The sequence below is a fragment of the Sceloporus occidentalis genome, unplaced genomic scaffold, assembly GCF_023333645.1.
Source record: "Sceloporus occidentalis isolate IW3139 unplaced genomic scaffold, rSceOcc1.0.p SCAF_11, whole genome shotgun sequence".
Lineage (NCBI taxonomy): Eukaryota > Metazoa > Chordata > Lepidosauria > Squamata > Phrynosomatidae > Sceloporus > Sceloporus occidentalis.
Genome location: NW_028316991.1, coordinates 6,147,604 through 6,219,692, shown reverse-complemented (window position 1 = coordinate 6,219,692; position 72,089 = coordinate 6,147,604). Strand labels below are relative to the sequence as shown.

Below are 72,089 nucleotides of genomic sequence, written 5' to 3'. Positions count from 1 at the left end.
TAAAAGGGCAGTACAACTAGCATATTTTTCAGACCTGTTCATCCTATGCCCATGCCTAATTTAGGACATCTTTGAAGCTGGCCAATTGAACTTACCTTATCAAACCATATATTTTTGAAAACTAGACACCCCAGGGTATTTCAGATGTTGGTACTTTAAACATTTTTTGTGGGGGTTTTTTCACAAACATATGGTATGAATTTACAGTTCCTGGCATATGTCACTGCCAGACAATGCTCCAATATATGATCAGCAGCATCTCCTGAGTACAGTGATGCCACCAATGCATAGGTGTGTCGGGTTGTTTGAGGGCTAAAAGGCCACATTTGGGAGGTGCACATTTTTCAATTTTGTCATCTTGCACCCATGTCCTGTTTGGGACTTTGAAGCCGGCCAATTCAGTTTACCCCCATCAAACCATATATTTTTGAAAACTAAGCACCCCAGGGTATTTTAAATGGTACTATTTAACACTTTCCATGCACTAATTCCACCACTAGCCTATGTCAAAGGTTGTAGTTGTATTTTTGTGTGTTTTAACTTCAGGTATGAACTTACAGTTCGCATTTACCCCAATCAAACCATATATTTTTGAAAGCTAGAGGCCCCTTTGGGTATTTCGAATGGTTGCATTTTTCCTATGCGGTTCTGATGTATAGTACCACATGTTGCTAGATCAAAGCAACAGTAGCCTGAAAAAAGGGACACATGTGTAGTTACCTCGCTCTTGCAGAGCTTATAACCATTCGCTCCATACCTGGAGCACTTGGAATATACCCTGTAGGTGCCAGGAGTGTGGACAGTAAAAATCCCTGTGAAAAAAGTAATTTTATCTTACCTTTAATGCCAGTCATTTAACAGGCCCAAGTTCCCATCTTCAGATTTAAAAAAGCAAAATATGAAATATTCAGGGTAATCTGAGTGCTGAAATCTCAGTTATTATATGTTCATCACGGTTCTGGAAGAATACTGGTATTCTCCATATGAGTCATATGTTGTTGACCTTAGGTCCTTACAGCTACCACCGGTTACAAATGGTTAAAAATAATGTATAGACTGTCTATGTGCGAGTTTCCATATAGCAAAACAGGAACCTATGATGTAAGACAGAACTCATGATTTAACCTGTATATGTGCTTGTACGCAATAAAATCAGAGATCTTATTATACATACACTCCTGTCTGTGTGTCTGATTTCTCTCGAGCTGCTCGAGAAAGGTATCTATAAGATTTGGAACCCCAAGGTATAGAAGTACTCGGAAATTGTCCGACATGGTGCAAAACTTTTAGAGTTACCAGATTAGGTAACTCTTCAATGAGAGAACTCATTTAGTTGATAAAATAACACATTTGCAGTAATGGAATCAATCTGTTTTTCATATATTTACTTTACTTCTTCTCCTCGTCAACAACATCAAGCCGCGACAAAACAATATGGGAGGAGGAAGGAGATACTAGACAAGACAGCAGTCCAGGAGTGCACTTGTGTGAGTCTAAAAACAAGCAAAGTGCCAGGGCTGAGTCATCACCCCAAGTCTGGGCCTGCAAGAGAGTCATGTATAAAATTTGAAGTGTTTAGAAAACTTGTGCATTCAGATTTGTACAAATTTAAACGAAATTTGCCAATTTCTTCAGACGAATCACTGAAAAAGAGGAAGGACCCCCAACAAAACAAATGAAAATGAAGCAAAGAGCTATCAATTTTAATTTGAATTTTGTTGTCTTTTTCCACTCTCACTTACGCTCTCTCACATTCTCACTCACTCGTTCTCACACTCAAAAAAAATGTTGGTTTTGACTATATGAGAAAATAATTTTAGAAAGTCCTGTTAACTGTATAGATGAAAAACAAATTTCTAAGGTTATTCTAAGGTTATTTGGAGTTACATGATTAAACACAGAGATTTATGAGAAACTGATGTTTATTCTTGCAATAATTTTTATAACGGTAAAAACTCCAAAGCATAGTGTCCTTATGTTCTGAACATTGGTCTTTAAATGTTGAAGTTAAAGATGAAACAAGAACAAGGAAATGCAAGATAAGAAGCAGAACTGTGGAGAAAGGAGACAGGGACACAGAAGTGGTCAGCGGATAAGGTAGGAACTGAGAGGTTAACGTGGTCAGGAATCAAGCCAAGGTCGGTAACAGGCAGCAGGCAGAGAATGGTCAAACAATCCGGGTCAGGAGCTGAGAGGTTAATGTGGTCAGGAATCAAGCCAAGGTCGGTAACAGGCAGCAGGCAGAGAATGGTCAAACAATCCGGGTCAGGAGCTGAGAGGTTAACGTGGTCAGGAATCAAGCCAAGGTCGGTAACAGGCAGCAGGCAGAGAATGGTCAAACAATCCGGGTCAGGAGCTGAGAGGTTAACGTGGTCAGGAATCAAGCCAAGGTCAGTAACAGGAATCAACATGAAGAAACAGATATACGCCAGGTAAGTACTACAGCTAGTTGTAAAAACAACTGAGCACTGAACCGGCATCAGTGCTCTGGTTTTAAACCTGCCGCCCTTCCAGATCCCGCCCCCAACCCTGATGACGTCCAATGGACGTTGCTTCTCCTCCAGAGGGGTAAGAGTTCGGCAGGGGGGCGTGTCTTGTGACACCGTAGGTGTCTATCACTGTGCGGCGGTTCATTCTTGTGAACCGCTGCGTATGAGGACGCTGTGTGGCTGGATCGTCCCGGGAGGGGTAAGTACCGAGTACCCGCCACTCGGGGGTACTCGGGAGATGCACTCCACACTGGAGCGCGACGCCACGAGCACCCGGGCGACGCGTCCCGGACAGGGCTGTGACGCCGCGGGTACTCGGGCGACGCACTCCGCACGGGAGCGCGACGCGGTGAGTCCCCCCGGACCGTACTCCGGCCGGGATCATGACAGTGTGAGAGAGAGTGAGTGAGAATGAGAGAGCGCGTGAGTGAGAGTGGAAAGAAACAAGAAAATTCAAACCATCTTCTTGTTCTTCTTTCTTCTATCTTATGTATGCATCTATACTGTACTACTACATCAGATTACAACTTTACAGAGTTGTACAAACGTTTATCACAACTTTACTTTTTAATGTTAACGTGACCTACCTGATTAAAAAAACTACCACAGAATTATTAAATAAATGGTTTCAGCTTGATTTAGTTGGCTGATTCTTTGTTCTTAGCTGCCACTGACCCTGTGGCATCACAGCAGGCAGAAAAATGCAAGAGCCTAGTAGAGACCATAGGTTAAATCCATAAAATCAGATCAAGAAAACATGATAGATCAAAAAGATTTCATCTTTAACTTCAACATTTAAAGATCAATGTTAAGAACATAAGCACACTGCTTTTTAGAGTTTTTACTTTTACCTCTATAAAAACTTTAAAAGATTATTTTAAGAATAAACATCAGTGTCTCATAAATCTCTGTGTTTAATCATGTATCTCCAAATAACCTAGGAAATTGGCTTTTCATCTTTACAGCTTACAGCACTTTCCAAAACCATTTTATCATATAGTCAAAACCAACACATTTGTTCTTATTCACTAAGAAGTTAGTACTTTGGTCAAATTAAAGGTTAACTCAACTGAGATCACATGCTAACACTCACAACAAAAACACTCACTCTGGAGTAATTCTTGGTAAAGGCCTTTAGGTGAGCTGCCCTCTACAGATGTGAAGCAGATGGTGTGCATATATAGCATGTGACCCAAAGTATGTGGACAACCTTCCTAATTATTTTCGATGTTTTAGCCACACCAAACAACAGGTTAAATCAAACACATGCCATCTCCATAGATAAAAAGGAGCAGTAGAATCAGTAGTACTGAATAGCTCAGTTACTTTAAATGTGGCATTGTCATAGGATGGTAACTCTGCCACAGGTTAGTTCGTGAGATGTTTGCCTCCTCTATAAGTGCTATTATTGTGAAGTGGAACCAACTAGGAGTAAGAAAATCTCAAAATGGTAGCCCACACACACAAACAGAGCAGGCCTGTTGAGTGCTGAACCATCTATAAAAAGGTCTCAGCTACACAGAAGGCATTCCTCTATCCTCAAACATAATAGAATAACTAATTTGGTGGGTGAAACATGTACAGGCCTGGAATGGCAGTGTAATACTCACCTGTCTAAGCCCCCATGACTCACTGGTCTTGGAACTGACCCTCTCCACGACAGACCATCGGAGGTAGCGGGTGCTGGCGTCAGCCCCGTTACATCGCTACTGATGCAGCCACTCAACAGGTCGTGCCTCAATTTGAGAGGGAGCACACAGTCACGTGATCTCACATCTACTTCATGCACGAAAGCGGGGCATGCGTTGGTGACCCTAGATGCTCCCATGTGACCCTAATCGCCTAATTTTTGGCCCTGATATATTAGCATGTGACCTTCAGTATCCAACTGCCCTTGGTTGGTACAACATTCTAATATTGTTTCTGCCCTGTTTGGGTTGATCTCATGTTGTGACCTCTTGTTATGCCACTTGGAACACTTACCAAAACTACTAGCATGTTAGAAGGTACACGGACTGACCACACAGGAGTAAATGGGTACAACAACGGAGAAAATCAGAAGCAAAAGAAAGGAGCCAGGCCAAACTCAAGTCACAGGACGGGGAGCCAAATCCAGGGCGAGGTACCAAAGGGAAGAGCTGAGGCAGAGTCAAAACAAGGAACCAGGTAAGTATATAACACCTGGCTTGTCTTGACTCTGCTTGCTGTTCCTGATTTGGATTGTTGTAAGTGTCTTTCTTGTTCTGACCCGGGTACGATGACCTCGGCTATTCAGTGGAAGATTTTGGCCCTAGATTTTGGAAGATCTCTAGGTCCTTGTGCGTTTGTCTTAAACAACTCCCTACAAAGATACACTCAGACCGCACCCTTCTACTGCACTTATGGTTTTTACCCCACCTCGTTTCCATCTGGAACTTCTGATTCAGGGATTTTTGTGCTCGATGATCACATCGGTCACATTGAGTCTGTATAGCAGTTTAAATCAAGGCTTCTATAATGCAGTAGGTTAACTCAGACTGCAGGAGACTGTCCACCCATGCCCATACAACTGGGTATAGCACGGATTGGAATTCAGCTGCTATCCTAAACTTTCTAGCGCATTCATTTGACACAGGAAAAACATATAGGACTATCAATGTTTACCATTCTGCTATCTCAGCTTCTCATTCCTTCATTGATTCTGTTCCTATCATATGATAACAAAAAACCTGTGACACTTTAACTTGGGAAGTCAATAAACTTTACTTTACCTCACTGCATTAGCAAAATCATTGAATTATAAATACTGTATATATTATATGCTGATGATTTATGCAAATAACTATGCCACTTGGCAATTTATTTAAATTCATTATGCATTTAAAATATCCATATGATTCTGTGAAGTTTAAAGTTTAATCTACTTCCTACATGGGTCACAGTCATCAAGGGTGGACTTGTAGTGATTGGGGATATTTAAATTAAAGGCTTATTCCAGTTTGTAAATATGGGTAAGTGTTACTTTTGTTGTCATGTTGCATGTTTAATATAATAATTGGTACTAGTGCCTAATTTTTGTCTATAAAAAACAAGATCTGCTGGGAATTTGAATCAAGCATGTTATTGATTGAAGGTTACATGCTTGACTGAAAGAATGAGTGCATGTAACTGGACCTGAAGGGTATTGAACTCCAGTCATGTTCAAAACCTAAAGGGATTAACATTATTGTATTATCAATAAATGGGGTAGACACTTCCCTGAAAACTAAAACAATGAGTGTTGCCATTGAGTCATTTTGCAATGTTCTGAGCATTTTGCATTTATAGTCCAAAATATCTTATAGGTGAAATAATCCAACACTTTTTTAAGGCGTTTCCAGTAAGGGATATTCTGGGGGTAATTATTATGCTATTAACTACATTCAATAACTCTACCTAAATCTATTTTTCTGGTCAATCCTCAGTTGCTTTAGTTGGTAAATTAAATTTGTTGAGCATCAATCTCACTTATGCATTGCCTCTGCGCTCTTATTTTGCATTCTTGATTTATGTCCTCACTTTATATTTTTTAACAGCATTGACTTTCGTTGCTTTCTCCATGGCTAAATCTTAGTTGACCTTGCTATCTAACCCCAGTCATCCTGTTTTCCAAATTTAATGGCTTCCTTTCTTTACCTTGGTTTATTCAAAAAATTGCTCAATCTGTACTATAAACTCATTATTTTTGTCAGATATTGCAATGTTTCTAATTGACAGCTGCAATCCTTGCATTATCAGTGGATGTTGGGTGTGTAGTTTTTTTATATAAATATTATACTTTGCTAAATTGTACAATATCCTTTTCTTGTCTAGGAAGTGCTATTTTTAAATGTCTTAAAGGACGGGTCCCCTCCCCAAAATTTCTTAAAGGACGATTCTCCATCCAAATTATATTTTTAACTCCTCCTATGGCTGCCTCAACTGAAACCAAGATGTCCCAAATATGGGACGTGGGCACAGACTGACCAGATGTCTAAATGGCAAAAAAATACACACCTCACAAAGGTGGCCTTTTACCTCCCCAAATAAACCCATGCATGTGGGGTATCACTGCGTTCAGGAGATGCTGAACACATATTGGGGTGTTGTTTGGCAGTGACATATACCAGGAGCGGTAAATTCATACCTGAAGTACAACCTGTGTGAAAAAAAATACAACATTTTTTACTATCATAAAGTTTGACAACGGCTGGTGGTAGAATTAGTGCATGGAAAGGGTTAAAATATATGGTTGATGGGGTAAATTGCATTGGCCGGCTTCAAAGAAATGTATCCATCCTTGCAAGTTATATGTTTTCACTACTAGGTTATTATATAATATATATATTCACCATAATATTTTTTTTAAATGTCTTAAAGGACGAGTCCCCAACCTATGGCGGTCTCAACTGAAACCAAGAAGAGTAAGCAGATAGAATGCCTTATTCGCATGCTCAGTAGCACCCTTTGAAGTCAGTGGGAGCTCATCTGCTATTGAAATTAGCGGGCATATCAGCAGGCAATCATATATGCTAGCTAAACATCAGTGTTCATACAGCATATGAAGTAGCCAGTATGACTGGCTACCTCTACTCTCATTAATTCTGATACTGCATGCAGTAAAATGTATTAGACCAAGGCAAAATGGACTCCAATATGCATTTAACATAAAATTGAGCTAGAGTGCTCCTTTAACATACAAGCCAAATGTTAGGTAAAGTAACATAGAGAAAGTGTCACATTCTTTCACTTTTAAAAATAGAGAAAAAAGTGCAACAGCAAGTAAGCTTCATTTACACCCTTTTTATTCACTTATTATGATACTTTGCATGACTACCCAGACATGTTGTTGAGAACTCAATCTAGTAGAGTCCATGTGGCAAAGGTTCAAACTACATTAACACAGAAAAAAAGAACTGTGATTTCACTGTTAATTCAGAATCAGTGACCCTCCGTGCTGGCTGGTTGATCAGCTTGCTTTGTCAATATTGTTTTCCTATATAAGATGTTTCATGTGGTATATTTCTGATTATATGGAAAAGATAGGCAGATTGATATACCAGAAAAAAGTTTTAATTCAATTTGAAAAAAAACCCAGAACCTGTACTTTTGTCTTGTTCCCTAAACACTAAGTAGCCAGATGGATTATAGAGGTTATTTGACAACACTTACTTGAGACAACTCAAATGGCAACTCATTTCCCTAAAAAAGTTAAGCAGCTGCCAAGTTGGATTCAACTGCTGTTGAGCTGGTCATTGAGTCTTGTCACATGAGTTGGTATTAAAGTCTTCCAAGTCCATCAGCCAAGACGAGTTGATGGTCATATCTTTTAGCCATATTGAATTTGTCATCTTGGGTCAACTTGCCTCAACCTTTTTTGTGAGTAGCAATTTAAAAAGACATGTTGAGTTGACAGTCAAGTTTCCTTTAGTGGATAGACAAGTTGCTCAGTTTCATCCAACTCAGTAAAGTTGTGCTGAAGGAGAAGACTCACCTGACACTTTGTACAACTTTCTCATTTGTCAATAGTACAACCTGTGGCTGACTGCTTACAATAAAAGCATGTTCTGCATCATATTTATGGCAGAGAGACATTTCTTTAAAAATATGAAACTTCAATCATAGAATATTTTTCCACAATGAATGTGCCCCATTCAATTAAATTCATAGTTAAAATAGTTATTTACATTTATTACCAAATCAATCCTATAGACAAGACAAAATACATTTAGAAAGTTATGGCCAGATGCCACTTAACAAGCATCTATATTTAATTTCAATAAAAAAATAAATATAAACATGTGTTCAGTGATGTTCACTGTGGATTAAATATTTATGGTCACTGGTTTCAGAAATCTTAGCATCTTCAATGCTGATGCCTTTTACCCATTATTACACGCAGTCACTTGACACACTTAATAGCCAGTGGCCCATGACAGAAATTGATTGTACAATCACAAAAGCAAGAATCAATTTGAAAAAACTATTTGTGACATATGTGGTTTAGAAGTAGACATAATTGTGGGATTGTATATATATATATATATATTTGTATATATATATATATATATATATATATATATATATATATATATATATATATATATATATATATATATACTACATTATGTATTGAGGAATAACAATGACAATAATAACAGGGTTCGGATTAAATGTCTTAGAAGGCTCAACAATATTGCCACTGTTGTGAATGATTTCTGTAAATATGTTTTGCCAGGGATCCTAAAGATACAGCTGCTTACTGTGGACAGAGCTTTGTTGTGACATCAAAAGTGGTTGCCAGCTATGGTTTTCCCCACTGGATGAGCGATTTATATCATATTTATGCTTCTTTAGGAAATAAAAAAAAAAAGTTTCCTTTAAACAAACATTTACAGACTATTAGCATATAAAAGATGATTAACGTTAGCATATATATAATGGTAAGGCACGATAAGGAACTTACTTATTTTAAGGTTGGACCCCAGTAATTACTAGATTTATGCATTCAGATTGGTACAAATTGCAATTTAAAAAAATATGCGGATTTTGTCAATTTGTATCAATCTCAATTAGGCGGGACCCTCCAATCGGGGAGAGGACGTCGCTGAGAGCTTAGCCATTTTGCCCTAAGAAAACCTCATGTGAACTTGTGCCAAAATGGTGGAGCTTACGGTGACATGCTCCCCCCCCGATTTGAGGATTGGGGCAGAGAACATCACCAGAAGATCCACCACTTTGCCCTAAGAAAACCTTATATAAACTTCCCCCAAAATAGGGGAGAGGATGTCACCAGAAGCTCCACTATTTTGGAGGAAGCTTGCCGGGAGGTTATGTCTGTAGAGATGCAGACGAAGAAAGAAGGGAGACGGAATAAGAGAGAAAAGAGAAGATAGAAGAGAGGAGTATGATAGTAAATGCAGGCAATGGATAACAAATTTCAAATTAGGATTTCAACCTCACACCTGCTGTAGTGTATGCCAACATCTAAATATATTTTGGATATGAAAGAAAAAAAATGGAAATATATAATTTAGTATTGTAATAGTAAAGTAACTTGTGCTATTAATCATCGCACTCACATATACTTCGTGAAAAATAGCTTCTCAGTATCAACAGTGTTGGTCGTCTTTACTAACAAATACAGCATTCCACATCCATGATGTATTCTAGCAAATAATAAAAACTAAAATGATCACAAAAAAAATCAAATAAATAAAAGATATTCGAATATAAAGCAACACAAAGGTAACACACAACATGTTTTGTCCTATTAAGGCTTCGATCTGTTGTGCGGCCGCTGATGATGGTCTGCCGCATGTTGGACACCCCTGCCTTAGACAAATAAAATTAAATTCTTAGCGCAGAGATACATTTTCTTATTTTAAATATACTTTGTTAATCTCTGGATATATATATATTTATATAACTTTCCAATAAAAATTATTACCACTGCAAAACTAATTTATGTATTTATATATAGTATGTGTGCGTGTCTACATTCAAAGACAGCTAGAAACCTATATTACTTTCTTTATTTAATAGTATGCAATTAAAGAATTAGTTGAATATAAGTTAGTAGCCTGCATTTGTATTAAACAATTCTAAAACTCACAAACGATGAAATAAATAAGCAGTAATAAGCAATAGCAAAGATCACATCGCTGTTTTCATTTTTCTGACAATTCAAATATTTCTAGAGTATATTATTTTTAATTTTTCCAATGAACAGAAAAACATAGATTCATTTGCTACTGAATATATGTCTTCATTTTGACCTTTCATATGATTTTATTTTTCATTTGGGGCTTGTTATTAAAATATTAAACATAATAACTGTACTGAAATAACGCATTTACTGTATATCTCAAGTTGAAATAGACTTAACTTGGTGAAGTATGTAATTTAAAAAAAAAATCTTAAGTTTCTCATTTAAATGATTACTTTCTCTCATAGTAAGCAGCTTAAGCTTTTTCATTTATGAAGCTAAAACATTTGGCTTCAGGAAACAAGCATCAAGATAACTTGTCATACAATCCATTGTTTTTAATCATCTTCTGCTGATAATCTAAATGATGATTAGTCTTGTCTCTGCGTTTTCTTTACTCTCCTAATACGCATTTAGATTAATCCTTTCTGCATATTCTGATTTATTCTTCATTTTTTTTTTTAAAACAAGTCATGATTAAAACTCTTCTTTTTTTCCAAATTATAAATGGTCTCAGCATGCCATTCTAAATTTACCACATACTCAGCATTAAAGAGGTCATCTCAAAGCTCAAAGACTCAAATATTTATAGGCAATGTTTATTAATTCCAGATATGTACTATAAATGTACATTAGAAGGTTTGTGAAATTAAAAAGAGAATAAGAGTATTTAAAATATTAAGAGATAAAAGCATAGAAAGTGCACTATATGTTATGAGAAAATACAAAACCATAATATATTTAATCCTAGTTTATCAGGAAGATCTTAAAAGTCCATTTAAATATTTAATCAAGTCCTCAAAATCTGCTTCATTCCATCTTTATAATTATGTATAGTGGTTAAAATGCAGACATCAATATTCCATGTTTCCGTTTGTAGCAAAGACCTTCCATAATCATGAGTCTAGAATATCATTCTGATTACTGATACCTTTTTCATTATCAATAACAACATCCTCTCTTGATCCATAGAAGAAAAAAAAGAATAATGAAAATAGATATACCATAAAAAATAAATGTATTGTCTTCAGTGGTGAATGAGATATAGTCACCTTTTATCTCAATGGACCAATTAGCCAAATACTTCATCCAGTGCATTTCCCTATTACTTCTACTACTACCTTTTATTTATTAAGCGCCAACAAATTACTCAGCTCTGTACAATGTAAATGGGGCAGTTAACACACATAGCACCTATACATCAATACATACAGACACATACAGAATACATTACTTTGGTTGTTTTATAATTCCTCCTCTTCCATTATACTGTTGTTCACGATTTCCATTGTTAGTTCTTATTCCTGAGTTATCTTTTGTTAACTGTAATATTTCCATTTACTTGTGATGGACCCCTCATAATTCTGAATTGCACACTAATGATCTTTGAACTATAACTTGTGAGCAGGGCCCTTTTTACCTAATGTATTGGATTGTCTTGTCTGTCCATTTTGTAATACCCTTTAAAATTACTTTCTGTAAGATCACAATATAAATAAAACAATTATAACTAGTCTTGATGCCTGTCTCCATGTTTGTGGTCTACCTGATCTTACTCTCTGACTCTCTGCAGCCATATAAACCCTAAGGAGTGTAGTTTACTGAGGTGAAGACCTGGGCAACATTCACCTAAGCACTTGCACGTATCAGTTCTGTGGTCCTAGTCCTAGAATTTGATAGCTACTTGAAGGATATTTGATCCATTTAGTCTGCTATTTTTGTACCCATTCTAATACCACATACCTTACAGGGGTAACTTCTCTTATGTTCTAATGTTATGCCCATCCAAGGTGTGGTTAAAGTCACTTGCTGTGTCTTTCTGTTTATCTGCAGATTTGGATGAATATTATTTAATAGGAACCTCACAAGTTATAAAATTACCATTCTGCAACGGCTTAAGATGTGCTTCTTATAACTTAGCAATCCTTGGAGGAACTCCAGATCTATTACTCCTAGTACATGTTTTTATTGTCCAAAACTGAGATATACTGAGCCAAAATTCTAATTATTTTGCTCCTATTGGCTGATCTTCAAATCTCCCCCCTCCCCCCTCCATGCCCTCCGTACATCAAATGGAACAATTTGTTTCTGTTATTATTATTACTTTTTTATTATATTTTAAATTATTTGAATGTATTGCTTTCCCCCTTAAACTAATGTAAGTACTGCTAGCACTCAAAATGCATCATTCAAAAAATGCATACCCCTTTAAAACATTTAAAATCCAACAATTTACTATTCACAATATGCCATCTGTCTGTAAACCATGTGTAAAGAAATGCTTTAAGGTTCTTTGCTAACGTCAATGCTAATTTGGCATGTTGAAACATTAATCACCCCCTAAGGCCAATATAATTGTAGCTGTATGTTAATTACCTAACAATTAACAACAGAAATTTCCAAGGGGCAATCAATAAATTAGCCTGTGATTTTCCCACTGACTTTAAACGTACACTGTCAATCTAAGTGCATTTAAAGCTCAACACCATGGCTCATCAATGACATTTCTTTATATGAAATAAGATTTCATTTGCAGTCTAACTAATTAGACTCAATTTTAATGTGTTGCAAACCCAGCACACTCAAAGAAAATCTCTGCCATAGGCATTTTTTTAGTATTTAAAATTCCATTTTACTATAAATTAGACAGCTACCTAGCAGGACCGCTAGCTAATCAAGATTTTATCGCTAATGAATTAAAGGGGTTTAATAAGTAGCTTAATTAAGTTAAATTAATTACATTATCCTAACAAGAGGCAACTACTGTCTGCAAGCAATGTTCAGAACAACAATATGCAACTATGCTACAAGCTTTCATTTTAATATCCTTTTGGTACAACATTTAAATGATGTATGTTTTTACATCTCAGAGATTGACACTTTTTAATAAAATCAAGGTTCATTGTAGCAGATCGGGTATTTATTTTTGCTTAAAGCCTTCTAAAGAAACTCACTAAATCAAGCATTCACATAATGTTTCTATGCATTTTCAAGGACCAGTGCTGATGAGTCTTTTATCTACAGGTAGTACTTATATTGGTCAATGTAATTTAACTATGCATCTTCTTCCATAGCAAAATTCATGAGTTGAAATGTCTCAACTGAGAATCACCTGCAATAAGGTCCTGACTCGTGACGACGGGGCAGCCTTGGCACTTTTGCGTACAGAGGCTGCTTGATGCTGATGGTTGGATACGTGCGGCCACGCTGTTTTTATGCTCACATAGTGTGTAGTCAGGCATATCCAGCTGTATACTACACATAGTGTGTAGTCAGGCATATCCCAATCTGCAGGAGCAGCAGAGCAGAGGTGTGTGGCACTGTCAGCAGCCCACTGGGCATTTGCCTGGTGGCCAGTCCAGGCCTGTCTGCAATTATGTTTTTAATGAATAAAGCCCCAAGATTATATTCTGTTGTACTGGTGGGTTGGCGGTCTGTTGTCAAATAGATTAATCAGTTCATGGTATGAGCGCCAAACTGAGTAGAAAATGCCAGTCAATTAGGATTAGTAACTGGCAGAGAAGTGTTAAGTGTAAATTGTTTGAACATTAATAGCATGTATGTTTTGTATCGGTTCATACTTTGTAATATGTTGATTCTTTGAGAGCAAACAAATAATAATAATAATAATAATATACCTATTAATTCCTATGTTTCCACCTATAGGTATTTATGCAAATTATTGTACTTTTCTGCAGAAGATTCTCAAGGTTTATATGGCTGCATCTTAAAAATAAAGTCAGAAAATAAGGTCAGATAGACCACAAATATGTAGACAACCATAAAACATAAGACTTGTTATTATTCTTATCTTTTATTTATATAGTGCCAACAATCCCCCCTCCCATGTACCTTTATTGCCTCTTATCTGACAGATTATATCATTCAGCATGTGGTCATGCATTGGATACACATGGCTGCACGCTGTAAAAGTGTAAGCGGGTAGCATGCAGCTGTATGTCTCCAGCAGGCGGCCATATGTTTTTACTTGTGGCCACTAGCTTTAATGTCCCAGTGCCGACATTTTCAGATATTTTCTGATAACCACTATAGAAATTTACACTGCAATACACTCATCTTAAAATGTACATCCTCTCTAAACTGCACCATTTTTCCCAATTAATTAAATAAAAATAAATGCATTTGGGTATGATATGACTGTTTATTTCAAAATAAGGGCATTTTGCATTACTGAAAATAATTGAGCCGCATTCCATTTATATTCAGGTTGATGAAGATTAAAAAAAAACAAATATTTGTTATTGCAAAACACCAAAATATATTGTGACAATAAAAGAAAAACATTTATACGACAAGGCTTTTCTTGTAAGTAGCCTACAATGGAATTAACGTTGTTAATAAGAGAAACTGAAATGGTTAAACATTTCCACAGAAACTGTTCTGTTATCATGCCAAAACTTTAAGCAGGACAATCCCAGCAGAGAACCCTTGTAAATCTATAAAACATAGCACAATCAATTTTTATATGAATTGACAGGATTTGCCATAACATTTTGTCAATATTACTTATTGTTGGAAGATTTGTAACCACTTAGATATCATGTACACTAAAATGTCTGGATTAACCAAACATGGATTAACCAGATTGGGTTCCAAGGAGCAAAAAGGAATTGTTTCATGACACATTGGTGTTGCAAAACTTTATTGATTTATTTCCGCAAAGTATATCTGGAGGCAAACACAAGCTGTTGTTTAATATCTAGGTTTAGTGTGTATGATGGAAATAAATAGATGAAAGAAAATAGTGAAGGTCACATAGAAAGTGAATTTGTTAAATAGTTTGATGACATAATAATAATAATAATAATAAAATAAAAAAATGTTTTTGTGTATGTGCCCAGAAGAGGTAAATGTTGCAAATATTTACATGTACTGCATCATTATGATACTAATGAACAATGCTGTTCAGCGAAATAATAATAAAAATAATAATAACAATTTGTCCACCTATTGTAAAATCACTAAAGAATTTGCTCTATATATCATAATTAATCATTAAATATAAATTTCTCTTAGTCAGGTTGGGAGTTACAACTTCTCTGCATTGGGCCTCTTTGTATGTAATACATAGACCACAATCTCATTTACAGTCATATAATCATAGAGTATAAATACATATGTTCTGGTGGATTACTCACAACCAGTAAGGTTTTGGCCCATAGTGACATTTACCAGTGTTTTTCCACACTAGAAGTCTCCAACACACAAATCGCGCAGGCACATTTCCGTGTAGGCTTGCAATCAGAAAGTTCTCTACCTGATCTATCAACTTTACTCTGTTTATCATATTGACTTTATAATGCATTCAAATTATTGACCCAAGGCCTCCTCTAATAAGATTTGTCAGACTTTAGACAGGTTAACTGATAATTAAACAAACTGCTATATGCAGCATGTAGCTACATTTTACATAAGGACATCTACATTTGGTGAGCAATGCCTGCTTTTTACTATGGCTTACATTTTTTGTATAAAATTGTCATATTTTCATAAATATTAATAATGTATTAAAACCCACAGTCCTAATAACATATTTTGTAATGACTATGTATTTAAACTCAGGGGAAATGTGTTTAACAACACAACATAACTAGAAGTATGCCCTGATTGAGCAGTTTATTTATATTAGGAAGATGTAAAAATGTTGCCACAGAACAAGTAACTGTGCAGGATTATTGAAAAAACAATGTTCAGTCTTTCTTAATTAAATTTAGTTTTCTTCCGTTTGATCCAAATAAAACATATGAAACATATTTGATACACTGCAACAATACAACTAGTTATTCACTTTCCACAAATTAATATAATTTAAATATTAAAAAGTAAACATTTTTGTAATCGTTTTTTCTCACCAGCCTGTAATTCATAATTTTTTGACTCTGCTGTACAAATCCTCACATGGCTGAGAAATGTTTCTGCTCACCCTTACCTATCCCCTGGAGAAACCTAAAGATTGTTTAATATCCCCTTCAGTCTCCATAGCTGCAGGCTAAACATGTTTATGGTAGGATAGACAATCTTTCGTTATAGCTTTTCCTTGACATACCTCTTATTAATATTGTTGCCCTTAGAAGATACTTTTCAATCTCGTGAACATTTTTCTGTTATTGGTAAAAAAAAAAAGAAAAGAAAAAAAGAAAAAAAAAGAATTCTTGCTTGAAGCTCACTAAGAGTTTGTCAATGTATTTACAAAAATGTATGTAAAGCTCTAGTATTATTTAATTGCATTCTTACTTTGATTTTTTCCCCAGTAACACTGTAGGCTGAAATTGTAAAACAAGTATCACATTCTTTATTTATGGAAATTGCCTTTCCAGGGTTTGGCTTCTCCCTGCCCTGTTCTCTGGTACGGCAGGAGATATTCTATGTGCTTTTGGGCAGATAAATGGCATGAGCTATCTAGCCAAATAGAAAGGATTATTAGCATACAATTTCCAAGTTAAAAAAGAGGGTAAGCTGCACATAAAGATGGGGCCAACTACCACTCACCCTGACCGGATGCCTGGAAATCACCTGTGGTATGATGTATTGCAGAAAAAGAAGTATGCATGAACCAGTACTAGCATTTGAATACTGACAACAAAGAATAGATTTCTGTCTATAATGAACCAGTGGTGCTGCTGTGGGCTTGACCTAGGGCAGTGCCCCCAGCAGCATCTCATGACCTCCAGGGAAGTCCCTTCTTTACCTCTTGCTGTTTGTGTCCACTATTCCTGGAGCTGGTATATGATGTCATATTTCAATGTTCTGCCCATAACTGGGAACCTTCTGGCTCCGGCTACCAGGAGCCCACCTTGCAGGACATGGGTAGGATGTCCTACTGACATTGGTGTGCTCTCCCGTTGACGTTGCAGGTGGTCCCAGATGCTATTAATAATGGGGAAGTGGGCAGGTAGTGGGGTGTGCCGCAACACCATTCATGTGACTTGCAGTTCCCCTTAGTGACTTGGCGAGGGCGATGGGTTACCTGGAGTCATTGGGCGAAACTCAGAGTTCCCAGGTATGGTTTGCCTCAAAAGGATATGCAGCAAGGGTAGGCACAGACCTTCATCATATAAATGATACAATTAAAAGGGAGATTTCTGATTAACAAAGGACCAGGGAGAGAATATAGTAATCTTCCTCTACTACAGTGGCAGAGGAGATGCCCCACCAAAAGGTGCTTTGCAGGCTTGTAATCAGCTCTGATTCCAAATTCGGTACAATAGGGATTTTGCACACAGGGATGAAATGGAAATTATCACAAAAAAGTCAATATATATTGTTATAATAACAATATTATTTTGAATCATTTGTGTTAAGTTTGTGTAAATTCAATTGACAAGGTTTTGAGTTGGCAGGGCAGTGACAAAATGCGCTTGACTTTTTGGTCAAAAAACACATGCGTCCATCAGGTTCAGCCTTTCCCATATCTGTTCATTTTTTGCTGTTGATCCAAAAGAAGGCAAAACAACCCAGTAGTGGCTATTTCCAATTTTTCCAACTAGGGGAAACAAATTCCTTCTTCACCCCAGAATAGCAGTCAGATCTCTCCTTGGATCGTTTCCCCATAATTTAAAAATTATATCCCTGAATATTATGTTTTTGCAAGTATTCATCCAATTGTTGTTTAAATGTCTGTACAGTGTCCGTGTATCAGTGACAACACTATTACTATTTGTGTACATGTCTCTGTATGTTTTCTCACGGAAAATGTGTATTACATATTTTGTCTTTCACTGGATATTACATCATACAGACCAAACAGTCCTTTACGCAGGAGAAACACACTTGGGTTGGCCATTTTATAATCTACCATAAATAAACAGGGATCATAACTCACTCAAAAGTCGTTGTTTACTGTATTAACCTCACACTTTCCTTCGTCTTACCCTGATTGCTTCTCTTTTTCTATTGACACACAGTGCCTCACTGTATATCTCTAACAAGTTAGAGTTCACTGTATTTCCAGTCAGTTTCTAAATTCATATTTTCAAATAATGTAGCTTCCAGTTGCTTCTGTAATGCTATGAAACTGTATTTACTGAGACTAGCCTTGTTAATGTGGCTTAAAAAGAGTAAAATAAGGAATTGAAGGCTGACCTAGTATGGTGTTTAAGAGCCCCAGATAAGAGGCATGATCCATTAACCTTTTGAGTGCCGGAGGTTAGGACACACTTTTCCCAGTGGGTAGTTTTGGTATAGTACAGTTGAACATGATGGAACATGATGGAGCTATACTAATAATAAAAAAATAATAATAATAAAAAAATAATAATAATAATAATGCGGTAACAATTTCATGAACAGCTTACAATTTACATAGGGAAATACGTAAATATAATGTATAAGGGCAAATTATGCTATTCATAGATACTTTTACTTTTTTATAATCTTTAAGAAGTTGTTGATTGGTCTGTGACTGATCCATCCTCCTTCTCATCTCCCAGGGGGAAGCCTCTGTATTTACCTGATGCCTTGTACATGGCACTTCCGCTATAGAAAAGCAATCACAGAGGGGATTATGAGATATGTAGTTGGCACTCAAAGGGTTAAAGAAGAATTTTAAAAAAATCAGTTACAGGGAAGAGATTATGAACATAAAGCAAGGTTAATATGTAGTGTGTCTATTTTATTTCCATTTCTGAATAGTTTTCATTTTACAATCCATTCTCAGCCTAGCAATATCATTATCACAAGGCTTTAAAAACATATGTAAGTATATATATATGTATATATATATATATATATATATATATATATATATATATATATATATATATATAAAAGCACAAGATCTATCCACATGCTACCACAAGACTGTTTATACATTCACTTCTATTAGAGTGAAATTTCCAGCAACTGATTTTACGTTGTTCGTGACCTATTGTTGTAGTAGTTCTTTCTTTGTAAAAAAAAAATACTTAAACTCAGCTCAGTAATGTTCATAAAGTTTTCTGTTAACACATATCACTAAAACATTTCTTTTTTTGAAATTCTGCATCTTAAGAGGAATTTTAATAAAAAAATGGTTAAAGCATTTTAGTACAATAACATGCCCCCAACTGTCCCGATTTAGGCGAGACAGTCTTGATTTTGGGTCTCTGTCCCGCCTATCCTTTCCTCTGTCCTGCTATGGAGTGGTAGTGGTAGGGTGAGGCGAGATATGTACTCACCTCAGGTGCAGCTGCAGGGGGGCGCACAGCCGCCTGACCAGCAGCTGCAGCCTGCAGACTAGCTAGGAGATTGCAATCTAGTCGGCTCAACATTAGGGTGCACAAGGTCTGTCGCTTCAGACCTCGCTTTACTGCACCCTCATCACTACACGCCGGCAAATAATGCAGAGCATGGGGATATGAGGTCATCCCTGTGCTCTGCAGCAATAGCTGGCACTTAGTGATGAGGGAGTAGTAAGTGACAGACCTCGCGCTCCCACCACAGGATGCAGGATACAGGATGGAGGCAGAAGGAAGAAGGATGAAGGATGGTGGAAGAGGTAAGAGATGGGGAGAAGGGCAGTGTATGTGTATGTATGTGTTTGTAAGCTTGTGAGTGTGTATGGGCCAGTGTGTAAGAGCAGTATAGGTATTTGTTAGCTGGTGTGTAAGGCCAGTGTGTGTATATATGTGTGTGTAAGGGCAGTGTACATATATATGTGTGTGTGTGTGTAATGGCAGTGTACATGTATGTGTGTGTAAGGGCAGTGTACATTTATATGTGTGTGTGTAAGGGCAGTGTACATGTGTTTGTGTGTATGTAAGGGCAGTGTATGTGTATATGTGGGTGTGTAAGGGCAGTGTATATGTGTGTGTGTAATGGCAGTGTATGTGTATATGTGTGTTTATGGGGAGGTGTGTGTAAAGGCAGTGTGTATGGGTCCTGGGAGGGATCTAAAAAAAAGTATCCCTCTTTCAGGAACAGTCTATGGTACAAAAGAGGAAAAATGTGCATTGATGATGCATAAAACACAAAATTAATCAACTTTACATGCAATTAAATAATTAACATTTGTTTCACCAACAAATAATTCATGCATGATGCCTTGGAAAGTAACGGGCCCGTTTGGAATTATTAGGTGCATATAAGCAGGACGGAAAGCAATAAATAGTTCTTTTACTGGTCTTTTAATCAAATTAGCCCTCCAAGTCCCCCCTCACACACTTTACATACCTGTTTGTTCAGAGGTGAGGGAGCTGTCCTGGGTCAGGCATAGGACAGTGATCACCTATAAATAATTATGAGGGAGGAGGGTGCAGGAGGAAGAGCTTTCCGAATTGTTACACAACCTCATCTCATCCGCACCACCTACAACCTCTGAGGCACCCCAGCAGCTCTATACCTGACAAAGAGAATTATATAGAATATTACATTCAGACTATGGATCACTTATATAATAAATAAGTCTTATGTCTTGTTTTTTTCTATAAATCGTATTCCTTGATTTTATTCACAAATCAAATTAAGCATTGATTTGATACTGCATCTTCCTTTTGTTTTTGTACGATTAATTTTTTTTTGTCTTAAAAAAGTCTTAAGCAGCACAGATTCTGCGTAGATCCCTTTATTTTAGATTTTCATGTGGATACACTTTTTGGGTGCTTTTGTTTAAAGCAATCCATTTTTAGTTATTTCACTTTTCAAAAGTTTAATATATTATATTTTTGAAAATTTGTATATCAGCAACAAAAGCATTGTGTGTTTTTGCTTTGTTTTTTTAAGGTACTTTTTAAACTTACATTGTGTTGATTGTGTTAATGACATGTTATAATATTAACATACAGACAATAAAAAATAACACAAAGGCAATGGTCATTTTAAACATATTCTGTAATAGAAATTACTGGCATATTGGAAAGTATTCATAATTCAAAATATATAAAATTATTTGTATTATTATAAAAGTAAATTCAATTAAGCTGATTTAAAAAAAAAAACTAATTTCAAAATCCCTTTAAGATACCTTTAGGTTTTCTGCATAGCAATAACATAATTTAAATTCTGTGTTATACTTTGACACAGAACACTATAATTTGATCTCTCTTTCGGTTCATCTTTTGTATATAGATTTTTATATAATCATTACTCATAATATTGTGACAGATAATACTATTACCACAGTCCCCTTCTTTCTGTTATTACAAAATTCTTCTGGCTTTGTGAAAATTTTAATTTGTTAAAATGTAATAAAAGTACATCTAACTTAAGCTATAATTTATGAAAATTTGAGATCTGCTACGTTGGCATTCACATCATCAGACATCAAAAGTTTTACATGTCAAATGTGCAATTATAAAGATTTAAAAGATTGCATTTCAGTATGCCGTAAATGACACTATCTTGCTATAATTTGTATGTGTTTAGCCTTTAAAGAGACAGGTATATGCAATTTTGATGGCTGCTGCACAATCACCCAAAAGTACCCAGTAGAAAGGTTTAATAGGTTTCCTGTCTTGTTCTTAATTTGCTGAAATTACAAAATCAATACTTTCAAATGTAGCTTCAGTTACCCATTTTACAGCTCAAAGATAAAGTCTACCAGAGACTAACCTTCACTTTTAATTTGTGCTGGAGATGTAAAGGTATAGTTGGCCACTACCTAACTGGTTATGTGTTCCAATCCATGTCATCAGGAATCTGACTCACTGACCTTTATATAAGTTTAAGGATGTTATTGAATTAATGCATAATGCTTTAATGACCATTGTGAGGTTTCTGAAATATCAATTTACAAAAATACTCACGATCACAGTATGTTGCTTCCGGGTCACTCCAGGTCTCCAGTGCCTATATCAGCATGAAGCCCTTGTGGTATTGGCACTTCACTTAGGTGTACTGCACTTGGGAAGTGAAGTACACTATCTTTTGCTATTGGTAAATTTCTTTGGCTTTTGTGCTACCAACAAGTTTGTTGGTCAGTGCAAATGCCATCAACTTTCAAATATTCCAAATGCAATCAAGTTAATTTAGAAAGTTTGATTGACTTCCAATTCACATGCCCTTCAACTGTAATTTACAAAATCCCTCCACATGTCTTTTACATTGAAAATAATAAAATGGGGTCTTCGGGATACCAAATTAACCAAGAGATTAGTGTGTTGTCTTATAGTTTGCTGTCTGTGGTCACAGGTTCTGCTCACAGCTTCCCTCATCAATCTTTTTATAGTGGATACCTATGAAATGTTTTTATTTAGCTAATTCCTTGTCTTAACCCCTTAATGACCAGACTGTTTTTTATTTTTTGTACCCTTTGTGACCACGGCTATTTTAACACTTTTGCTAGGCTCATGTTAAGATGTAATTTTCTCATCTACCATTTTGTGTGCCCAAATAAATTATATATAAAAGAATTAATAAAACATAATGAAAAATTGCAAAAAGCACTTTGAAAAATATTTTACTCATCTACAAACACTGATGAAAAAACCTACTAAACAGATTCTACTATTTGTCTTTAGTTTAGAACTACTCAATGTTTTTATGTTTTTGCATTTTTTTTATAGGGTAATAAGTAGTGTTTTGTTATTTTTCTAAACCATTTTTTCCAAATTTGCCCCATGTGCTATTTGGGACACCTTTGAAGCCTGCCAATGCAATTTACCCCCACAAACCATGTATTTTTGAAAAAAACTAGACATCCCAAGACATTTCAAATCCAGGTATTTTAACCCTTTCCATGCACTAATTCTACTACCACCCTTTGTCAAACTTTGTGGCAGTAATTTATTTTTTGTGTATTTTTATGAATTCATAGCTCCGGGTAACACTGCCAAACAACACTCCAATATGTGTTCAGTATAATCTCCTGAGTACAGTGATACCCCCTATGGGTTTTTGGTGTTTGTGGGCTAAAAGACCACATTTGGGAAGTGTTTTTCATTTTGGTTTTAAAGTAGACACCCCTTGGGTATTTAAAATGCTAGTATTTTAACTCTTTCTATGTCAGGATTTTTGGAAAGACACAGTGCTAATTTTATCGCTTGCTCATATTTTGTTGAAATATTTTATGAATCACATTGTTATTAGAAAGCTGGGCTCCATTGACTAGCATGGTTGAATGCAGTACCTGTATTCAAGCTGCAGGGAAAGTCCAGATTTCTCAGGAGGGTCTAGAGAGACACTCTTGGAAATGTGTTTATTTTTTTTAAAGAACACCACCATCTTGCGAGAGGCAAAATCTCTCACAGTGGCGCTTGTGACAGTTTTCTGGAGGGGCCAGATGGGGCCCCTGACGCAGATCTCGTTGTTGCTGAATGTACAGCAACACTATTTAAGTGAAGAAAGCGATCTTAGATTGCTTTCTAAACTTGTTTAATGCCATGACGTGCCAGGCACATCATTGGTCATTAACTGACTGTTTTTGCGTGATGTGCCCGGCACATCACTGGTCGTTAAGAGGCTAATTGTAAACATAATTTGTAATTGTTGGTAGCAGTGAATATATGAGTTAAACCCCATATTTTATTTTGTTCTGGAGCTGTAAATCCAAAAACCTTTTTTTTTCTGCAGTCCAGTATGCCGTAATGAGCCACCCAGCTAGATGTTTGCCTAAGGCCAGTTGATATTAAAGATAGTAGCGTGCTAGTTTTACACAACAACATGCAACAAAAAAAGTGCATAAAGTTTTTTACATTTACCATATTTCTCACTATTACCTGCAAGTGTAATTGCATGTTGTTACCTGGTAATCAGAATGTTCCATAGGGAATAGATTAGTTCTGATATATATATTGTCAGACAATATCTACAAGAAATTACTAATAATATGTATCATTATTCAGTGTAAGTAATGTGTGTACTTCAGTACAGCTTTCATAAACTGTAACATAGGCTTATTGTAAGTTATGGCTTTGATTAAAAAAAAATGCATATACTTCCCCAGCTAACTTATTAATGTAAATGTTAATATTAAATCACATTAAATGAATACTTATTATCAAGTATCACCTGCTGGATGTTATGGTATTATGTTTCATTTAATGCCCCATATGAACATCACTTGAATGTTTTACCAACATGAAGCAATTCAACTGTTTTGTGCACCTTATGGCTATACCTGGAAGCTTTCTAAGGCAGGCTACCTAGTGCTCGTGTTCTTGTGGAGAGGTTGTGTTAGCTGTTCATGGGGCAGGGATAATTGGCCATGTAGACGCGGCTAGCAATGCAATGGGAGAGTATTAAGTAGGAGGTAAAGTGGACAGGGAGTGCGTCTGGCTCAATGTCGCTCCCCCTGTCCAGAGAAACGGGAAAGTGACATGGAGAAAGCAGTGTTTCACCTAGAGACTCCATGTCAAGCCCAGGTGCACTTATGGCTGACAGCAAAACTCTATGTTAAAGATGTAAATTAGTGGTTGCATTGAAAGGCTTCAAGATTGTGGACTTACCTTGACACATAAGGACTAGGATAATTTGCATCCTACTAGAGGAGACATTATATGAAAAGTACAGTTTTAATGCAACAGCAATCATGTAAGGGCAAGGCGAGAAAATCAATTCACTGAAAACATTAACACCTGTGTTGCCATGCTTTTTTTGTTTTTTATTGTTTTTTATAACAACATATAAACACAGAAAGCAGCGGGAAAACGGGGAAGGGGAAAACAAATGGACAGCCAATGGATAAAAAGGTACATTGCAAAACCCTGATCCAGCAGGGTAGTCCACAATATAGCAGTGACAAGCATAAAAACAGCCCCCCCCAAGGAAAAGGTCTAGCACCAATAATCAGCCCATCAATACCAATTAGACCGGTAGAGTGTGAGTAGGAAGATCTGACAGGAATCGGGACCAATAGAACCAGGTCCGTCGGTGCCGTTCACCAAGATGATCAGAGCTGGCCACCAACTCCTCTGTAGCTCGCACATCCTCTACTCACATTACCCATTATGCTATTTATAGTAAAGGTAGTGTAGTTTCATAATTGGCAGTGCACATGTGTTAGAAGCTTCAATAAATATGCTTATATCTTTAAAGTAAGGCCGTCCCAAAGCATGATTTTTAAATTATACTAATTCCTCACACAACACATTTCACCCACTATAGACAGTAATGTAGGGCTTTCACAAGAATGGGTGAAATGCGTTGTGTGAGGAGTTTAGAGGCAGCTTTTTTGGGACATTTTGCTTTCCGGTCCACTTGACACCCTCGACTAGTTTGTTATTAAACACTTACATTTTATTGATCCGCTGCATCTCTACTTCTTGCTTGTTCCATGAGGATACCATTGGCTGTTTGGAGAAGCTACATCTATGTGACAAGACCCTGCTTGACCACAGGTGTTTGAAGCACGTGCATCTAAAAGAGCACTCTATTGGTCGATTGTGTATATACATTAATTTTGACTGACTATACTACACTATATATATATATATATTTATATATTTATATATATATATATATATGGTTTATTTTTTGTTTTGTTTCTTGCTTTTTTATGTTTTTTATGTTCCTGGATCAAACTGATACAACAAGAAAGTATCTTCCACTCTGATTATACCATATGTTTTTAATCATGACCTTTATTGTTTACTGTTAAAATAAAAGTATTTTGTTTGTTGTAGATTTTTATTGTTATTACTGTGTTATATTATTTGTGATTATATTACTGTATTATTAGAAATTAGCAGATGTAAGTATGAATAATCTGAAATAATAGTAAGAAGTAGAAGTGAAACTCGATTATGCCTTTTAAATATTTATGTCTTATCCAATTTTCTTAGCTACATCTGTTTTAATTGCGTGAGTATATTCTATTGACCCCAAAGAAGGAGCATCCCTGCTTTTGCCAAAGTAATTTCTTCCTATATCCCAATGAAGTATTTTCTTAAATTACTTTCTGAAAATAATTATATTATAAAGGTATGCAAATATCATATGTAAAGATAGAAACCTAGGTAAAATCGGTATCTACAGTTAGTATAGAAGCCATACCTGAATAATACAGATAAATGAATAGATAGATAGATAGATAGATAGATAGATAGATAGATAGATAGATACTACTAGATCTACTTTTATTTCCAAAATTCTCTATGTTATTCCTTTGTGTTACACCCCAAAATCTATCTGCTCTCAAGGCAGGCCTTAGGTTATTGAATCCTCTCTACTAAAATCTGGAAACATGTTACCAAGCCATCTCACATTCCTGCATTCAGATTGCAGGCACAAAAAGCTTTCTGGTAGAGCTACAGAACACTGGTCACATGACAAGAAATAAATTTACATTTCACATAAAAAATAATAGACACCATTTCGCTGCATTCCCAAAGCTGCAACAAAATGGAGGTGCGATAAAATACTTGCAATTCTAAAAAGCCCCTTTTACCAGTATTTTATTATCTAATAGTTTTTTTTCTGCTCAGGGCAAATGACAGGAACATTTTTTTTCCAATGGGGAGATGTTTAGGAGCTCAGGATTTTCTCAGTCTGGGTGACCAGAACCAGTAGTTTCTCTAAATGAATATTTTTTAAACAGGTGACATGTAGTATTTTTTTGTCTTTGCATGCAATTTTGGTAGTATTTTTGCTTTATCACATATAGGAAATAACCCAGAAATTATCGAGTTGCAGAACTAACAGTTCTGTTTAAATTTATAACATAATGTTCAATCCAATTATTTGATGAAATGGAAAGGAATAACATTGAATTAATGGTACCATGTCACTCTCTAAAATATTTTCATTTTAAAAATATTTAATTATTGGAGCTATAGCTTTAAAAGTAAATTAATCTGAAAAATAAAATGATTATTCTAATAAAAAAAAGAAAAATGTTAAATGTGATTTTTTTAAATAGGGGTTATGACATCATATTAGTCACCTATAATTTAAGTTATTGTATTTATTGGCAGTGATGGACATATTAATGTCTGTGTAATTTATTATGTGCATAGATAATGCATTAATTTGCTTAAAAGAAGGGTGAAAGTGGTTTTGTAATAATGTCATGACAATAAAGCATGTGGCCTTGGTGTACCAGATGGGACTTCAATGTTGGTGGGGACTGGACAGTCTTTAGATCAAAGACAATGGGTCACACTCATAATCATTTAAATGAATACATTTTCATGCAGTTTTTTTCATGTTTTATAAATATTATTTCTTTTTCTTTTTATCATTATATATTATGTTATTTTTCTAAAATTTATTATGCCAAAATATTTTAATGTATATTTTTCATTTAGACAAATTTACACATAATAAATTCCCACAGACACCAATGACCTTTTAGAATGTTGAAATGTTCAGATTCTGTTTATATTTGTTTTGTCTGTTCATATTTGTCCAGCGTACTTCAAATGGTGATCTAATTGTTCATTGAATCACGTTACACACCCAGCGACACTTGAGGTGTTTTTAAAAAAACAAGGATAAATGAAAAAAAATTATATTTAAATAATTACTTATTATCATCACAACAATAGTCTGTTCTGTACCATTTTAAAAGTCAGACTTTTTATATAGAGACTGGAAATGATGTGCATTTTTAAATATATATATATATATATAGATATTATTTTGCATTTTATGAAATATATGAGACTCAAAATATTTTCCTTCCACACTTCATTCTGTGCTTAATCATTTTTATACTATAACATTTATTTTATTGAAAACTCCAATATTATTCAAAACTAGTATGGTTACTTTAAAAATAGGTTCATTATATTGTATGTGTTCAAAATAAAAGCAATGCAGGCACACCATGAATTATTACTTTATTAAATAAACAGAAATCAGTTCATGAATGTTGAAGAATGCGTAAGCTGAACTTTGTTAGGAAAAGTTATAAAATCTACACAAGGTGCATTAATATACGTAAGTTAATGCAAGTTAAATTCAAAATGAATGTGATCCACAATTTGAGCATGTTTACACAGTCACACATTTTGGACAGTGTTGTTAGGTTATACTGCCACCTATTGTTCTATCGTGTTAAGGGCAATATTTTTACTACTATCATGTTTATTGTCTTTGAGGCACTAAGGTGGTCATTGCCAGAAGCAAGGGCCACTATCTATATTTTTGTACATACAAATAAATGTATGAATTGCGAGAGAGAGAAATAGTATATGATATGCAATATTTGATATTTTCTACATATCTATATATTAGTATATTTGTCAATATTGATCATTTGTGTATATATATATATATATATATAAAAAATAGATAGATAGATAGATAGATAGATAGATAGATAGATAGATAGGTAGGTAGATATACTGAGATTGTTGATTTTAAAATATTAATACCCATGAGTATTGTATTTTGACATTTTAATGTTTGTGAGGGTCACAATATAAATAATGCAAACTGCACTGTGAGATATATGAGGCAATGTATTACCAAATCAAAACATATATCTTGTTGACATCTTTCAGTAGCACCAGAGACATCGACTTAACATAAATGATAAACAAATGAACATCTTTGTTTTCTAATATATTAAGCTAAACATTTAAAGCTTTAGAAGATTTTTGGGTCAATTACAATTATTACGTACGTGCAGAAATATGAAATACCTCAAATGCAAAAAATAATAATTGCATATCAAGTTGTAGTAATATGTGTATGTGGTTACATCAGTGTGTGTTGTGTATTCATAAACGAAAAATACAAAATGATAAAAGATTAAGCTCAGTTGAATTCATCCTCCAAAATAGTTGGTGTAGCTTAGAATTTTGTTTTTTAAATGTACAATCAGTTAGTATTATAATATATTTCCTTCTCATTTGTCATACTAATTGTCGTTATTGTAGACTTAACTAAATTATTTATATTGTAGTTTTCCATGTTTAAATAACCAATTTAGGCCATATAGCAAACACTACATATTAGAATCATATTTAAAAAAAAACACGAGTATCTAAAACAACAGTTTCTTTCTCATTTTTGTGTCTGTCTCTTTTTCTCTAGCATTATGCATTTGTATACACAAGCATATCTTGGTGAACTAATATTGCCAATATATCAGAAATCATGTTACATGAATCTAAAGGTAGTGTTGGTTAGCTGCTAATTAACCTCTTATAGTTAGATCGTTAATGATGTAATTGAAATCTTTATTGGGGTTATAAACTTTGGACCCTAAAAACCAAAGTCACTTATACCACACAAGATCTACTGAGATTATATTTATAAAATACATTTTCACAATAAACTGTACATTTATTACCAAAACTATATTCAATGGGTTTTTATAGCACTACAATAAAAAACTTTTTTCTAAATCATAATAATTCTGCGTATACACAGATTACTTTACTAACAAAAAAGCAGCATTTAGTTAAAATAAGACCTATGCTTAAAATATATTTTTACAATTATTAATCAAATTGCCGTGTTCCATCTAAGAACCCTGAGCTATGTATCTATAAATGTAGATTTTTGTTTAGCATAAACAGTAACCTTTCTAAACAATACAGAAACAGATTTCTTACATGCCATTGAAGAAAGATTCTTAAATGTTGATAGCAGTCATTGTCAAATTGTTTCTCAAGCAATTTGTAAAGTATTGTCCTAGCTGCACATACAGAATTAAATTAGCTGCCAAAATAAATTTGAAGAAAGCAGATTCAAAACAACAGAAAGTCACGAGTTATTTATGTCAAATCTTCAATAAAAAAATCCACATTCAGTAAATGTTAGCTTTAAATATTGATCTTAATTGATATATATCTAAAACATTACACACAAAATAATAATTATAACAGGGTATATCGATATGGCTTATTTTGCCTTATAAATTCAATGTTTTTTGTCTATGCATCCTAAACTATTTCATTATTTTATTACATACATGATAAGACAATCCTAAAAAGCTAGGATCCAATATATAGTAGTTTTGTATCCTGTAGATCATTGTTTAAAATGAGCATCACAAAATCAATGAAGCTTTATCCCCTGCATTTCATCTCTACACAGTCATTTTTAATTTCCTTATATTTTGTTTATGCCATCATTCTAATGTAAATCTTTCTTTTTCAGTAAAATTCGATGATTAATTCTACATTTTTGCATGATTAAGGATGATGGATAAGCTTGGCTGGATAAACAGCTACTAACAAAATATCTGCACCTTGCATGTCACAGCCTGTCTTGCTTGCATGAACTAATGACAAGAAACAATTAGCATGTGTATGAACTGACATGATGAAAAACAATCGACTTTAATGATTCGGTAATTGTGACAAAGAAAAAATCACATACATGTTGCTTTGTTCCTTTAACACGTACGGAAACACAAATATGTTTTAAAAATAATGTATTTTCTTTGTTAATAGAAGTATGCCATAAAAAAGTGCTAATAAAATCACTATACAGTGCATCAAAACAGAATGGATTCAAGTCAAAATTCCCATATAAAAAATAAGAAATGTTTTTTATATTTACCATTGTGTTTCTTTTCTTTCAACAGAGCCCTATGTAATATGCCTTCATCCTTTTTTGACTGTGAAGTAAACTAGAAGGGGAATATTGCAATACAGCACATACATACTGTAATCGCCTCTAGACATATGACCCAAAATGATAGTAAGGAGTCTGGCTCTGACCTCCTGCTAACCAGCCTCTTGTGATTAATTCAGCATGTCCTTGAAAGTATCTGCTTGAGAGCATTGCTTTTTTTAATTTAGGAGTTCCTGCAGCCCACCTATAGTTTCACCCATGGATTTTTTTTATCATACAAAAACCATTAATCTGCGAACAGAGGTCTATGATAAGTGCAAGACACCACCTGCCTAAAAACAACTCGGCAAACACCATTAATGTTCTAACATTTCCCAGCCCAATTTTAGACACATGTATGATTATTGTTATCTTTTGTTTGTTTTTAATACAATTACACATCTTTAATTTGTTTCCCTGATACCAAAAAAAATAATCTGGATACAAAATGTTAATTTCTAGCCAAACACCATGACAGCAGTCACAGCCATCACATGGATGGAATAAAGAGAGCAATCTAACATCCAGGGATATGAATTTCTGATCAGTGGCTGGCAGACTGCCGTGAAGGCTTACAGTAATCCCATTGGACAGCTAGGGTTGATGAAGCCTGGGAACAGGCAACCACAATGTAGGTAGTTCACAATTGCAAGCATTTGTCCATAATTTACAGCTATATGAGAAGTGGAGAGTATTCATCTGAGCAATGAGCTGTAATTGTACTACAGTAACATTTACACAATTGTTAACCCATCACATTCCTGTGTTCTAATGCAGTCTCTGCTGGTTGCAATGGTTAAAGACTTGCTGCACTGTAAGCATAACTATGAGACGCAGTGGAGTACAGTTGCAATTAAACATTAAACCTGCCTTTTCTTAAAATATTTCCCTTGCATATGTATTTCGTAGATTAAGACCATTTAGTCAATTGACAAGTGTTTTTTTTAAAAACTTCTTTTGTGCTTTGTTGCACTTTTCACTTGATTACCTCACATGGCCTCTAAATGCTAGAACAAAATTGTAATACATTAAGCACATCAGTTCCCTTGCTTCTGAGGATTATTTGTTTTAGATACTAATCTAAAATATGGGTTGAAAATCAAAGGCTTGTTTATAATATGCATTATTTAGATATGTTTGTATCAATGTATGTTCGCAAGGTTTTTCTGCTTACGGACGCGTGCTTGTTGTGCGTGTCTCTTTGCATGCAAAACAAATCCCAAAACACTTGAGAACTTTGTGCGTAAAATAGTGCCTTTAAATTTAACTTCTACATGTGACAATAATATATAGAATAGCATTATATAAATTTAGTATATTTAGATGAGCAGTGAACTGAAATGCTAAGAGTTTTGTTTATATTTTCAGAGCCATTTTATTTGCCATAAAACCACGTTCACCAAATGTTTCTTAACGGCATGCATTAATGTATCCCTGCCTAGGGGCAGCAGATACCGCAGACTAAAACATGATTTTGTCTCCACATCAAAGAAACAATGTCCCCAAAAGGGTACTGAGGCCTAAGCCTGAGGGGAACTGAGAAGATTCTCCTGCAAAAGGGATCAGTAGCTTCGAAGAAAAATGTGATTCAGATAGTTAGTCACATCATTAAAAACTGCGAGCCAATGTGTTGTTATTGCAAGATATTTGCATACTCTAAATGTGACTGAAAGGCAAGATTCATATTGCATTCTTTTCGTATTTAACTCTTTGAGTGCCCCTAAAGCAAAGCCATGTATTACAGACTCCTTAGAGTTAAATGATCTATAAAAAAAAAAATAATGGTTTTATAAACATGAAATACCTAGAATGAGCCAAAAAAATAAAACTCTAAAAGGGTTAAACACTACTCAAACTTTAACAGTTGACAATATAATTATAAAAAGCATATCACTGTATATTCAAGCTTTATAATAAAGAACAATACTCTGCTGGTTTCTTTATTTCTGCAATGCTGCGACTGACATCTTCATGCCTGTAAATATTAGGTAAATGTTAGCATTGTCCTGGGAGACAGATACAGATATGGAAGAGGCCGGAAACCTATGAATTATTTCAGTTTTGTGTCATATGATTCAACCATACAAATAATTGTTCAAGTCAGGCTGTGTAAAGATTTTCAGATGCAAGGGGTTCTTCTGCTATTTTAAATATGGGTATTGGCATGAGAAGGAATTTTATTTGGGGGTGCTTGTCAGTAGTGATGATTACCAATCTGAATCGTAATCTTATACAGTACAATAGGATCCCAGAAACAGAATTCACCTTGCAATGAAGGAACCATATTTGTTACAAAAAATCCCTGAGCGTGAGTATTCCATGGCATGAAATCAGGTATGTATATTCTACATCCCGTTTGGCTTCAGCCACTATTACATACAATGCACTTTTTAGCCGTCCAGAAAAGTAGATGTCAATCATGAGAGGAATGATGGAAAGAACCTTTGCTGGTTTGTCTCTCTTAGCTTCAGTACCACCTGCCACTGCAAACTGCCTGTTCACACACTGAACATCTCAGCATGGGTTCCTATTACTGCAATGATCAAAGGATATGTTCAACTTTGGTGGAATATTGCTTTAGTATCTGAAATATCAAACATCACAGAAGTGTTCTTCCAGCCAAGGCAGGGACGTAGCCAAACCATCATTTAACAAATAAAGGTTAGCATTAATCTGTTCCGGATAAATAGAGATCAGGGGTCACAGTGACCAAGCTAAGTGGATAATTAAACACACACACACAGAAAGAAAGAAAAACAAAGAGGGAAAATGTGGTAGAATGACACTTATGTAGAAGTATCAGTTTTATAATAAACACGGCTTCCTTGAACTTTATGTGAATAATATCCCTGTTTAAAAAAATGAAACAGATTACATCCACAGATTACATCCAGATTACATATAGCAGTTTTTTGTGCTGTTAAAATTATTTAAAATAGCTTTAGTCTGTTTAGTAACAATATTAATCTTTTCACATTTTCTAATGTTTTGTTTTTCTGTAATCTCCTCAGTATACCACGATCTCTTGTGTCAGTTGTGTCCCCTCAGCCTGTGTGTATCAGATATAGCAGTGTGTGTGTACTGAATTGCACAGATTACCTTCAAAAGTTCCGGTGCTTCAATGTAAAATAAGAGAAGGCTCTGTCTCATGGAAAGATATGTAATTTCCTTAAGTCATTACAAGTATAACTAGGCCCTTGCCACTAGCCCTATGTTTAGTTGGCTTCAAATTGTGAGGCACCCATGAGCATACCTCTAGCCCTTAGGATACCTGATAGACTTGTGCATTCGTATTCGGGAGAACATGAAAACGAACACGAATGCTACGTTTTTGTTGTCCAAACAGAATACCGAATAAACTAATATGGCGGTGGGTAAACGGACCCGAAGAAGCACAACATGAAGAATCTCAGTTTCGTTTTGTTCATCTTCATAAATATCTCCTTGCTTATCTCCCTGGTCTATTCCCCCCATACAAGTCACAGCCTCTAGCCTACCTTAAATCTTCTTAGCATAGCAGGGGTTAACGTGAACAGGAATTCGTAGAATTGCAACAGGCGTTAAAAGGTCCATAAGAGCGACTCTGTTGGTTGCTGGCAGGGGCCGCTTCTGGCATCAACCAGTGAAGAGAGGCTGCCCTTGCTCCTATGGCCCTTGAACTCCTGACCCCAAGCCAATGGTCTCCCCAGGCCAAGTTGCTCAGAAGTGTACCTTGCTCTGCCCTTTGACAGGGGGACTCAAATCCCTGTTCCTCTAAGGCCAAGTTGCTCAGAGCGGTTATCTCCATTTGGATACCTGAACTGTTGGGAGGTATGCAGTTGCACTCACTGCAGTCTCTTAAATATATTTTATTGAACGTAGCATTTCTCTTAATGCTGAAAGATTGCATTGGCTTTTAGAAATTAGTGACTAATAACAAAAAATATATCCAAAAACAAGTTCACACATACATGGGTCTAATGATTTGTACTGGGAATGTACTTTAATGTAACAAAAAAACCTTTAATGGAGATGCATTTACTAATGGCACAAATGTAGATAATATGTATACTTTGGTGTATGGCTTTGTGGGGAGAAGAGAGAGAGAGGAGGCGTGATAGAAACACTTAAATACATAAAAGGATTCAACAAAGCACACGATGGAAGTATATTTCAGAGAAGAAAAGTTCATAGTCTAAAACTATGGATCAGAAGCTAGATATAACGTAAGGAAGTCTTACTTAACTGAGAGGGTGGTTAATAAGTAGGACAGCCTTTCAACAGAAGTGGTGAAGTCTTATAGAGGGAAATTAGAAACATTCATGGGATAGACACTTAACAAGATCAAGCATTGGGTTTTACAGCAGAAATAAACAGGTACTCTAGATGAGCAGAATGTTCTTATCTTCTCTAATTTACTTAAGGTTTACCGTTTATTTATCAGCTAAACATAAAAAAATGTTTTATATTGGTGGTGGATCCCAAGAAAACACACCAGGATCAGGGTTGGCTATATCTGCACGTTGCTGGGTGTCTCTAAGGGTTTTTAACATAGTGTATATCTCACTCAACATCTTTTCCTATTTGTCACACTGCAATGACAAAAAACAAAAGCCATATGCATTCTGAACACAAAATAATGAATTGTTATCCTGAAGAGCTCAAGCAATGGTGACAACTCACCAAGGCATCTATTAGAACAAACACATTCTTGAGGTCCCTGATGACCTAACATGAATGATGCTTGGTTCAATAACACAGATTTCATACCCCAAAACTGTCCTTTGCCACAATACTTATGAGAGGTCTGTCTTGTTAGTAATATATTCAACTGAATGCATTGTAGCTGTGAGCCAATAACATGCAACTAAACCTAAGGATTCTCATGCTATTGACAGGTGACATTAGTAGAATGGACAGTACTGGACACACAAATAGAAGGGGTGGTATGTTTAATAAATATTATTATAGAGAATCTATCATGTCAGTTTTGTAGTATGAAAAATAAATGCCTGGCTTCACCATAAAGTATACCGGTTACCTATAAGAGTTGTTACCTGAAAATATATGTTTATAAATTTACATCTAGAAATCACTAATTAATAATCAATATCAGGTTAATGAGACTCATGTTGTTTTTGCAATTCAGATCATAAGCAAGATTCTCTTCAATTTATAGATTAATTTGTCTTTGTATATTTAATTTTAGTTTGAAATGATAATATAATCTGATAATAATAATAATAATAAGAAGAAGAAGAAGAAGAAGGAGAAGAACAAGAGGAAGAAGAAGAAGAAGAAGAAAAAGAAGAAAAAGAAGAAGAGGAAGAAGAAGAAATAACATGTTTTTTTTTAACAATAACATTATATACACAAACACCTTCTGTTTATACTGTTATTGTATAGGTATGTATTTGCATATACTTCCCTCAATCCTTACTTAAAATGGATTGATTGTGAAGGGACTAATATGATTTAAACCTTCAGAACATTTTGAACCAAAAAAGTATTGATGATTCAAGAAAATCTTGCACACCAAGCCCAATGAGTATTTTTAGTTGAAGAATTCAACATTCAAAAACAATCGCATTCCATAGATACTTTATTTGGCTTTGTAGTAAACAAAGCATCTCATGTTATAAAAACATGGCTATGGCTATAAATAAAACAAAACCAAAATTACATTTTGTCAGTGTGGTATTTCGTATGAATTTTGAATTTATTGGATTTATTTTAATTCTGAAAAAATATTACTTTTTAATTCTTCTACATTATAAAAGTTAAAAGATATTTTCAAAAATAGTTTTACTTTACTTTTTGGTGTTTCATTTAAACATGTTTTAATTTTTTATGACCTTTTTGAATTACAGATCATAGCAACTTCATTGTATTTGGAGGTGGCTATATAGGTCAAATTTATTTTCCCCAAAAAATAAATTGCAAAAACATCTAAATCCACATTCATTGTCCCTTAAAACCCTTTGATCTTTCAATATAAAAATGAACGTTTTTACTTCCCTGTTAAAAGTGGGTAAACCTTAAAGAACAAGAAGGAAGACCATGAAGCTACACATAAATTTTACATTAGTATTTCCAGCATTGTAATGAAGTAGCAAGTACATTGGGAGTTATTTCTAGATTCACTTTCCACCAAAGATGACCCTATGCTTTGAAGCGGAGGGAAAGCAAGACTTAGAAACCACCTTCATCATTTTCATTCAGTACCAAGGATAATAAATAATTTTGGGGACACGCAAACAATGACATCACTCACACATTGTGGCTGACCCTCACAGATATGTAACAAATGATAGGCCGAATTAGACAGTCATTAAATCTGAGTAGAAGCTGTGCACAGTCAGTCCATCTTACAGAAATTCCTCTTGAAGTAAAGAATAGGAGAGTAAGCACTGTTCCTATTGTGGAAATCTGCTGGGCGTCCAATTCCAAATACCAAGGGGGTGCATTATAATCATAAGGAATACTACTGGCCTGGCTAAAATTAAAAATGTAATGTTCAAGGTCTAATTTAAAGGAAGAATTGGGTAAACCAAACAAGCATAGTTGGTAATAGTCCTTTCCTTAAAAATGAAATATCCGTTTCTTAACTTGTTTTCTCTTTATATTCTTTCCTCGTCTTTTACTTTTTCAGAGCTCTTTAGATGGATGTCTGGGCATTCCAAAAATACCAAATCATTGCATAAAATTCACACTGTGTGTCTGCTATGTAGCAAACTAATGTTTGCAGTATGCATTGTATTAATAATCCTTATTAAGTACATTTTCAGCAATATTGTTGTACCAGTAAACAGATGCATTTATCTAATGACTTTTGCAAAGCTAGGCTCAATTTGAGGGGTTTTTTTTTAGCACACTTAGTGGCATCTATTTATTCAAAAGTATTTTTCAAAAAGCGTGTTATATCCAATTTACATACTAGACAATGTGTAGGAGGTAAAAGTACAACAAGTTCAATTAATGAACAATGAGATGGGGGTTTAAGTTAATGCACGTGAGTATAAAAAGTGACTTGTATAATGGTTCCAAAGAATTTCTATCAGTATAGCCAGCAATGTATTTACCTTTTGCACTGCTCCCCCCTCCACAGCCAACATCTTTGTTGTTTTAAAAAGGAACACCATATCTTTAAGACACGGATATCATATACTGGTGCTTCATGTCTTAAAAGCATCTTCTAATGCAGCTTATGGAAGCTGCGCTGACCCGGCACTGGCTCCATAGCGTGAATAGGCCGGTAAAGGAGATCAACAAACGTAGTTGGTATAGTGCACCCCCCAAAAAGTTTATTGTGCCTGTGTGAGCTTCTCCAACAACTATAGATGAAATAGAAAACCAAGTGCTGGTACAAAGCTTATTCTGTATTGTCCCTATTATAGGCCACACCGTTATAGAAAATGTCTTTTTAAAGAAAAAATATTCCTTAGTAGAAGATGAAAACTTAAAAAGGCTATAAAGTACATAACTACATAACAATACTTTGTAGCGCTTTAAATCATGATGCTCCCCCAAATTAAGGATTCATTATGAATTAATGTTGGACCTTACAAGGTATTTAAGGCTGAGGACCACATAGAAAGCCAAGTCCTTTAAGATTATATCTTGCCTTTTTAAAAACATGGATTGTATGTATGTTTTTTAAACTTTAGCCAGAGAAGTCTCAACACATAAAAAACTGGTACAAAAGGAGAAGAGGGCCCTGTTCCTGCGAGCCTACAATCTATTCAGTAGTTACATTACATTTATTTATAAAGTGCCAGCAGATTCCATAGCGCTGTTACAATCAGTCAGATAAATTTAAGTCACACACAATAACAGACTGGTACAAAAAGGAGAAAAGGTCCCTCCTCTTGCGAGCTTACAATCTAGTCAGTGGTTGAGGAGGAAGAAAAACAATGGGAGAGGATGGCTTGGATGGGGATAAGTTGATTGGTCTGGATGATCTGTTGTTGATCGTTCGGATGGCTTGATTATGATGGCTGAGATTATTGGGAAATAGCTTTTAAAAGTTACAAGGTAGAAAGTCTGACAGAACCAGGAAGGGAATTTCACAGGAGGGGTGGGGCACGAGTGAAATCCTGAATACGGGAGTGAGAAGAGGTAATGACAGTAGAAGAGAGCCGCAAGTCGTGAGAGGAAAGTAGAGGGCGATTAGATGTGTATTTGGAGTGGAGGATAAAGATATAAGGGGGTTCAAAGCTGTAAAGGGCTCTGTAAAACATGGTCAGAAGTTTAAATTATATTGTGAAGGGTATGGAGAGCCAATGAAGTGATTGGCATAGTTTAGCAGCAGATAAGGAATGGTGACAGAGAAAGACTAGTCTAGCTGCAGTGTTGAGGATGGATTGGAACAGTGTAAGGCGGGAGACCAATTAGTAGGGAGTTGCAATAATCCAGCCGGGATATCACAAGGGAGTGGATTAGTATTTTGACTGTTTCTTGTGTGAGGAATGGGCAGATTCGGATGAATGTTTTTCAGGTGTAGGCTGCAGGATTTGGTGAGGGACTGGATGTGAGGGATAAAGGAGACAGCAGGGTCAAGTGTGACATCAAGGCAGCAAACTTGTAAACAGAGCAGATGGTGGAATTACCATAAACGTGGTCTTGGAGATGTTGAGCTTTAGATAATGGGACACCATCCATGATGCAATTCTTGAAAGACAGTTGGTGAGGCGAGTTAGAAGAGATGGTGAAAGGTCCAGAGTGGAAATATAGATTAGGGTGTCACCTGCATGTAGGTGGTACTGGAAGCAAAAAGAAGATATGAGTTGTGCAAGGGAAGAAGTGTAGATGGAGAAGAGCAGAAGCCTAAGGACTAAGCCCTGAGGGACTCCAATAGATAGAGGTAGAGGAAAGGAGCAAGTTTCAGTGAATAAGACACTAAGTGTACGGTTAGAGAGGTAGGATTTAAGCCATGCAAGAACTGTGTCACGGAAGCAGGGGTGGTCAACTGTGTCATAGGCTGCAGAGGGGTCCAAGAGAATAGCTAGTGCCCAGGCACTGGGCGGTTCATAGGGAAGTGAAACAATAAGAGGACTGCTCAGATAGGAATGAGTTGATAGCCTCCAGATGATCTGTAGAGGTTGTTGGTCATTCAGATTTAATGGAATATAAATGTATAGGTATATATTGTGACACTGTTAGCTGAGGGTCATAGATGTCACTCTTAGTGATCTCAAGCACCGTCTTCTATGGTTATAAAGCTCAGGGACACTGATTTGTAGCAAACTGACGTGTACATTTGTAAATAAAACACACAAACACACTAACACAAAATAATAAAATAAAAGCCCAGTTCCCAATTGGTGCCTTGTCTGGCTTATACTTTGCTGGTCCGGGCTGGCCGTCTCAACTACTCACTGACTTCCCCACCAGACCCAGCTTAGCCATGTTCAGGAACACATCCCTCAGACAAAATGCACAGGTCCAGGCAGATAGCGTCACACTTGGCTTAGTGATGGTCTTCATGCCCTCTTCTCTGCCTTGGGACACTGGGAACTTCCTCTCCCCAACAGTCTCTCTGGTTGTGAGCCTTCAGAGACTTTAAATGTCCACTTCCTGTACATGATGCAAGCTTCATAAAAAATCCTGGGCTGGACTTTAAAAGCCGATATGGACTGTTGCAGCACTGGAGCTGGGGCATTTGCCTGCCCTGCTCTCCAAATGCACCACCTCCAATGTACACATCATTCCTGTATAGAATATATACAAAACATCTCCCTGGGGCTGTACAGTGCCACTATGTGTGTGTATATACATTCACTGGCCACTTTATTACGTACACCTGTTCAATTGCTTGTTAACACAAATAGCTAATCAGCCAATCACATGGCTGCAACTCAATGCATTAAGCATGTAGATGTGGTCAAGACAACTTGGTGAAGTTCAAACTGGGCATCAGAATGGGGAATAAAGGGGATTTAAGTGACTTTGAATGTGGCATGATTGTTGGTGCCAGAGGGGCTGGTCTGAGTATTTGAGAAACTGCTGATCTACTGGGATTTTCACGCACAACCATCTCTAGGGTTTATAGAGAATGATCCAAAAAACAGAAAATGCACCATGGCACAAAGCACACATCATCTCAAACTGGTTTCTGAACATGACAATGAGTTCACTGTACTCAAATGGCACCCACAGTCACCAGATCTCAATCCAATAGAGCACGTTTGGGATGAAGTGGAATGGGAGATTTGCATCATGGATGTGCATCCGACAGATCTGCAGCAACTGTGTGATGCCATCATGTCCATGTGGACCAAAATCCAGCACCTTGTAGAAATTCTGCACAAAGAATGAATGCAGTTCTGAAGGCAAAAGGGGGTACTAGCAAGGTCTACCTAATAAAGTGGCCAGTGAGTGTATGTATAATATATATAAATATATATATATATATATATATATATATATAATATCCAATACAGCTACATTTCAATGAATTAATCATTTATAGAAGTGTGTTGCCCACAAAGATGTATTATGTAATAAATGCACTATCCTATTGAAACATTTAAACATATAAAAAACAAAACCAAAATGCAGATTCCACTAAATGTGTGACCTACCTAATTTATACCAATTAAATACTAGCCTATTACCTACAGCATATGATTAACATGTGCATTGCTGTTGAAAGAACCACCATATATTACACGATTAGATCTCATATCCACCGTGCCTGTGCAAGTAGGAAGTAAATTAAGCTGTGCATAAAGAGACATATTGGGTGTTTATTTAATAGAGCTTTTAGCTCCTATTGATTCCATTGTTGAGAAACACTACTATTATTGTTATTGATGCAGAACAAACCAAAACTCACTTAACAATCAATGGCACTTAGTTGATTATTGAATATTGAAGCTGTTTACTGATGGGAAAAGGCTGTATCAATTTTAATTCATTGATTTTCCAGGTAAGAATGCAAGGTTCATTCTGCACCATAACGATAATCATGGATTATTATCCAAATGTGCTATTCATGGTGTATTGTCTTCATGAAACAAAGCTCATTGTTCGAGGGTGAACTGTAATGGTGATAACATAGTTATTTAAAGTTTTTGAAGATGCCTTTTTTTTTGCAGCAGACCCACATTGGAAATGTTTAATGTGGTGCATTTTTAAAGGAACAGGCTTTTCATTACTGCTTTTTTATGTTCAATCTACCATGCTCTTTTACTATTTTGGCACATTAGTCTGTGTAGAATTGGGAGAGTGTGAATGTGCACCCCTACGGCATGTGCACACAGAAACAGCATTGCACAACTATGCACAACAAATACTTATCATGAAGCTCGCAGAAGTTGTTGGTACAAAATGAGAACCAGTAAAACATATATTATTAACATAATTTTTATATTTACTTAAACAAATCTTCAATGATGTCTTTATTGTATGTTTTATTTTATGGATAGCATATGGGTCTGAATATCCAATAGTACCAATTACAACATGCATTTAAATTAATTTAATTATCTGATTTAAAGAGAAATATGAGAAAAAAGTGTATTTCATAAAAACGTAAATCTGTAAATCAGTACAGTATCTATTATTTAGATTCAACATGCAGTTATGTAAATATAGACATGCACACAATGTTGATCAATTCTCACACATTTGTTAACCATTATATATATGTATATAGGTTAGTTTAATTGATGACAGGTTCTCTATACACGACGACTATATTGTACAATCTTAACCAATTCCAACACTTTTGTAAATCCATTTTCTTTCATTTTTGTTTACATTTAGAAAACACTTTGCAGAAGCAAAAAACCCCAACTCAGCAAAGCATCTTACTGGACAAAATATGTTTTAAATAATGTATTAAAATCAAAGTATTAACGCCCAGAATCAATTGCGTATTTAGTGGAGTATTTAAAACTATACTTAAGTGACTAAAATTAGGATTGTTGCTTGGATATAGTAGTGGACATGCAACATTTTTAATGGTGTTCAACAATATTTGATTAAACTATGAAATGTCTTATGTAATAGAATATGAAGAGTATCCACACTATAAGTCGAAGCAAATTTCAAATTAAACAAGGCGTGCCTTATCCTACATGCCTTGAATTGAGTTTAAAAATATACATGTAAAATCATGTGTGGAGATCACTTTTGCTTTATATTAAATGAACAACCGTAAACAAAACAAAATTGCAATGTTCAAGTTCACTGGCTTTCATCAATTATGAAGTTAATTTCTATGCGGGTTGTACATAGTGGGTTTAGGATTTTCAGTACTAAGGAAATTTCTTTTAAAGAAAATGGTTTATACAGTTCACTTCCTGCCATAATCAAGGTCTTTCTAACCTGATATCTGAAGGTTATGCTTCGGTGAATAATTCAGTAGGTTAGTGAAACTGCACCAGCAAAGAAAGTGCTAATCTTAGATAGAAGCTGCAAGGGATATTAAGAAACAATTGCAAAAAGTGACATATTTAATAGAGAAAGATTACTCTAAGCTACATCTATTTAATTTGAACTGAATAAATTTTGCTGGTATTTTATGAGATGCCATCTGCAAATTATGTGAAAATTCACGGTGTCACTGAATACTGCGGCATTGAAGAAAGGGCTTTATTAACCATTTTCCTGTGATTTCTGATGACTTTCCTTCTTTCAAAAGATATTTCACGTAAACTGAAAATTCACTTTCTATTGGACTCTTTTAATTTTGATCAGGAATGAAGACAAGAAGATTTTACAGAGAGACAACACGAAACAATAAAAGAGTATCACGTAATGAGACTGTGATATAAAACTGAATTCCTTCTGGATTGGGACTCTGTTAAATCTGATATGTTCTCAGTCTTTCTTGGGAAATGTAGTTGATCCATCAGAGATAAGACTAAAATTATGGGTAAATGTAAGCTTTGAAAAAAAGGAAAAATGTAGGTTTAGGACTTTAATAACTAAGTATATATAAATTTGCTATGTCCAGACAAAGATGAGATATTTTATAAATCTCTATACTACACTCCACACTATAAATTGCTGTGTAACTTTCCGTAACTGGGTATTTGAGGAAATACCACAAAATAAAACATTTTCTCTGCAATATTTAAAACCTTGTTTTTACTCAATGAAAAGATCTTTAGAGAAAATGTAGAAATGTTTGCATATTACCACAATTGTTTTTATCTAAAGACAATATATATCATTAGCAATAATATCTAGAAAAAAAATGTAAAATGTCAAATACAATACTATATATTTCGAGTGACATTTTTAATAGTTGTAATAAAGCTTTTTATGTTAAATTAATTATCAAGCCCGAATAATCACAATCCGGGCAAAAAATCATAATGCAAATCAAAATACAGGAGATAATCTTTTCCAAGATAATTTTATAGCATTGTGATAAATGTCTTAATGCCACATACTGTGTCCTTCTGATTACAAAACACATTATGCTTAATTAAACCAACTTCATTATATTTAAAAAGAGGTTTCATGTTAAATAATGATAGCAAAGGCAATTATGAAACCTTTATATGTCCTTACATTTGCAAGTAATAGTCTCCCTGCATTATCTCACCAGTATTAGAAAAACTACATAAACATAACCGTAAATCATTGAATTTGTAAAAAAAAAATATTTAATCTAATCCCAGACCTATTTTAAAAAGCATAGCCACTTCAAAATAGCATTTTGCTTCTATTTGCATGCAACTGCGCATGGAAAAAATCATATTGTTATATCTCCACCTAGTGGCCTATTAAAAAAAATCCCTTCCACCTAGCTCTATTTTGTACTGGTACCATAGCATAATACAATTATTATTATTATTATTATTATTACAAATATAGTGTATCCAGACATACAGTTTTGAAAGATATAGGCTAGAATTAAGAGGTACACTTTATTAATGGATACTCTGATTGTTTCTTCCATATCTATTGTTTCTTCCATATCTATTGTATTATTATTATTATTATTTATTGTTTTATATAGCGCCATCAAATTCCGTAGATAACGGCATTGATCAGTTCCACCCTCAACCAGGCTAAAGAGGCAAATCATTAAATGATCATAATGCGGGGCTATGTTTGGAGTAAAAAGCTTCACATCCTAGGTGCTAAAAGAAGAGAAATGTTATGATAGGTAGTTTGGCCAAGAATGACTGATATTTTCTCATGAGTTTTTATGTGTAATGCCTGTGTGTAGTGTATAGTACCATAAATGCTTCTGAAATTATGTAATTGTATATAGTAACAGCAAAGCACAATTGGAGGCTTGGTGTGTATGTGTGTGTCCATGCATGCATATGAAACCACAATAAAGTCAATAAAAATTGTTTAGTATTTTCTTTCCAAGAATCAGTTGTAATATGGAATAAAACAAAATATCTTCAAAATAATAGCAAAGGCTTCAGTAATCTATATATAAGCAATATCTTAAAGAAAATTTGATTCTTGTTTTTTTTTTTTTATATTCTACTGTTCCGTGTTTGGTAAATTGTATTTATTAAAGCTTTTTGACAATTCATAAGACTCAGCATGAATCCATGCCATAAATCAAAAACAGAACAAAGATAAAACAGTAAAAGGTAAATAACAAGATCTGGAAAGGTACCTAGCAATCGTGCGCGTAATCCTGTAACTTGGGTGAGCCGTCTGGCCCGTGTGGTCTGTCACAAAGTGTGAGGTTCCGAAGAACCGTAAAAAAAGGGAGAAGGGGTAGAGGCGGAGAGTGGTCGTAGTGAAAGAGAAAGAAATGTATAATACGATCCAATGCTCAATCATTTTAGGAGCTCCCAGCCTCCCTAGAAGACACAAAATCCAACCAAAATGCCCACATGTTAGTGTAAGCCTCTATTTGGCTCTACTGGAAGTCGGGCAGGGCGAAACCTCTCCTGTCCTTTGGGCAAGTCAAGTGGGTATCCTCTCCCCGCAGTACATATAACAATCGATAATATTGGCAGGAGGAATCAGAAATGTCCGATGGGAAACATGAAACCAAACCCCTCGCTATTTTAATCTTACTAAAACAGACATACCCCATATACATATTTTGTTGTGTTCTAGATGGCCATTACCATCCCCTATAAGGTAGTATTTTTAATAATTATGACGTAACAGGATTAGGGGTAGTGAATTGTTATTAGTGCAATATGGATAGACATAACCCTAGGCACCTCTGGAACATGTTATTATGCCAGTAATGTCACAATGACATCACATAGCTCACTTTATTTTTTTATTTATTTTATTATTTTTATTGATTTTTTTTTTTTAATTAAAACTTTGTTTTTTACTTTTTCCACATTATTTCTCACTCTCTTCCTTGTGACCCCCCTGCACAACACTGATCTCCATAGACTTGCATTGAAAATTGCAATATGTATGATCAGCCAGTAAGGGGGAGCGATGACCTCCGATGACCTTCTGGTTGACGTCAGCAGTTGGTATAATGGTCAGATATCCCAATACTTTTGTCCATATAGTGTACATCCATAGGGGACTGAAGAAGTTAACTTAGGCTTAATGTATGACCACCATTGGGTTCAGTCATAGGTACACATCTGTCTACACAGGTGATCACCCCATTTTTATATACCTGGCAAATAAAATTAGACACTTTCTTAGAAAAGATACTTAAATAGCAAGATTTAACTGAAAAGAGCCATGTTATTCAACAGAACAGCCCATAAGCCAGTTCATTATCTGATCTTTGATCTTACTATTGATTTGAAAAGGAAAGTGAATTTCAACAGATCAAGAGAGACAGATCATCGATCATGTGGATAATATGTATATCTCTCCAACTTTGTTTTGCTGAAACATTGTTAACATTAAATGTTGCTGATATCTGCATATGACAAAAAGGTGACCAGGAGATTTTATCTTGTCTACAAAATTAAATTAAATTAAGAGTCAGGGATTGGATGTTCACGATATTCTGTACTTATAGTAAAGGTAGTTAGAAAAATATAGAATAGAAAAATATTTATCTTTCTATCATCTACAGATATTTATTAGACAGTGCAAATGGGGCATTTTTAATTTGAGAACGCATGTTGTCCGTCGCCCACATTCACTTTCACTCACACTCTCACTTTCTCACACTGTCATTCTTGTTCACTCTTTCTATCGTGCTCTCTAAATCTTCTAGACCTTCTCTGCCGACTACTTCCACTACTGCTTCCACCTATACTTCCTGTTCTTCTAACGTTTATCTTCTCTCTTTTATCTTCTCTCCACTATCTTTGTCTGCATCTCCATTGACATATCCTGGCAGAAACTTCCGCCAGGTTATGCTCGCGGAGATGCAGATGAACATAAAAGAAGACGAAAGAGAGAAGATGGAGAATAAGAAGATGCAGAAGAGGCAGCAGAAGCGGAAGTGGTTCTCAGAGAAGCACAGCGTGAGAGAGAGACTGAACGAGAATGAGAGTTTGTGAGAGAGTGTGAATGAAAGGGCCTGCAAGATTTAGATGAAAATTCAGACCTTTTTGCTTTGTTTTTGGAAGCTTTGTGGGGATCTAGTCTAGTTTACATTGATTCATACGAATCGCCGAATTTGCCAAAATTTGGTAAATTTGCCATTTACACAATTCCAAATGCTCATGTCTAATATTTATATAGATTAATTAATAATATTTTTATCACAAACACCCTGTAAGCATGAAATGTGGATATTATGGTACTTTTATGATAATAAAACTTACAGCTGAAAGGTGTTAGTACCAAGAACAATCTGAAACACAGTCTCAGCTAACATAAAAAAGCTATAGATGATAATATTATGCTAAAGGAATTGCAAAGCATCACTAGAATATATAATAGAATGAGGTACGGCAACAGAGTGTAAAAGTCAAAGAGCACTTGGTAAAACCAAGGATACCTGTCAGCAAGCAAGGCAGACAAGCTAGGTTTTAAGTGTCCAACCAGAATAGATCTCTGCCTGTTTATGTAGAGTATACCTTAAGCAGCAGATTACAAAAATACCAGCCAGTTATATAAAAATACAGATAAGCTCTCACACTAAGCAAAAATAAATGAAAACTACATTGACACCCCTTCTGTACAACATCTCTGTCGAGTATCTCTGTCATTGTTGCATGTAGTAGTAATGGCCACATTTCAAGAATTGGTAAATATTGTGCCTTATATATTAAATTTAACTTTTTTTTACAGAAAAACTTGCAAATTCCTAAATTTGATCATATGTAATTGAGCCTAAATCAACGGCCATTTTTTGTATTTGTCTAATTCTACATTCTTTTCTAAGCCTTGACTCTTGTCTTTTCTATGATTCAAATTTATTTACATTGTTTCTGGCTCCAGAATCCAGAAAATTAATAAGCAGATTGTCCACATTTATCAAACTGTGCCATGTTTAATGAAAACACCTAATTTCATTGAAACATCATTTTTTATCACTCATATTGATTTATGTTTATTGGGACTAGAGGTGTATCCTTTATCATTTTTATAGAAGTGTTTGTTTATGAATTGTGCCCCGGCTTTCCGTTGTAGTAAGTTAAGTCAGGTAATTAAGACAACATATACACAAATACTTTTATAATGCATAGTTCAGTGGGTAAAGTGACTTTCTATGTATGACATATGTATGATTTAACTAAACATTCTGCTTATTTACTGGCCATTTTCCATCTACTCCCCACCCTATTTACCCCAGTTTCCGGACCACATTTTTTCCCATTATAGGCTGCTTGGGCTAGCTCTGCCTCTACATTTGGGTAACCTCACCATATCATGAAGCCACTGATCCTGGAAAGGGAGAGCTGCAGTTAGCCCACCCTTGTAATGCATTACGAGGTCTGTGAGTTAAAACTGCAACTCTCCTTCAAACACTCCTGCAAACTCTTGATTAAGTGAATAAATCCCTAGGAGTAAGACACTACCTGTAAAATTGTTCACATCATCCAACAAGAAATGTTTAAAAATAGTTTTGTGGCAAATGTAAAAAGGATAAAAATATTTAAATTATAATACTCATGAGATAATTTTAAGACTTTTTTATTAATGGGATTAATGACCTACAGTATGAAAGTAATAAATATAAAGGGTTCATTTTTAGAAAATTTTATTTCTTTTGGAAGTAGTCATATAGCGACTAGTCTGTGATAATACACATAGGTTTGTGAGATGGCTGTGTCATTACATGTCCAGAACAACCTTCATGAAACAATCAGTGTGTCAGATGTCTCTGAATATAAAGTGATTTAGATTTGTATAAGGTCAGGTATAACTCAAGCATTCACTTACTTTGACAAGTGCTTTCTTTCTAAAATTGAAGTGTAACAATAGTGACAATGGCTGAATCAGCACATGATGCAATGAACATAAAGTGACAGTCTAAATATAAGCCTGGAATCTATCATTGATCTTTTTATACACACACATTATAATTATGTCATTTTGTAATTAAGAGTTTTACAAAAAAAGTACTGTACATATTTTCAATAATATTATATGGAAATCTTGCCAGCGTAATTACTGCTTAGAAGAAGCAAGATATGCAAGGTTGACTCACTATAGTTTGATTACAGAAGGAACAAAATCTAGCTTTATATCTACATAACAATGAAAAAAACAGGTTGTCTACTTATTGATTGGCAGTCAATGTTCAATCTTCGGTACAGATAATTCATAACTCTGTTAAATCTAATCATTAGTCATATATGTAATTTCAATCAATGATGACTCTAGGTATCTCTTTAAATAGAGTTATTACTATCGTTTGATAGTTCATAAAAAGTCCCTAGTTTGTAAGTTGCTTTAAACGAATGAAGATTGAGTTTAACCTTTATTAACATTGAGTTGCTTATATTTAATATATTTCCCCTTGTTTTGAAAAATAGAGCCTTTCCCTCCATTACCAAACCATTTGCTGTGATATATAAAGATTGCCTTAATAGAATGATGATTATTAGGGGCAATGAGACCTATAACGATCATAATTTCCTGTTATCTAATGGCTTATAAGATTTTTTTTCTTGTAATAGTGTGTTTATAGTTTATATTGACTGATCTTTTAAATGGTGCAAAGTAATTATCCACATGGACTTAGTTTATAGAGTTACTGTTAGGTATAGGTGCTATGACATCATGGTTCAGTGATGTCGCATAGTCACTTCCAGTGGCTGCCACAAGCATTGGGCAGTCAGTGTAATTACTGTTGCTGGAAAAAAGGTAGGGTGCATATCTTTTTGTAAATCATATTGTTTTCTGTATGTATGCAATAATGTAAAAAAACAACAGTTTTAATTTTTTACGGATAGTATGTAGACAGTTAAGTTTTATGTGGTCTACACAAGGGACATTATAAAGCTGAGCTTGTTTGAAACATTTACCACACCGGGGATAGGGTTGAGGCACATGGGCCTAGATAGTTCATTTTCCAGTTGGTTAAATGGAAATTGGCTATTTTCCTTCAAATTAAATTTGAAGCTATTATGGTAAAGGTGCAATCACTTGCTGTCATGTTAGTGGACAACTTAGGGTCTTCCCTACCAATAATATTGTTTTCTGAAAAAACGTACTCTCAGTTGATCAGTGCTATAACAAAATTAAAGGTGGAAATCTAACAGAGCCAGTGGTGCCTCCTACAGCATTAGCAGTTGAGTACCCCCATTAAAATGAAAGCACTAGTACTTGATACTGTTTAGGTTGCTAACAGTAGAATCAAGGCCAAAGTTTGGCATTCTTTATCTTGGTATTCTTATTCAATATTTCAACCTAGTGTATATATATATGTCTAATACACATCATACTAGTTAGCATGTTACACCTTTTATTGATATATATATATATATATATATATATATATATATATATATATGTGTGTGTGTTTATAGTATAGTACAGTAGAAGTTGGAAAATGCCAACTAGTATGATGGTCATTGGACTTGTGCATTTGGATTTGTATGAACTTTATTTTTCACAAATATGCAATTAAACGGCATTGTACGAATTTTTAAAAACGGGGAAGGACCACTAACAAAACCAAATTAAAACGAACATCAAACCTTTAAATATTTAATAAAAATGTATTTGTCTATCCATTTTAGTGCCATAACAACTCCTTTTGGCACTGTTTCAGCAGGGAAAGTGGGGATGGGCTGTGTCTAAGAAGCTACAGATGGATACGATTGTGGCATGAAGTGAAGGGGCAGTCTCATTCATTATGGCTTGATTACTTTTTTCTTTACTCTGGTCAATCTGCATTTATAAGGGGAGGGACAAGCAAAGTCATACAAGCTTGCTGACACTATTTTAATTAAGAGCAGCCAGAAAGTGTCTGTTAGTAATAATGTGTTAAACTAAGCTGAGATTGAGTCTCATCTCCCATACTTGATGTAGAGGACGTGTACTACTGGTGCAGAAAATTGACTTTATTGTCCAGTTGGAACTGCAGCACAAAGTAAGGGCAATCAACCTGAAATATCAAAACCATAGTAATTTACATAATATGTGACCTCACATTAGTGTAAACATTAAAGTAGATGCTCTAGTAACTAGGTCATTGGTAAATGAATTATGATCAATGGAAATGAGTTATTACATACTGAGGTACTTTCAAAATCCAAGCACTACCAAAAAACAGCAAGTAAAATATAAGTACACAAAATCATAGAAATGAATTGGCTGATGAGGGGACAGCACAATAAAAATGACTCCAGCTTTCCCCATCACTCTAATTGTCTTAAATCAAAATAAGTAAAATGTTTGATAAATCTCTTAAAAACTCACCTGTCCATTTCAGTGAATGAACCTCACTCACTTTTTTTACATTATTAAAGAAGAGGTCCCATAAAAATATTTTTTTTCTTAGGTAATAAAATACAGTGCTGTATATTTGATACCAGTAATTAAAAAAATAGTTGTTTCCCTTTAAGACTCAACCCAAATCAATCGAATGGCTTAGTTGGCCCTGAATAATGCAGTTGAATCAGTGAGATTTCTTGAAAGTCATCTCACAGAACATAAAACATGTTTACACATGATCAGCTCAGCCATTTTTGGAGTAATACCATCCCAGAACAGTGAAATCAGTATGTTGTGGATCTCCAGCAAACTCCTGCTTTTTAATTAAACCCCACTCTCTTTGTAGATTCTAGCTTGGTAGACAGAACAAAGAAGAGCCTGGCTTCTATAATAATATCCTTAAAATGCAGTCACTGGGCATGTTCCCTTTAAAAGTAAAACTAACAATATAAATCTGACATAATTATAAATCTAATATAATTAGTTTAAATAAATAAAATGTTCAGATGTTTTATTTACTTTCACTAGTTATTGAGACCCACCGTTAGCATACAGTTTTTGCTAAATGTATGGTAATAGGTAATGAACCCGATGCATGCCTAATTCACTAAAAACAGTTTTAATAGTATCAATGATTTTACAGAATACTAACCCCAGGTTATACTTTCTATAACATAACTGATACATTAGACACTTCCATCAATTATAAACATAAACATAAACAAATGTATCAAAAATGAATTATTTTTGCAGAATGTAATATATTAATTATTTACTATATACATTGTGATAGTTGTATGAAATAATTAATATGACAACAATTTGTTAGCTTATTACAGACTACCGAACATATATCAATTCTACAAGCAATAACATTCAAATTAGTGTAAAATAATGCATAAGTAAAAAGTACAATAAGAATGAATATAAAATATTATCAAACTGAAAATGTTGCATGTAGGTAAGATACATTTTGTGAAATATTACATTTTTGGCTTTGTGTATCAGAAAAAAGTCTTCCATGGCAGTTTTCATGTCATCTGTAATCTTTCCCTCACAATGGTTTTTGTTTTAACATGGATTGATGTGTGATGACTGTTGCATGATTTGTTGATACTTTATACTGTTCCTGTCCCGATCCTTGTGGTGGTGAAGGCAGGGGTGTTTCTGGAGTCGCTACAAAGACAATAAAATATGTACACTGTCACATCCGAATGAATTTGAATAAGAGTGATACCAAATCATAATTAGCATAAGCAATATGTAAAAAATAAGTATCATTTGTAAATTGTATTATCATTACTAGAAGAATCCCTGCACAAAGATGGGATGTGTTAATTTGCATAGAAAATGAATGCCTCCATTATAAACAAGTACACTACTACATTAAAATAATAAATACTTTTTTCCCTAATATTTCCTCCTTTTACCATTCTAAAAATATTTAGTGCGACCCCAATATTTCAAAATTTCCTGGACAAACAGGTTTTTTAAAATTCCATCACAATGTCAAAATCTTCTAAATTGTATGACATCATTCAGTTTAAAATGTTAAAATTCACCATATTAGTATAAAAACTTGTTTAATATAGATAATCATTTAATCTTTATACCATGGAAGAGATACGGGTAAATATGTAAGTGGGAGTAGGCTTGCAGATTTGAAAGAATATTTTTTGGTAGATCATATCTTATTCCTGTTATGTGTTTTCCTGTTAATTTAACATTGCAAGCAAACAAACATTTTGTATCAAAATCACTAATTTTGAATAAAATTTCAATGTTAGATGAAACATACCAAGCTAGTAAACTGAACCATGTCACCAAGGTAAATCCAGTACTATCCAGTCTGTATATATTACCTAGATTTGTAGTGTCCAGATTTTATTTCTAGGTGATGATATTATCTCTCGGGAGCTATGTCCTGCCTACAAACCATACTATGCTGATTATTTTTAATTATACAACTTGCTCAATGCGTTCTATATTAACCCTTTGTCGGTTTAATATAATGAGTTCAGATTTTCTGAAGTATCATTCAGCCGTGTGGCAGCACTTCTGAAGAAACCGTGTGGTTTTGTATGCTGTGGTTGGCGTTTCAATTGCCGGGGGTAACATATAATAATTGGAGCTATGCTTTCGAGAGATGAGGGAGGAAAGAGTTAAAATATAAGGTAAGAGAAGAATTATACGAATGGAATATCAGACATAGAACCATGTAAAAGATGGTAATAAATGCAATCTTATCGTTGTTTTATTTGCCAGATTAATAATGAATAATGGCTAAAAATAAAGATAAGTGATATAAAAATAGCAATAATATAATAATTGAAATACAAAACTATATTTTGCCATTTAATAAAGCCTATATTATTATTTATTTATTAGTAATTGTGAAGCATACTGTTTGTTTATCATACTATTGAAATATTCTTTCTGGTTCTTTTCATACTGAAAATAAACATTTCTAAATATCCGCTTTAATCTATATCTTTATTTAAATGCTCAAAGGACAATAAACATAAACAAAACAGTCTGTATCATCATACATAAAGAAAACAAATTTAGGCCAAATTTACCTATTTGTTCAGAATGTAGTGAAGTAGACATGGAACTTATTAATAGAGTCTGACCTAAGAGAGGATCTTGGGCTATGTGAGGATGGGATGGATGATGAATGTGATTAGAGTCATTGGTTGAACCTAAGGGAAAGAAAAACATAAAAAAACAGCATACATCATTTTTAGTAAGTAAAAGTTCATATAATATTAATTTTTAAATTGCCTTTAATCTGTGTTTTATTTTTCTGTTTATTATGTTCATCAGTGCCTAATTGTACCCATCTCGAATCATAAATGCTCTACCATTGCATTGTATAACTAAAATAAACAGTGAATTACATCCAAGCCCCAATGTAACGTCTTTTGTTTTTGTAATAAGTGAAGGTAGTTGATCTAAATGAATAACATCCACCTATTTAAAAAGATACGTTTTATTGACCCTAACAAGTTAGCACCAGGCATGTAATATTATGTTTAAGTCATTGTACCAAGATGAATTAGAATCTAAGAGGGTTAACTTGTTTCACTGGTATTAAAGTCCATTTAACAAACACATTTGTAGTAGCCTTATTATTTTCCCCTCTGGTTCAGTGAAATATCTCACCTCCTAATAACATCTCTTGGAGTAGATTGTCAATCTTAACCATTCCAAACAGCTTCACAAATTGAACTTGTTCAATCATTTGCCAAGTAATACTCTGGAGCGTGGGTAACAGTAAAAGAAGTTCTCCAAACCTTCCTCTAGAATCGTATTGTCTGTCATTAATGTAGTCTTCTAAACTGATCTGTACTTGGTACCTCATGTTTTTTATTTTCATTGGATTACTGAGTCCTTTGGCATCTGGCAAAAAAAATACAAATGGTAAAAATTGAAAATGGTATAATTAATATGGCTTTTCTTTATCCCGGCATCCCGCAGTGAGAACAGTGACTGTAGAGATTGTGGGTGGCAATAGATTTATAAATATACACTTAAAATTAGTTTTTTCTTATTTGAAAATAAACCTGGTATTTATTGTTGTTAGAAAATGAAACATTTCTAATAACCCTTATGGTTATATGCTTCCTAAAAATTATTTCTTAATGTGATCATTTTGCAAAAATGGACGTATAGGGATTTGGCCTAATGACGAAATTAAAGAGAAAATATACTTTTGTGTAATGTATTCTAAAAAATGGAAAAACAAATAAATAGAGGGGTTTGGAGAGTGTTAAAGGAAAAGATGGATGCTGTTTTTTTATACATATTATCTACTGTAAATTTATGCAAAATAAACAGAAATAACAGGTATAAACAAAGGTGACTGAAAGGATTTACCTGGATCAAAAAATACAATGGCCTTTAGACAAGCATATTCATTGTCATCTATTTGGATGTCTTGAAATGGTTGGACTAGTTCATCTAAAATTCTATTGGCCACCCGGCTAATCTCGATTTCAGAGCTGTTACGATGAATTACGTAGTTGTTACCTTGAGAAAAAGAATACGATTTAGAATTGCATATTTGGCAAGTCAGGTTTTCTCTCAGCAATATGTATATTAAATGTAGAAAAAAAATCAATAATAACCAACTATTGAAGAAAATAATAGACACTGTTGGCAAATATGATATTTAATTATTACTGAATTCTATGTTTGTGTCCTCATTGTTATTATAGCCAATAAGATTATAAACAATGTTTTACAACAATTATAGGCTGCATCCTTATTTATAGGAGCATTTATATGTAAACATCTGATTTAATTTTAACAAAAATTATTTTTGTAAATTGTAAATACACATTGTTTGACAATTGCAAAAATACATTTTATGTTACATAGATTTTTTTTGTCATAGAGAATGATTGACAGCCAAAGGTAAGTTAAACTCTAGGTTTTGTTGTTAGAGCACTTGACACGTGGTGCTTTTCCTCTACCAGGCAGCTTGCCTTTCTTAAGTTTAGAATAAAGATTTTTATTTTTATGTAAATTGTCAAGTCCACTTGTTTAACACAATAATATTTATAGACTGAACTGACTCAGTTTTGGGTTATTCTAATCTTTAATTTGTTGACACAGATATATAAGAGCCTGCAGCCAATAATTAATTTTTAGTACACGTTAATGACTACTATTTTTTGTCTGTTGTGTTCACTTAACATATCTGGTTTTTTTTTAATAAGACATTTATCCACTTTTGGTTTTATCATGAATATAAAGGTGCCACTTCAACGCATGTGTGGACATGTTATTTTTAAGCACGTCTATGCTCTATTTGCACCTTGTATCATCCTATGTTGAAAGGGCCTGTGTTGTGTGGAACACAGTTGAGGGATTATACAAAATATTAATTATTTTAAGGGGGCGTTTATTCAGTGATTTTGTTATCTCAAATCAAGTGGTTCTACAGAAAATAAAGAATTTCAGTTAAAATAACTGAAATTCAAATGATTAGAGCCTTACCAAGGAGTAAAATGTCTTTGTAAACCATGGATCGTTTTGTTACCCCAAGGAGAAGATGTTCACCAGCATGTGCCCTCAGTAGTGCAACCTTTTAAAAATGGGGGGAAATAATAACATTATACAGTATGTATTTAATCATTGGTCTTATTTAAACAAAGCTACACGTTTGAGACAAACATAAAGGAAAAATGGTACCTTGAGGTGTAAGTCTGACAAGCAGATAAGATCTAAGATCTAGTTGCTAAAATTCAAATTTAGCAAAAATGGACTACAGTCCAATTTGCACATTGGCTATTGCTAACTGCCATTTGCAGTGACAATATGACATATACTCAATTACAAAAGCTGAGTAAATACAAGTTAAACAAAAAAATTAGCAAGTAAGCAAGAAGTTTCTTCTGAGTGGCAAATGCAAGTCAGAAATTAGTTCCATTTTGGAGTTTTTCATTTTTTTGGTCATTTAACTAAGGGGACAATAACCTTTTCACATAGAGCCAGGTGAAAACATACAGCCAAAGTCATTAAGAACTATCTTCAGCGTAAAGAAGAAGAAGGAGCTCTGGTTATTGTAAGTGATGGCTCACAAAGAGCCCTGATCTCAACTTCATCGAGTCTGTCTGTGATTACATGAAGAGACAGAGAAGTAAGTGAGGCTGCCTAAATCCACAGATGAACTGTGATTAGTTCTCCATGATTGGAAAAACATACCTAAAACACTGTGTGCATGTGTCCATAATTGGGTTCTCTTTCACTAGACACACCCAGGCATTATTACTGCCAGCACTGTTGAGTCCAAACATCAATTAAACAAAACCTGTCTTGCAAAGTGAAGTAAGCTAAAAGGTCTTAAAAAACAGCATATGATTCTTACATTTTTTAAAAATTCAAGAGCAGATGAGAAACAAAGTAATTGATATCTATCAGTCTGGAATGGATTACAAAGCCATCTCTAAGGCTCTGGGACTGCAGCAAACCACAATGAGAGCCATTATTTACAAACGGAGAAAACTTGTGAACCTTCCCAGGAGTGGCCGACGTGCCAAATTTCCTCCTCCGATCAACAACTCATCCAGGAGGTCACAAAAGAACACAAACTAACATGTAAAGAACTGCAGGCTTCTTTTGCATCAGTTAAAGTCAGTGTTCATTTTGTGTTTACTCATGTTGTCCTAGTTTAATATTCAAATTAGTTGGATGATCTGGAACATTTAAATGTGACAAATATCAAAGCAGTGCATGCAAAGGAACAGTTTGTAAATTGCAAGTTACCGAGGTTAAAGTTGGCATCATACATGCAGACCTTTCAGCCAGTTGAGATATGGGTGATGTTTTACACCATGAAATTCATTTAGTTGAAATGTAGGATTAGCAGTGGTTTTGATACAAATAAAAATAAATATATATATATATATATATATATATGTATATAAATATGTATCTGTATACCTGATCATCCAATGGTAACTCACAGAAAGCTGGGATGTATTTAGCCCACTCCACTAGGACCAATAGTTGCTGCTTCATGGATTCACAGACATCAGTAACAGTGGCAATTTTCTTCATGTTTACATCCGTAATTGTTAGAGAACTTGAGGTTGCCACCTAACAATGTTAACAACGTAAAATAAAATTGATACACTGTTTAAAATATCATTGACATAAAACATTACATTTAGCCCACACAGTAAAAAAAATCAGAAGAAATAATGTAAATTAAAAAATCCGTGTTAAGGAATTAACCATTATGTAAATGCCCATCTCCTGGAACCTTTTACATGTAGAATTGTAACATCTTAGCACTGATTTATTTCTCTTCATAGTGTGATTTTACTGTATGCTGATCACAAGTGATCAGGAAGCTAGTCTCTGCAATCTCACATTCTAAATCACACTATGTGTTCAGCTTCAGAGGCATCCTTTATGTGATGAACGTACCAAAAATACCATATTGGAGCTGGTATCGGCCCCTGCTGAGAAAAACTGCAGCATGTTCTATGACTAGGAATAATGAGAAAAGTTCATAGTCCCACGCTTACCTCTTTATGTCACCTATTTCAAGAAATGGGTGCAATTGAAAGTTAGTTTGTGTGATTAGGGATATTAGTGTGTGTTTGGTTATGTTAGTGTGTGGGTCTGGGTATGTATGTCTGGGTACATTAGCCTTTGTGTGTGTGTGTGTGTGTGTGCATCTGGGTATGTTAGTGTATGTGGGTATGTCAATGTGTATGTTTGGGTATGATTGTATGTGTGGGTGTAGATGGGTTAGTGTGTGCGTGTCTGTTTGGATATGTTAGTGTGTGTCTGGGTATGGTAGTGTAAGTGTGTTTTTGTGTCTGGGAATCTGTGTTAGTATGAGTGCCTGTGGGCATGTGTGTTAGTGTAACTGTTGTGAGTGTCTGGGCACATTTGTGAGAGTGCCTGTATGTGTGTGTGTGTTAGTGTTGAATGTCTAGTTGTGTTGTCTCTGGGCTTGTTAATGTGAGTTTCTGGATGACTGTCTGGATGTGCGTCTGAGTGTGTGTGAGTGTGTGCATTTATGTTAGTGTTGGCTGTGTGTGTGTGTATTATTGTGTTCATGTCTAGTTGTATGTTTGTTACTCTGAGTGTCTGAGTTTGCATGAGTGTCTGTGTGCACGTATGTGGTTGTGTTAGTGTGAATGCTAGTTAGTGTCATGCTAGTGTTTGGATATGTGTGTTAATGTGAGTGTGGTGTGCTAATGTATTTTATTGCTAAATCTCTAGTTGTGCTAGTGTTTCAAACATAATAGTGTTCAATTTTAGAAAGCAGTGACTTTCTATATTCCTTTTTTCAGTGCCTTAAAAAGTTTGCAAAGAGCAATCATTTTCAGCTTTAGCAAACTAACATTAACTAAATAAAACATTTTATTTAACAGTTAAACTGTTACGATAAATATATAATGGGATGTACATTAATGAAAGGGTGAGCTACTAACTATGCATAATAACAAATTCCCTTTTTGTAATACACTTAACTGAATAGAGTCCAGTAATTAACCCAGTGATTAAACATGTTAAATTAGGTTGGTATTATTAGCAGAGGTTTAGATCCATACACTCAACTTCAACATTTAACCATTAAACAACGTATTTAGCTTATTTTTAAAAATAATCATATTATTAAAAACAATATTACTTATTTTGTTGTACAAAATGATTACATTTTATTAAGAATTTGATGAAAAGCTTCACACAACAGTTATCGGGTACCTGACGAGAGAGAATTTCTGCCTGTAACAGCGTGTTAATAGAGGGAATACTGCTTCCTTCAAATGTGTTTTTTCTAGTACTTATCCGGTCTCTTTCATTTTGAACAGCTGTAAATAGAATTAGAACCATACTCAAATAACTTAGTTATATATACAAATTTATTAAAGAATACAAATTTTACTTTTACAAAATTAATAGTCACAAAGCTATCCAAATCTATGCAGTTTGCATTATTTAATGCTCTGTAGATCGATGAAGATGTGCACAGCGTTTTAAGTTCATGTACATGAGATAGAGCTACATTGATTGGGAAATTGTAGCCTTTACATGTATCTAAATATAATTGTAATTGTTTTGTTAATATTTAGCATGATAAGTTGTTTAACCCCTTCAGTACCGGGACGTACCTGGTACTTCCTGGTTAACAGTCACCGGTAGACCGGGACGTACCAGGTACGTCTCCTCCAAAAAACGCCCCCACATCACCACAATCGCGGTGATCGTGGGGGTGCTGCTGCTGCTGTCTGCCCAGGACTCCTGGGCAGACAGCACAGCCTGTCTAAGCCCGCCCCCAAGCCCACGATCACTCCCACGGAGTGATTTTGTAGGCAGAAACAGCGATTGCAGAAAAATCTGCAATCGCTGTTTCAGCTGCCACAGGCAGCTTCAGGGAAGGGGGGGGGTATTGAATGGGTCCCCACACAAGTGTGGGGACCTGATCCAACACCCCCCTGCTGCCTGATCGCTCCATGAGAGCGTCAGTGCAGCGTTAACCCCTTCAATGCCCCTTCAATGATCGCGGCATTGAAGGGGTTAATTCCCGTTTTTTAGGGGGTTCTGCTGCTGGTGGTCTGCCTGGAAGCCCAGGCAGACCAGCAACAGCAAAAACGAGCCCCCAGAAGTCCTCCCCTACAATCTCCAGTCTATTGGAGATTGTGTCCCAGCTGCCAGAGGCAGCTTCAGGGACAGGGAGACAGGGTTCTTTGGTCTCCACATGAGTGTGGAGACCAGACCCCCCCACCCCCACCCTTCCTCAGTTAACCCCTACCCCCCTCTTCCTCAATTAACCTCTTCAATGCTGCGATTGTGTATGACCCCCATCGCAGCATTGCAGGGGTTAATATTAGTCCCCACAAGCTTGTGGGGACTAAATATCAATCAATGCTGTGCTTCAATGGAGCATCAGCATTGAAAGAGTTAAAAAAAATAATGTAAAAAATAATAATAATAATTAAAAAATAAATAAATAAATAAATTAAAAAAAATTAATAAAATAATAATAATAATAAAATAAAAAATAACAGCACTGACCTGAAAGTCCAGGGTGCTTCCAGGTCAAATGCTGGGCTGATCAGATCGCCCCTGGCCAATAGGAGTGATCAGATCATTATGGCAGCCCACGGATGACCCTGCTCTACAAAGAGAGAGGGGTCATCTAGGGTAATTATGAAAAAACACAAATTATTAATAAAATGAAAAAATCATAATTATTACCTGATCACTTGTCGGTGACATTTTAAGTCGCTGATTATTGATCGGTCTCCCTGATTGATGTCAGCGGCCTAAACCTGTCACTTACAAGTAATCTGATGAAAAAAAATATTTAAAAAAATGTAAATGTACATGTTCCAGTTTTGCCCTCATAGCTTCCTCAAAAAATACATGAACCATGCATGTGAGGCCTTGTTGGAACCGGGGGGTGTTGGTGAACAAAATGTGGTGCTTTCTTCCACTGTTGCACATATGCTGTGCAAGAAATAAATTTTAACATTGAAATGTATTTGTTAAAAACGCAATAAAATAAATTTTCCGTGAACTTTGGCAGACATCAGTGAAGAAAAGGCTAGCTGAAAACTGTCAAACCTACCCTAGTTGAACACCTTGACTTGTCTACTGTTCATAAATATATACTTTTATGGGGTAATTTACAGCAGGGGGCTTCCAAAATGTCCCAAATGGGATATGGGCCCAGGAAACCAATTTCTGAAAATTCCAAATGTGAAAACGAAAATGCGCATGTTCCAGTTTTGCCCTCATAGCTTCCTCAAAAAATGCATGAACCATGCATGTGAGGCCTTGTTGGAACCGGGGGATGTTGGTGAACACAATTTGGTGTTTTGTTTTGCAGTTGCACATATTCTATACAAAATATAATATAAAATCTAAAGCAACATTGCAACATATGCAAAAAAACCCAAAAAAATATAAAAATACCTCAAAATTTGGCAGCAATTGGCGATAAAATCCCTGTTTGAAAAGTGTCAAAATGACCCTAGTTGTACACCTTGACTTATCTACTGTTCATAAACATATAATTTTGGGGGGGTAATCAGTATCTGTGACAACTATTGCAGTTATTAGACTGCCATGCCAAATTTGAAAAAAATTACATTTCAAAAACGTGATGCATGCCTTGCAATATTTGCCCTATACTGGTCAAAATAGATAAAAATCCTGGCCATGTTGGGTGGTTTCCAAATCAGGACAAGTTAATGAATATATTTGGGATAATTTTTTCCCATTGGTTTAATGTGTGTACAATTTGTATGTATACAAAACTGTAAAAAAAAATGCGTTTTTTCATTTTTTCCCCACTTTTTCCAGTTTTTTTCAAACAAAACAATGTACTACCCAGCTTACTATGGTTTCAAATGAAAGCCCTACTTGTGCTGAAAAAAACAATATATGATTTGTGTGGGTGCACCAATTGATAAGAGAGAAATTACAGTTGAAGAAAGACATGGCAAAAACACAAAAACGGCTCCGGTCCTTTAGCGACACCTTAGTATCAAAATCCCGGTCCTGAAGGGGTTAAGTGCTGTCTTATGGCTTCTCCTCACCCTACTGAACAAAGCCTTCCTGAGCCCATCAACAATACGCAACATAAAAACAAGTGAAAAGATAACGGAATGTGTGAATATAGATTATTAGAACAGGAATTTGAGCACCCATCATCTTCACATAAAGTGGGTTTTGTAAATGTATCAATGCCATTTTATATGTTTATCTAGATTTTGTATGAGGAGTCTTTGCCATTTTGCTTCTCAGATAGTTATTTGCCACCAAATTTAACTAAATGTAAATAACTATTGTACATAAGTAAGTCAGGTTTTGTTCTTCTATCATGAATTTATTTGAATACTAAATAAATGTACAGTTATGACTGTAACCGATACACTAATGTACTAGTGATGATACAGTGACACAAACCATCATTATAGGTGATACAAATGTAATGCAGATGTCTTTACTTATTTGACCACTAGATGGCTAAATTTTCTAATACCAAATTTCTTTATTTTAAGACTGAAAAAAAAAACATTGACAATATCAAATGAAAAAAAAATCTGGTTAAATTACACCATATTCACAGTGCTCATTGTTATATGATACATAAACAAGATTGCATTAGAATTTTCCTTTTCGCTTTCTACAGATGTTATTTAATTAGTGACTATTCTTAAAAGTTTGGTACAGCTGTCTTCTAAATTGTAAACGGGGCCCGCCTTACATCTTGTTTTTATAATTCACATTTTTATTTAATACTTGTTATGTTTACCCATTGTATAGCACTACAGAATACGTTGGTGCTATATAAAACAATAAATAATAATAATTACTTATATTGAGCCCTGCATAACTCACTATAGCAGGTGTATTTTATAACATACCTTTAGCACATATTTTAATTATATCATAATAGTTAATAAAATGTAAAGATTGCTGATTTAAATTTCAGATTATGGAGTAAACAAGGCAGATTATAGCAACAGATGGCAGATATAGCCAAGAACTGTACAATATGGGGAAGTACAATATGGAGAGAGAAGGAAGAGTGTTATTCTATATTTAAAAAGTATACACTGTTTTAGGGTTTATACGGGGTTATCTATAAACAGCTATTCTGTTTTGTTTTATTATATAAAAGATATGGTGCATGATCTCCTAGGATAACATATCATTATCAATGCTCTGATGTATACTTCTTATGTGTAAATAATACATCGGCAGTAAAATCACATTGGTTTTATGGCGATATCTTCATTTTCTAATGTTCTTGTTCTTTATATATTGGAGGATTAAAGGAAAGGACATCTCCAGAAACGCTGCCATTTTGCCCTAACGTAAAGTTCCTCCAAAATGGTTGCGCTTTCTGTGACATCCTCTCCCCAATTGAAATAGAAGTCTTATTTTCACCCAGTAACTAAAGAATGCATGCTTTCATTTGCATGTGGTAAAATGCATTTGAGTACATGCAAAAAAACTGTTCCTTTAATTGTTTTAACACTTTTGTTTTAGAAATGTGAGCAGAAACATATTGCATAAAAAATAACATTCAAAGGTTTAATAACATCCAAAGTATTTATAAGTTACCTTCTTTTTTCATTCCAGCTCTGAAACATTTTTTTAAACGGCAGTATCTGCACTGATTCCGCTTGTCTTTGTCAACAACACATTGTCTGCTAAACCTAATGCATAATGGAAAATAATCATAATATAGCAACATTACAAAATCAGTAATGTACATTTTTATTTGTATTTTTTATTGTATTGAGGTAAAGCAATATACATTAGCAAAGAATGTCTCCCCTTTTCTGTCTTCATCCACCTTCACAAATGCAACACTACATGAGAAATAACTCATAATCATGTACATCTTGAGACATTATGATACAGTTCCCCTTAATAAAGTTCATACTGAGTTTTTAATAGCTATATATTTTATTTGTAAACACAATTACATTCGTATAAAATACAGAGTTTAGGAAAAATAACAGATATAATTTTGTTTGAATGTGAAAAATAATTAAATTGATTGCAAGCTTGTGGTCAGGGCCCCTTTTACCTAAAATATCAGATAATCTTTGTTATATTTGTTATACCCTTTGAATGTACTGTTGTCACTATATAAGTAGAAGATAATAATGGATACGCAGTGTCTTGGTGGCAGGCAATAAGGCCAAGTAGTTAATGAGCATTATTGCAAGGAAGGTCAGGCTATTAAATGAGTATCTAAGGGATCTGTCCTCAAGCCCATTTTCCTTATTTTTATTAGGAATTTTCGAAGAATGAAAAAGGGTGTGGTGATGGTAATTTAACATTGAAATAGAATTGTGTACGATAATGGTACCATAAGATAACATGGTAAAAAAACATCTTATTAGGTTGGCAAAATGTATCTAGAGTCACATATTTCCAATAAATATGTTAAGTACCTGCAAGAATAAACATGACTTTTTCGGATACTACGCCTGAAGAACCCCTTGCATCCATCACAACTTGAAGCACCATAGTGTTTACCAGTAGCTCTGTCTCCACATATGGCACATAGAATGTTGACCCCATTATCAATTGCATTCATTATGACTGTATCTCCTGAGGAGCTATCTGGTAAGAAAAAAACAGAGAAAAAAACATCTTTAGTAATAGTATGTCCTAGAGGTGATAGCCAAAAGTTACCACTGACTGAGAGAACTTGACAGTGGACCAAATGGACTTGTCACTTTATGCACTTTTCAAATTTCATAAACATTTGTGTAATATGTATACATTATAAATATGTGTCTATATTTATACTTTTATAACTTTTCATTGTATTAATTTATCTACCGTACAAAAAATGCAACCAATAGTTATATTTTTATGTTTTTAGAGTAGATTGAGATTAGATATTAAGAAATTATAATGTATTTTCCATTTAAAGAATTTGCTTTATGTGAGAAAACACTCGTTAAAGGTTTTTTTTATAGTTTGTATACTCTTATCCAAATGTTTCTTGACTTTTTTTTTATTTACTATTCCCTATAAAAAAAATTCCTTAAAATTGTTGAGTTAAAATATATTTTATGTAATTGCTTTTACAAAACTATAAAATGAAATATTTTTGTACAATGATAGAAGAAATATATAAAAGTAAGGTAATTATAGGTAATCATTTTATTTGTACATATTCTCCGTACAAATAATGTTTTCAACCTCACTTGCTGAAAAAATGTTCTCTGTTCACACATTTGGGGATCTCCTGTATTTATGTGAGTTTCTGCTCTAGGTCTGGCCCAAAGCCTGAACCCCCAGCTGCCCAGAGTTTGTCTACTGGCTAAGCACAGAGCACCACAGTGTAGATGGTACAAGGTTGTTATCTGGTCTGTTCATCTGGATCATCAAGATGTAGGCCACTGGCTGGGACAATTGCGCAATAACCAAACTGCCTCAGGCATTGCAACACAGGGGCTACTGTTCATGTATCTAAAAGGATTCTAAGAAACTACCATTTGTTGCTGTACATTATGATCTGTTGTAGTGTTATCAAGGAATTATACACAGATAATACTCATTATAGTTGCTTAATGGTCACATAATACCTTATCAATCATAATATACTGGTGAGTAGGAGTGAATCGGCATTCTCCTCGTGTGCAGTACAATAAAAAAGTGACCTAACATTAATCTCTATAGGAGGAGTTGGAGAGAAACTAAACACGGAGGGATTAAAACTACATTCTTTCATCTGCATTTCTAGATGTTAATTAATGGAATTAGTCAGTGTAATCATTTCCAAAAAATATTTGTTTAAAAATGTAGGAAGTACCTAAGTTCAGATGGTGACAAAGCCTACCTTAATAAATATTTGCACAGTTTAAATTCACCTCTTATTTCACCCTCCTAAGGCTGGATTCAGCAGCTTTTTAATGTATTTGTATAATCATGCAAATGCAGAGAGCAGGAAGATAACATTATCAATACTAGAAAAATGCACATACAGGTAAGTTTGCAAGTATCAGGGACAGGATTAATTTTTTATGCACTTTACAATACCTAAAATAGTTTTACCAGGTGAGATATTCAGTAAATAATCAAAATTATCCTTATTAAATCCCCTACAAATTTCAGTGTCCAGGAAACAGAAAACCTATTAGGTAATTGGTAGCCATGGTACACCCTAGAGCCCATAATATCCATGGTATACAAGATCTTAGACAAATGTTTTATATTTAAACTTCAAACCACTTTTGAATGTATTATTATTATCCTACAGCTATGTAGATAACTGAACAAGAATATAAAGTATGAAAGTATAAGAGTATAAAAAAGGTACACAAAGAAAGAAATGAAAGATTTTCTGTTTTAGAAAATACTTTTTGGATTGAAGTATTGTTTCTTAACAGTCGCAAAACAACATAATTTGTTTTAAGTATTAAGTGCAGTCAATGGACTAGAGGCGTAATGTCAGAACATATGCTAAATGGATATATTGCTCATGTTTTGTAAATACTTTTATCATCTAACACAACCTAGAATGCACACTCTAAAATGTAGATAAAAGTTAAAATGTTACACTAAATAAATATTTAATTTATCACATAGCTAACCATTAGCCTCTAATTACATAAATGAGCCAACAATGCTCATTCATCCTTATACAATACCTATCAAATCTTGACAGTTTCTTTACATACTTAAACAAAATGAATCCCCATATTGTGAAATGACTTAAGACACTTTGGATTCATGTCCTTGGCAACCAACAATTCTGATGTATACTATTGAGTGAAGGGATTTCCCAAACATACTTATCTGCCACTGACAAACCCAAAAACCAAGTTAGGTATATCACTGATCAAAAGATAGTACTTCAATCAATGATGATTTCACGATGATAAAGTTCTGGCTTATTTAAATTTATTTAAATAAATTAATAAAGATGGAACCTTTAGACTGCATGTTACTAACTTTAATAAAGACAACATTATTAGTATCACAACATCTAAAATAAAAACATATTAAATGCTTATATGGTTTGATTAAAATAAGGTTTCTTTCAACATGCATAGTATTTGCCTAACCCTAACAGAATTTAATTTAGTAAAAATGACCACTCACCAATGCCATTGAAAAGGAGAGGCATATTGTCGAACTCTAAAGATGTGTAGCTTGGATCTAAAATGTCGCTGTAGTTTGCAATTTCCATATCCATTTCTGAATGAGAAAACTTCATCATTAAATATAAAACTAATGTATCAAACTGCAAATAAAGAACTGCTTCCTTAAGTGCAGTCTGTGACTGAGAAATCTCTGTAGTTAAATCTCAGTCCTAGCAGGAGCTCAGCTGGTTTGTCTGCTTGTTACTTTATGTCCTTACCTTCATTTTTATGGTACTCTGAGGTAAATCTAGTGATAGTCTTGGAATGCTTTGAGAAATATTCTTATCAGAACTTTGTTAATTACTCTGTTTTTGTAAGGAGACACCCTTAAAGGAAACCCTGTAGCCACTGTGGCCAATTTTAGTACATGTATGTAATTAAATATCTAATACAACTATTACTTATCCTTGGAGTAATAATGTTGATTCAATGGACGCATAAAATCTGGGAAATTCCCATTGTTGTATTTTTAATGTTTTCTTATGTTTATTTTAGATAATGTCCAATCGATTAAGACAATTGTACAATGTGTCTTATTCCAAAAGTATATATTACATACGTACATGTAAACTAGTTTTGAATGCCTTAAGATGATTTTTGCTTTAAGTGTGTATTTTCTTTTGGCTCCTTGTGTAGCAATGGCTCATGGTTCCAAATCAGGAGCTATAATAGAATAAAAATATTCACTAATTAAGAAGGTACCATGATGCACTATTGAACTGCCCAGTACCTCTAGGATTACATGCGAAAAGTGCAAAAATAAAAGCTAATACCACTCAGAACCACTTCAATATTTAATTTGTAGTTGAACATACAATACGCTTTCCTAAAAACTACCTAGAACGAACTGCTAGGATCAATTTTTTATAGTAGATGTCCATGGGCCCTGTAAAGATGATTAATCTATGCAAGAATTACAATTAGTGAGATGTGTACTTGAACATTAGTATTACATGCATACCTGGGAACTTCCCAGGACTGTCCCTATGGGCCTTTCCCTGTTTATTTAGGAGGCAGGAAGGTGTATGACTGAGTTAAGGTGAACTGTGGCTGGCCCCAATAGAGCTGAGTAGGGCAGAGGGTACACAAAGAATGAGTGGGTAGTGAATGAAGCTTTGAACCTGAAGCAATTATGCAGGAAAGGCCTCTTCTCTAGATTCACTGGTGTTACTGGGCTTGTTATTTTTTTTGGGGGGGGGGGCAATGCCAATGCAACCAAAACCCATTCCATGATATGTTCTGTGATATGGTTTTATTTCCTAGCGCTTACTGTGTGTGTAAATGTGTTACTGTGTCGGTATATGACTGTGTGTGTATGTATGTTAGTATGTTACAGTGTGTTAGTGTGTATAAACATGTTACTGTGTGTGTGTGTAGAAGGAGCTTTGGACCTCCGGTGTAAGTCTCATAGGGAGGCCCCAGCTATTTTTCACAGCTATAAAGTTTTCCTGCCTTCACCTTTTTTCTTTTTGCCTCTTTCCATTCTTTTCCCTTTCTTTCCTTCTGTTCCTTTCTTTCTTTTGCCCTGTGTCCCTTTTCCACCTTGCTAGCTAGAAATGTCCGCATTTTAAAAAAAATGGCTAAGTGACCAGAAACATTTGAACGGTAGTGTATATACATAAAAGTACACACACAGAGTACTTACTGTATCCTTCACTTCCCTCTTTATGTTCCTTGTGGCCTGCAGCTACCTCACTAAGCAGCAATCCAATCGTGTCCCGCAATTTGCATCATCCATCCTACCTCACTGACACTGCGTGCCAAGAAGTGATGTCACTTCCGGACACGCAGTGTCAGTAAGGGAGGATGATTGCCCAATGGGATCACAGCTTTGTGGGACATGTTAAAGGTATGGACCGTCATAAAGCCGAGTCCCCAGGCTTTATGCAGAGAGTTCAGTGGTATGATTCCACATGACTTGAACCTAGGATGGACACATTAATACCTGCTAATGTTTTCTTAAAAGTAGCCATCTTCGCCTATGTATAAAATGATAACCATGTTGCACCTGTTGAGCCAAAATAGAACTGTCTGCAACAATAAATTCTGTTGCAGACAAAAGTTTTTAGATCACTTTATTGTGCTAGAAGTCTCTGCCAACCTGTCCTGGTGTTACCTGTTGCATAGTGACAGAAAAAAAATTTTGTCACAATTTTGTCTCCTTCTGTTCTCCTGTATAAAACCCATAACATGTATGCTGTACAATGAAGACTCGAGCACGGGTAGCAAATTTTGTTTACCAGTCCTTCGGCTCGGACGAAATCTGAGGGCCTTTTTTGTTTCAGAACGACATTCAGGGGCCGTTCCCAAAGGGAAATCTCACTCTTTACATGTCTTTTTAATGTCTCTTTATTTCCAAACTCCACGTTAGTCTGAATTAATAGGTACTTAAGATAGCAAATAACCATACATACATCTTAAATATATTAACAAGAGATGTGTTTAAATATGCCTTCTGGAAATAAGTCAAATACACAGTGTTATCCCTATTACAGATTAGAGCAGTTTTTCTATCTTATCTCCAAGACTATTAAACTCATACTGTTCCTTCATTAGATCTAATCATATCCAGAAATCATGTCCCAGTGCAGAAAACATGCCAACGCAAACTAATAAAATCAAGGTTGCCTCTGTTAAATTATTTTATGTTAAAAGAAAATAGATTAGTTTACTACTAGGCATGCAGTCTGTTATCCCAGAACTCATGCGGGCATTATAGCTATCCGTATAAGGGTCATAGGAATTTATAGCCACACTGTATGAACTAGACTTGTGCATTCATAATCCGGCTAACATGAAAACGAACACGAAGGGTACATTTTTGTTTTTCAGCCCGAATACCGAACATGGCGGGGGCAAAACGTATACGAAGACGAAGACACACAACATGAAGAATCTTCGTGTTCGTCTTCGTCTTCTAATCTCGCTGGTCCCTTCCCCATCTAGCCTACCTTATATACACAGCATTGCAGGGGTTTGCGGGAGCGGAAATCTGTAGGTTGATGCTAGAGGAGGCCCCTGCCGGAGACCAATAAAGTTGTTCTTATCGACATTTAACTCCTGGCGGCAAATCTACAGATTTCCGCTCCAGTTGACCCCTGCAATCCTGCGTAGATATCGGAAGCGGAAATCCGCAGGTTCGCCGTTAGGAGTCAAAGACCTTTAACTCTTGGAGCAGAGAGACATGTAAAGTTCCCCATCAGGAGTTAAAGTGCTGTGCAAGCGACTCTATTGGTCGCCTGTAGGGGCCTCCTTAGGCAGAGGGAGAGACCAGTGGTCTCTCCCGGCCAAATGGCGGCACCAGGATTTTAAAAGTCTGTACGAGCGACTCTATTGGTCGCCAGCAGGGGGCATGTCTGCCATCAACCAATGAAGTACAGGTGCACTTAATTGGTTGATGGCAGAGGAGGCCCCTGCCGACAACCAATAGAGTTGCTCGTACGGAGATTTAAAATCCTTGCGCCAAAGCTGCTGCGTAGTGCGTACCACGTTAACCCCGTATTAACCACTTCTACAAAAAACGGGAAAAAACAAAGAATGTACACGCATATTTGCCCGAACCAAACACAGGAACGGGCGAATATTTGTTGAATACACAGATTTTTCCCCCACAAAGACGAACACGAAGAGTTGGCTGGCACCCAAGTCTAGTATGAACATAGAACCCCTCCCCCACTAAATAATTCCTGTTCCTCAACAAGGGCACTTTTCAGGGATCCTGCCTTGAAGTGATGAGTTTATGCAGAGCTTGCCATGTGTATTGCCCCTTAAACAGTGTCATGTTCTTTTTTTTCCAGTGCAATGCACTAGATCTCAGACAGTAACGAGAGGCCTTGCATCTGTACACAGAGATTGGAAAATATTTGGTAGAAAGGGCATCCTTTTCAATGTTCTCTCACCCCATATCACAAAGGCAGACAGAATATATTTAACTCACAACTCCTTGTCCTACTGTCTTACAAACACTTACACACTAACACACGCACTATAACACACTCACAAGCCGGCATCAGGTACAGGACCAGAGCAAAACGGTCCCATAACTTCAATGCAAAGGCACCTAACAAACAGGGGAGTGTCCAGATATAGGCCTGGTCATTAGGTCAGGTGTTTAATGACATAGGCTTCAGGTGAGGGAGGCAGGGTACTAAAGCCTGTTGGTTAGGTTAGGTGTGGTAATGGCATAGGCTTCAGGTATGACATATACAGCATAAAAAACACAGCTGAACATAAATACACAGAACATGGATTAAATACATAGCAAATGAAGGGTTAAACTTGAATTATCCTGCAGTCAGGATAGAATCCTGACACAGTCAGTAGAAGCAGTAGTGGTCAGCAGAAAAGATAGGGAAACATTTAGAGAGCCATAGAGAGAATGAATAAGAATGAGTGTGAGAGAGTGAGCAAGAGTGAGAGAGTGGATGAGGGCATGGGGCAACTAATTTACTTCTCCCAATTTTCAGCCAAGCCAAGTGGGTAGGGAATGAAATTCGTTGCCCGAAAAACCAATGGGCCAAAAACTAACCAAATAAATGGTCATATACACACTCACAC

The 72,089-nt window shown here is 35.1% G+C and overlaps 1 protein-coding gene across 3 annotated transcripts; it reads right to left on the bottom strand.

Moving 5' to 3' along the window:
- Nucleotides 1-52,432: 52,432 nt before the first annotated feature.
- On the bottom strand, nucleotides 52,433-67,609 carry LOC149305486 (hepatocyte nuclear factor 4-gamma). 3 transcript variants are annotated; one of them, XM_089477311.1, is made up of 11 exons: nucleotides 67,492-67,606; nucleotides 64,827-64,998; nucleotides 63,985-64,079; nucleotides 59,604-59,717; nucleotides 58,053-58,066; nucleotides 57,829-57,984; nucleotides 56,383-56,470; nucleotides 55,258-55,410; nucleotides 54,544-54,780; nucleotides 53,958-54,080; nucleotides 52,433-52,554 (listed from the first exon to the last, which is right to left on the bottom strand). In XM_089477311.1, the coding sequence occupies exons 1-11, from the start codon at nucleotides 67,604-67,606 to the stop codon at nucleotides 52,433-52,435; spliced, it is 1,389 nt and encodes a 462-aa protein (XP_089333437.1). The 3 variants fall into 3 exon arrangements, with proteins under 3 accessions (XP_089333437.1, XP_089333438.1, XP_089333439.1); XM_089477312.1 differs by lacking the exon at nucleotides 58,053-58,066 and having other exon boundaries at nucleotides 59,611-59,717; nucleotides 67,492-67,609; XM_089477313.1 differs by lacking the exon at nucleotides 58,053-58,066 and having other exon boundaries at nucleotides 59,593-59,717; nucleotides 67,492-67,585.
- Nucleotides 67,610-72,089: the final 4,480 nt, after the last annotated feature.

Bases quoted from the DNA above. Each gene is read 5' to 3' on its own strand.
- LOC149305486 (XM_089477311.1), bottom strand. From the start codon at position 67,606: ATGAAGTTTTCTCATTCAGAAATGGATATGGAAATTGCAAACTACAGC. The intron at 56,471-57,828 runs GTATACAGATAC...CATTTTTAAAAG, and splicing joins AGTTACCATTGGATGATCAG to GTTGCACTACTGAGGGCACA. The intron at 55,411-56,382 runs GTAAGGCTCTAA...CTTTTTCTCAAG, and splicing joins CAAAGACATTTTACTCCTTG to GTAACAACTACGTAATTCAT.